At 39.8% G+C, this 61,075-nt stretch overlaps 4 protein-coding genes across 4 annotated transcripts; 2 read left to right on the top strand and 2 right to left on the bottom strand.

Moving 5' to 3' along the window:
• Nucleotides 1-10,840: 10,840 nt before the first annotated feature.
• ldlrap1a (low density lipoprotein receptor adaptor protein 1a) lies at nt 10,841-30,707 on the bottom strand. The gene is made up of 9 exons (XM_067611488.1): nt 30,499-30,707; nt 21,056-21,198; nt 20,307-20,419; nt 20,011-20,125; nt 16,541-16,613; nt 16,203-16,298; nt 14,109-14,236; nt 13,835-13,869; nt 10,841-11,845 (listed from the first exon to the last, which is right to left on the bottom strand). Exons 1-9 carry the CDS (start codon nt 30,581-30,583, stop codon nt 11,701-11,703), a joined length of 933 nt encoding a protein of 310 aa, XP_067467589.1. The 5' UTR covers nt 30,584-30,707; the 3' UTR covers nt 10,841-11,700.
• A 1,339-nt stretch (nt 30,708-32,046) lies between these two features.
• On the bottom strand, nt 32,047-41,362 carry maco1a (macoilin 1a). The gene is made up of 11 exons (XM_067611475.1): nt 41,145-41,362; nt 39,976-40,117; nt 39,355-39,481; nt 39,113-39,236; nt 38,776-38,954; nt 37,259-37,802; nt 36,980-37,138; nt 36,452-36,634; nt 36,204-36,324; nt 35,850-36,024; nt 32,047-34,327 (listed from the first exon to the last, which is right to left on the bottom strand). The coding sequence occupies exons 1-11, from the start codon at nt 41,222-41,224 to the stop codon at nt 34,125-34,127; spliced, it is 2,037 nt and encodes a 678-aa protein (XP_067467576.1). The 5' UTR covers nt 41,225-41,362; the 3' UTR covers nt 32,047-34,124.
• A 58-nt stretch (nt 41,363-41,420) lies between these two features.
• On the top strand, nt 41,421-44,367 carry srfbp1 (serum response factor binding protein 1). The gene is made up of 3 exons (XM_067611476.1): nt 41,421-41,523; nt 42,045-42,482; nt 42,630-44,367. The coding sequence occupies exons 2-3, from the start codon at nt 42,045-42,047 to the stop codon at nt 43,914-43,916; spliced, it is 1,725 nt and encodes a 574-aa protein (XP_067467577.1). The 5' UTR covers nt 41,421-41,523; the 3' UTR covers nt 43,917-44,367.
• A 219-nt stretch (nt 44,368-44,586) lies between these two features.
• Nucleotides 44,587-53,283, top strand: e2f3 (E2F transcription factor 3). The gene is made up of 8 exons (XM_067612524.1): nt 44,587-44,619; nt 44,911-45,051; nt 47,132-47,237; nt 48,036-48,276; nt 48,736-48,869; nt 49,369-49,481; nt 49,721-49,895; nt 50,092-53,283. Exons 1-8 carry the CDS (start codon nt 44,587-44,589, stop codon nt 50,370-50,372), a joined length of 1,224 nt encoding a protein of 407 aa, XP_067468625.1. The 3' UTR covers nt 50,373-53,283.
• The last annotated feature ends 7,792 nt before the right edge of the window (nt 53,284-61,075 follow it).

Below are 61,075 nucleotides of genomic sequence, written 5' to 3'. Positions count from 1 at the left end.
CAAAGCTATCCTTTAAATACAGTATCAAACTGCATCATGTCAATCAAACAGGAGTCAGGTAACACTTTCTCCTTATTCCTGAATTAAATCAAAGACCAATATCAGCCCCATATATTGGCCCACACCTACAGTCCTGTGTGAGAACGGATGTTATCTCTTTGAATATTAATGAAGGGTGTGGGTGGCCAAAGTTGGCCTCCAGCATATGGGCCATGACAAGGTTAGATTGCAATGGATGTGGCCCAGGCCTTCAAACCCAAGGCTGGTTTATGAGGCTGGATCAGCAGCCACCATGCATCAATATAACAACCCCTAACACACACACACACACACACACACACACACACACACACACACACACACACACACACTCACTCACTCACTCACTCACTACCGCCTATCCTGGGCATCCTGTGGAACCTAAAACATAAATTAGACCAGAGCTCCAGAGAGTGTACAACCGCAGGTTTTCACACACTTTGGCACGCATACACCCACGAGCTAATGGTGTTGTGTCAAATAAAATGGTGATATTTGCTTCATAATGAATGAGGTAAACAGTAGTGGCACATGATGACTCAGTAGATTGTCAAAGCCGGCTGATGGAGCCTAATGATGCAAACACTTCTTTCTGTTCTCGGTTCTAGCCTTGGATGGCAGGAAGCACTGGTGTCTGTCTAATGTGATGTCAAAAATGAAGAAAAGGACATGAACATACACACAGCACATATGGGGAAAACAATCATTAGTTTGCATCAATAGGACTTTAAAGCTGGAGTACTTCTACCTCCCCCTTCTGACAGTGAGAGTAATTACAAAAACACTGTTAACGTGCTTACATTGTAGGTTCCTTCGTAGCCTACTCCGTCACTGCTGTTGCAGCTGTAAAACGGTGGATAAATTGTTTTGAGTGATGCACAATCCCCAGATGACTCGTTACACTATCTGAATTTGAGCCATTCAGTCCGATATCATTTGGAAAGTCTAGAGGAGCCGTACAATTAAATTATTTTGTCCCCATTCAAGTTAGCAGAGGGCTAACCAGAAGTTAGCCGCACAGGTGCGCATGCTCTGCCCATAGAGCATGTGCAGTATGCATTCATCTGGCCAGCGTGGGAATGTCACAACTGACACCAGATTTTGAAACTCTGTATACTATGAAATACAGAGAGATTTATTTGGCGGTGATAGGCTTAATCAGCATTGTGTGAACTCATTTGGCAAGGGCTTGAATGTAACAGACATTCGTAAAAGTTCCGCACTGCAGGTTTAAGCTTAGCTCTGTCCCTTATCCAAGTCTTTAAAGTTCCCTTGATCTCTGCCTCTCTCTCTCTCCCTCCCCTAACTGCTGTTATCTGAAAATCCAGACGGAAGAACAATGCAAAATTAATGTCACTATTTCTCCATCCAACTGCTCCAATACATTACCAATGGCAGGTCACATTATGCATGAAATTTATTAGATATGTGAATTAAGACTGGCATCGATTGCAGAAACTGTAGATTAATCTCCCTTGAAACTAAAGCTATGGATTAGTTTGTTTAAATGTTTATTCGATGCTGAGCCAGTTTTGCTGCAGTGCTTGCCTCAGCCATACAATAACACTACGCACACACCAGTAAAGTTGTGTGTGTGTGTGACATAACCACTGTATACCCTCTTTGACCGCTGCAAAGTCTGTTTACCCATGAGATTGTGCTGTTGAGTGAAAGCCAGAATCTTCTATCCATGTCATTGTCTGCCTGTACACTATATGGTGAACAAGGTTTTCTTTATGTAGCCTACAGCATGTGTGTGTGTGTCAAGTTAACTTTTGCACCATTTGTCCAAATGTATGTTAGCCAATTGAAAAGGTCCAAGGTGAGGTGGAGAATCACTCAAAGGAATAGTTCAACATTTTGAGAAATACTCGTACTTGCTTTCTAGCCAAGAGTTACAAGATATCTCATATCTGTCTATTAAATATGCTACAGCCAGGAGGTTAGCTTAGTTTAGCATTTTAGCTATGCTAAGCTCAAGAAACAGGGAAACCGTTAGCGTGGCTCTGTCCAAAGGAATTAGTCCTGTACATAACTCCTGTAAAACCATAACTTGTTGGTTTCACACATCAGTTTTTGTACGGATTAAACAAATAGCAGTATAACATGTTAATTCATTAGCTTTAATGAGTTTAGACCATAGATTGTATGTAAAGATGGATGTAGCAAAGCGTAACATCATCCATTGGTTTGCACTGGAGCCTGTTTGAAGCCCAGAGTTACTGCTTACAGTCAGCTCCATCTTTTCCATTTGGAGCCAGGACCCTCCAAATGAGGAGTTTGGAGACATGCCCCACTAGACATCAAAAACATATTGACACCTAAAAACACATCTTTTTAACCTAGCTTTTCTATAGCTTGACTTTTGCACCATTTCTTTTGCACCATATCCCACCATCATTAAGACACTTCATTCCATTTTAAGACATTTTTATTCTTTTTCATGATTGATTAGGCCTATGTCTTTTACTTAAGAATTTTTGCTGTTTCCTTTTTAAGCTATTCTTGTCCTCTCTTTTAATGCAACTTTTTTCCTTTTTTCTTGTTTGCCTCCTTTTTTTTTACGCATGTATTCCTGTTTTATGTTCTTCATGTCTCTCTTTTGTTTTTTATCTCTTTAATGTGAAGCACTTTGAACTGCATTTTGTATGAAAGGTGCTATACAAATAAAGTTATTATTATTATCATTATTATAAGCTACTATTTGCCTTCAAATCTTCATTTCCAAAATGCCCACCAACACACTCATCAGAGGGCCCAAATTTAGCGATTGATACCATAATGACTATTTTCATGAGAGAAGTTGAATGGGAGTGGTATTGCACTTTCAGGGACTTCTGCATTGACTTCAACTTCAAGCCATGGTTGCTGCCGCTTGTTTTAGAGAACAGAACTAAAAACTGTTTAACCAAAAAATTTAAGCTTATCCTGGGACTTTATGAATTATTTTTTAATTATTTTTTGTACACATGCCTCCAGCCATTATGTTAAGCTAAGCTAATCACCTGGCTTTAGCTTCTTATTTAACAGACCAATATGAAAGTGATATCAATCTTCTCATCTAACTCATGGCAGGAAAGCAAATAAGCATTATTCCCAGTGTTGAATTATTCTTTCAATCATACACATTCACATTATGTGTTTCTTTCTCTCTGCCTTACACTCTGCAGATGAGGAGGAATACTGCTGGAATTTTCTTTTGGAGGTTATTTGTTCTCTGTATATTGAATAGGAAATGCAGGTTTAAAGTGAAGAAGTGAAGTTTTTCCTCACAAGTTAAACAGGCCAGATGAAAAAACATGCAGAAAGTGCCTGAATTTTAGTTCACTTTACTGACTCAATACAAGTATTCCAACACAAAATGTAAAACCAGAAGGTTTGAAATGGGACTGTCAAACAGTTTGCTGTAAATATATCTGACATTTCTCTGATTTTATCCATTCTCAACTACTTGACCTTGCCAAAACTCACTTTGAGACTTTAGCCCTCTTTGCCATTTAAGTGTCTATGTGCCTACAGTATCTGTCCCTTTTCTGACAGAGAGGAGACTTTTGCTGGGCTGTATCTCAGCGTGCATGCTTTCATCAAACTTATAGAGAGTGAGACAGAGAGTTGGAGCTCCCTTTGAGGAAAGACTGTTAAATAATGCAGGTGGTTAAGTAAGCTTGTCAGGACGAATTGTAAAAAAGCCCCTGCTTCACTGAGCCAGAGCCTGTTAGAGAGAGAAAGGGGGGAGACCGCGTGACTTTCAGCCCTCCAGAGTCCTGTTCACACACACGAGTCGAATACAGAACGTGGCAAGGAACGTGTGTGTGAGTGTGTTTGGCAGCTGTGATGAGGAAGCCAGACACGCTAAACCCAAGTGCCTATGTCTTCCTCTCCTGCCATCATGTCCTCTCACTAGTGGTTTATAGACCAGTCTGAAACAAAGCATCCTTTGGTTTTTCCTCCTTATGACAACCTCTCAGAGCTAATAAAGTTGCATCTGTTGACCTACACTGTCATTTTGAATTTAGGACAACAGAGCATTCTTTCTTAATAGAAAGAATTAGACATGTTGTAACATCATTGTCTGGCGATGGAGAGTACGAATGACTACCTTAGTCCAGAGAATATGTGACAACACTGTCAGAGACTCAGGATAGTAGTCATCTTAATGGTATTGTGTGGTCTTCACTTCATTGGAAAATACAGGGCTGCCCTCTGCTGCTGGTAAAACAAACTGCACTTTCTTCTCTCCACTACTGGGCATTAACTGATCAGGGTGTCCCATAAGTGAGCACAAAATACGGAAAACACCTCAAACACTTGTCAGAAGTTGACTTAAGCCCATTTTGATAACAGAAACATTGGAGCAAATTGTACATGGAAAACAGAGGAAACTGTGATTATACACAATAACCTTTTAACCATGACGACAAGATAGAGACCATAGAGACCCCTACTTGTGAAATTGATGCAGGAATCCAAACACTCGCACCAAACAGCAGGTGGTCTGGGGCTTCATAAGACATTTTGGATGATCCTTGCATATGACAGAGTCCTACTCCATTTCACTTTGATTCCAAATAACTTGAATTCCATTCCAACAATAGTTGAAAATAGTTGAATAGTTGAAAATAATCTCACTACAAGATCCTTTTTTTTCTTTTCTCTTTCCCCCATGCCATCATGGAATTTTCTTTATCTTTTTCATTATTCTTTACCAAAGGTGGATAACAGAAGTATTTTCAAGACAAAAGCACCAGTCATGATGGGCAGTGTTGAGCAAGCATATTGTGGGTTATTTTGAGTTGTCATATTGGGGTTGGGAAGATCAGAGTGAGTGAGGCAGTGTAGAGAGGAATGGGATATGGAATGGGATCGACTGCATTTATGTGGTGCTTTTCTAGTCTACTGACCACACAAAGTGCTCTACAACACATGCCAACGTTCACCCATTCACACACAAACTCATATACCGGGAGCAATTAGGGGTTCAGCATCTTTCCCAAGAACATTTCCACATGTAGACTGGAGGAGCCAGGGCCCATACCAGACCTTGCGATTAGTGGACCACCTGTTCTATGTCCTGAGCCACAGCCACCCCAGGTCATGCCCCAGGATCAGACTGTCCTTTAGGGTTGATGTGAGCTTTTACTAAGTTTGAGTGATCTGTTTACAGATTGAACCAATGGTTGATTGATGATTTTGTTCTGTCTTTCCAGTTGAGTAATATAATTTTGTTGGCAACAGTTAATGCTACCAAGATGAAAGTTTGAAGATGTTGTGGGATTGTAAGTGAGGAGAGATCACCTAACAGAGAGATGGAGGGGGAGAGCGGGACGCTGAGGTTGAAGATCTCGGACAGCTTTCCCATGACATCCAACCAAAACCATCCAACTGGTGTGCACAGCCAGAATGCATGGAAGTGGTTGTCTATTGCAGTGGGACAGTGTGTGCACATGTTGCTGTCTGTGAAGCCCATATGGTAGATTTTTTGTGAGTGGTGATGTGTAGCCTGTTTAGGACCTTGTATTGAATTAGCTGAATTTTTGAGTTGTATGACATGGAGAATGTGTTGTTGTATATGGTTTACCAATTGATGTCTGTCTGATGTATATTCAAATCTGATGTCCATTTGTCTATTGGTATTGGTATAGAGAGCTGCCACTGAATATGTAGAGATGCCAGATAGGGGTGAGAGTAGAAGGGGATGCTGTAGTTTGAGGTTAAGTGTATCATATGCTTTCCACCAGGCAGTGAGAGTGGTATTTATAGTGTTCAATTTGAAGCAGCTGTGGGTTTTGACTGATTTATCTATGAATGCAATATGCTGAATGGGGAGATCCTTACAGATGGCCAGCAGAGTTATTTGTCCAGTGTTGGATATAATGAAGCTGGTGGGAGAGGAAATAGTGGATTTGTTAGATATAACATGATGTTGTCGGCATATACACTGATTTTATGATGGTGTGAATTGGTTTTAATGCCTGAAATGCCGTCAGTATGGCTGAGTCGAGTGGTTCTTTGAAAAGTGCAAAAAGTAATGGTGATAATGGGACAATGATAATGGGAGGGCATGACATATGCTGAGGGTATGACGTATGCTGAGATGATGGTACGGTGTATACTGATGTCACTCATGTGACAATGTGCCAAAGGAAGGCAATGGAGTAGGCTAACACAGTCAAACAAATGAAAAGCAGTTAAAATCTTATGGATTTAGCTCTTACATCGCTCCCATAATAACGTTACAGGAAAAACCAAACTGGATTTGCTGGGGCAGCAAACAACTTTGGACTTGGATGACTTTTTTCTTTTGGTTCTCTTTTAAATTTTCTTATAACATCCAGAGGCAGCACCCAAGCAGCCATGAGCGATTCCCCAACAAACTCAGATCCCACCGTAACCCAATCCAGCGCTCCAAAAATGAACAAAGAGGACCCATTCCCATTTTCAAATGGCTGACCACCGGCATCAAAAAAGAAAAGGCTTTCCAGTCGGCAGATGTTATAACTCCCCATCTCACAGACACGTAACACAGCACTATCCTGCTCGTTGAGGAAAAGCTGAAGTACCTAGAGCAGCTCAGTAAGTTGGACAAGCTAGACTCTATACTTGCTGAGGTGTTGGAGCTCAAAAACTCTGCCAAAATGTACCAAGCTGAAGTAAAGGACGTAACACAGTCACTACACTATTTGCCGGCTTTGTAAAACTGTCCAAAGAATATGACACCATGAAGGAGACACTAATGGCTCTACGAATTTGTTCAATCAGAGACAATTAAATATTCCACGGAATCAAAGAGACAACGAAATCCCAGAGGACCTACTTAAGGACTTTTTCAAAACAGAACTAAACCTCCCCAATGAGGCTGCATCCAGCATGACCTTGTCCATAGTTCACCTCCTGGGCAGCAGAAAATCATATGCGGAGACACTCACCTCATCCTCCAGCGAGCCAAGAAGACCTCGACCCATTGTTGCAAAATTCAAACATTTTAAACAGCAGGAACTGGTGAGATGTCTGGCCAAGTGACACGCCCTTTGGAATAAATGAACAGTACCCTCAGGAGATAATGGACAGAAGGAAAGTGTTGTTCCTCATTTTTCACTCCAACAAGGCCAAGAACAATCAGGTGAGTCTGAACCGTGACAAACTGTTCATCAATATCAACCTATTTAGGGACCTCAGTCTCACTCCTAGATTGTATAAATAAAAGAAGATAAAAGATTGATCCTGTCAAAAACTACTGATGAAAATTCATTGTCCTATATGAACCTTTCTGAATGCCTTAATGTAAATAGTTCATAGTGTTTTGTTTGCTACCCTTTTTCTTCTGAACTAAAATGATGTCAAACACAGCTCACAGATAATAACTAATTCAAAACATAATTGTTGTTTTTATGTATATTCTGTGCAGAGGGTTATTATGTACTATTAAAATTTTTTTTCTTCTTTTCTTTGGCTTACTTTTTTTTTACATTTTTAATTAGTATTATTATTTTTGTATTATTTTTAATATTTTGAATATCTACTAAGGTGCTGATATTAACCTCTACTATAGGAATGTAACTGAAGCTGTGGTCTCACTCTCTCATGTGTGTGGACATTCATGGGCACACATACTAACATTATATATATATATATATATATATATATATATATATATATATATATATATATACACAGTACTGTGCAAAAGTTTTAGGCACCCTAGATGTTTAGATTCTTATCCATTATGCAATACCATCAGGGAGGTTTCTGATCGGTCCCAAATTTATTCATGACATGACCCCCAGCATACAGCTAGAGTCATAAAGAACTATTTTCAGCAACAAGAAGAATGATGAGTCCTGCAACAGATGGTATGGTATGGCCCCCACGGAGCCCTGATCTCAACATCATGGAGTCAATCTGGGATTACATGAAGAAACACCTGAGATGGCCTAAATAATAAATCCACAGAAGAACATTCTTTCTCCAGGATGGTTACAACAACCTACCTGCAAGTTACCATGAGAAACTGTGTTAAAGTGTACCGAGGAGAACTGCTGCTGTTTTAAATGCAAAGCTGCTCACAGCAAATATTGATTTCATTCAAGTTTCTGCTGTTTACTCAACTTTGTAAGAAGTTAATTGATAAATTAAAAAAAATTATAGCAATATTTTAAGCATTCTCACTTTGCTTTTAGTGCCTAAAACTTTTGCACAGTACTGTACATATTTGGTATTCTTTTGTACTTATTTATTTACTTATCTGTCTTTCCTATACCCCTCTCTCCCTTTACCCGTATTCAGCAAAAAATACCTACCAATCCCAATCCCCTGACTGCCTCTCTCTCTATCTCTTTTGTGTGGCTCCACCTCTTTCTCTTCATCTCTTTCACTCTAGCTAGCTCTCTCTCTCACGCAATCACTTTACATAGTCCTGATTTCCACACATTGTGTTGCACAACCTTTTTCTTCATTATCAACACCAGTAGCATCATGACATCGGCACTGAATATAACTTGGAATATAAGAGGAATCCACTCCCCTGCAAAAAGGACCAAAGTACTGAACCATCTACACAAAATCAGACATCTGTCTATTACAAGAAACCCATCTTACAGAGGCAGAGTTTTGGAAACTCAAGGCCAGATGGATTGGCCAGACCTACGACTCAATTCATGATTAGCACTTTCTGATTAGGAAAAACACACCAAATTGCCATAAATCAACTGTAACTGATCTGGAAGGACGTTTCATTATCATCACCAGCAACACTGAGAAACACAGTATAACAATAGCTAGTATCTACAGCCCCAATGCTGACACGCCCACTTTCTCTCAGTCCCTCTTTCAGAATTAGGCAACTTTCCCAATTCCCATATTATTCTAGGAGGTGATTTTAACTCTGTCTTGAACAAATGAAAGAAGAAAGTCCGCACACTGTAGCTCCCTTTTCCCTTAGATGGAGTTTAGTGGGACATCCACAAGTGACGTTTCAAGCTACATGCTCTTCCTTTCTTTTGCACATTGTTTCTTTGGTCCAGCACCTGTTTAAACTCTTTTTTGGATGTGCGTGTCTACCACACTTTTTGAATTCTGTATTGAACCCAGATCTTGATCGTTCCTGTATTTCAACCTCCCATAAGCCCTTCCACTACTCATCAACAATGAAACAATATATGTCAGAATGTGGACTGATGGATATCTGAAGACTACACAACCCAGACAATAGAGAATATTCCTACTATTCCTCATACCACAAAATACACTCTCGCATTGACTATTTTCTGATCAACAACTCACTCATGCATAGAGCAAAAGAATCCAACATCCACATTATCATTATTTCAGACCATGCTCCTATCACCCTCAAATTACTAAGAGGAATTCACCCATATTCCCCACATAGATAATGCTTCAATACCTCACTCCTGAAAGACCTAGATTTTATTAAATACTTTCAACCAGAATGGGCATCCTTTCTAGAAACCAACAGTACCCCTGATATATCGCAAGCACTCTGGGAAACAGCAAAAGCAGTTCTAAGAGGTAGAATAACAACATATTCTATGAACAATTTGGTGATAAAACTGGCAAACTATTGGCTAACCAACTGAAACAACAAACTGAAAAATCTAACATCACATCAATAGAAGATATCTCCGGAAGCACTACACACCCGCATCAGACTGGTTTCATCAAAGGAGGACATTCCTCAGAAAACATGAAGATCATTCAACATAAATCATCTATATAAAACCAAAACTGATACAGAGATTAAACATCCTGCTATTACTCTAGATGCTAAAAAGGTTTTTGACAGGGGAGGCTGACCTTTTTTCTTCAATCCCTTCAAGCATTTTTGGCTTTGGCTCCTACTTCATCAATTGGATTAAGAGTCAATATAACACACCTTCAGCATTTGTAATCTCTAATGGACAAATATCTTGATAGTCAACCTACACAGAGGTACCAGACAAGGATGCCAATTATCAAAAGATGTGTCCTGCAGCTTTCCATCATATAATTTTCAGCAGCAGATGAAGTTTGCCCAGTTTTTTAAGACTTTCCATCCATGTTGGCTTTAAGGAATAGTTTGACATTTTGGGAAATGCGTTAATTTGCTTTCTTGCCCAGAGTTAATTGAGAAGATTGACACATGTAAGGCTACATCCGGCAGCTTGTTAGCTTAGCTTAGCATAAAGACTGCAAACAGGGGCAAACAGCTGGCCTGACTCTGTCCATATGTAACAAAATCAGCCTACCAGCTACCTACTTACTCAACCTCACCAATTAGCATGTTATATCTCATTTGATTAATCTCTACAAAAAAACAAGCTGTTAAAACAACAAGTTTTAGTTTAATGTTAGGTAACATGTGGTACTATTTCTTGGCTGGGAGCAGTGACTTTCTGGAGTATCCACTGGTCACATTTGAGGAAGTTAGTGCTCTCAGCCAAGAAATAATCCAGCATACTACCCCCCACACATAAAACCACAATGTGTTGTTTTTACAGTATGTTTTTGTACTGCTTACCTTATTTTTGGACAGAGCCAGGCTAGCTGTTTCCAGGTTTCTTTGCTAAACTAAACTAATCTAAGCTGAGCAAAGCAGCTTTTTCAAAATGTCAAACTATTTCTTACAATCTACATTTGAAAATCCACTCTTAACCTTTGAAATGACAGAAAGTTCCACAACAGCTACTAAATGGACCTTGTGGTGAAACTGTCAAGAATGAACTTCAACAGTACAGTCCTTCTTCATATTCGACATACTGCTGGTATGTGACTCCAGGCATTGTAATCTTAATAAATTACATGAATATAACAAAGATTCATTTTTTTATTCATGAATATATTTTAATTCTGTATAATGCTGGTAGATTATAGTGTACATTGAAATGGTCACAATGGTATGTGAACATATCTGGGCTTCATTCAAGAGAGCACTGTTACACTGCAGTGAAGAAGTAACGCCTGTAACATGTCTTGAATAAGCTGGGGTAAAGATTTCATATAAATACAATTAGATTGTTTTATGTCTAAAATCTGATAATCAATCTTCAGTTTACATCCAAGGCGGTGCTAGTGCCAAATCCTCACTATTTGAGCAATCACTCTTTTTTTTTTTTTTTTTAACTTAAAGATATAGTGTAGCTGATTGTCCTGCTGTTGTTAAAGGCCTGTTGATACAGTCTGTACATCAGTTTGTATTAAATCCTACTCTTGTCTTCATCCATAAAAAAAATAATTATAAAACTATAAATTATAACTAGACAGATATACAAAACACTGATTATGATACCAAAACTACTGAAACAGAAATTAAAGTAAACAAAAGGACAACAAATGCTGACATAAGTTGACTGAGTGAACATATGTTTGTAGGGATGTTTGCAGTGTAATAACAGGAGAGATGTAGTAACCTTAAGGAATGCTATTATTGCTTTGGTGTGCAGGGCCAGCAGCCCGTGCTAGTTCCACAAAGAGGGAAGCATTGTCCATGTGAAGAGTGCAACAACAAGGTGAAGAGGCCAAACTTGATCTCACAGTTCTACACTGATTCCCTTATGGACTTATTGTAGCCTCATCTAAACACACAGTGATGCCTTGTTAATTCATAGGAAGATGTAAAGACACCCCTCCTCCCCTTAATTGTTGTCTCTCTCTGATATGTGGTGGTGGTCAGAAGCTGAAGATATCATCTCCAAACGGGCTGAGGCTGTTGGGAGTGTTTCCATTGGTGCTGTCCCAGTCGGGTTCAGTGAGCCAGTCTTGGGGCGTCACCCCAATGTCCAGGACCTGGGGGTTAGTACGCGACACTGCCAGTCTGAGGAGACAAATAAATAATTCTAAACTTTAAAAGAATAAGGCTGATTTTATTCCATTTTTTGCTGTCAAATAATCCCACAAAAAACATATTTTGTGACCCAGCATTAGTTCCTACTTAAAATCTATAAAAATAGCTCATAAATATGATGTTTTTTTTTTTTAACAAATTCAGTGCACTAGTTACTATCTGCACTCAAAATAAACTACAGTGCCCATGTTCACCGAGGCAATCAATTCATTGTTGATATTGGTCTAGTCATGTGAATTTTTTGCAAAAAGATAAAGAACATCACCTGCTCTATCCTTAACAGAACAGAAGAATAATGTTATAATGACTATAGGACTGAGAGGACGCCTAAATAATGAACATGTTTTACTCTGCACAATATCAAAAACCTTTCTAGGGAAGGTGTTATTAAAATGTTTTACAAAAAGGAACCAAGGATTTATTATGACCAATTCAGCTTTTTGGCTACATGAGAATTCATAATGCACATGTCTGGGAGTCTAATCATGATGTTTATTATACAGATACTACAGATCAATATCTGTTCCAATTCTCAAAACTGGCATATTTGTCCAATTGACTGTACTTGTTTGGTTTGAGGAGAAAAATAAAGCTCTGCTACATTTTTAACAATACATCTTACAAAGGAAGAATGAAATAAAATAAAAACCTGGGATGAGAAAAAGTTTTAAGTCCTACCCTGCTCTCCCAAAAAAGACAAACTACCTGGGGGTCATATGAATAAATGAGTAAATTAAAAAAAAAAAAAATGGAACAAGAAATTCATTTTCTTAGAAGTCCAGCAAGCTGATTAACTAGTTTATCTAGATAATAGCATACAGGCCTGATTAACTACATTTTTTAGATAGTAACAGGAAAGCTTGATGTCTTTCTGTACCTACAGTACTTCCCCAACCTCTACTTCTTTCCTGGACATCAGGTTTATCTGTTGCTCCTTAGCTCCTCCCATTGATGTTTAGGTCAGCTACTGATTGTAATATTGCCTCTACAGCAGCTCAGCCTCCCAGACATGTTTATATAACCAAAACCTTGATTTGTTCCCATTTATGTCCCTTGCTTTGGCTTCAAACAGGCTTTCTCTTGGGGATAATAATGTATACAAATCTGGGTGAAGGTCATCAGGATTACTTCAGCTTACTCGAGTCGCATGGGATAAATGGTGTGATCTGTGACCCACTGCTCCACAAACACAAAAATTGCACAACAAAGCCCTCTCTGTGAAGTGGAGTCACGTTATTCCCACTGCTTCAGACCATTCAGACAAACACAGACTACTGTATATCTCACAGAAATGGTTATCAGAAAAAAAGAAATTTATGGTGAGGATGAGATGGGTAGAGATGACGACATTTTTCACTTTAACTGAAATTCAATACTTCTTTTCTGAACCCAGTCAACAATTATTCCATCTGGGAGGGAATAAAAGACACAGGAAGCTATTTCACACTATTGATGCCAGCCAAGACTTACATGACTGAACTGTGAAACTGTTGTTGGGTTGATTATATGATGGTATGGATTAAGGTTAGGTTAGTAATTATGACTACTACACTAAGTAAGGCTTGGAACAGTTGATAGTAGCACTCAACTTTACCTGGAAATGAACCATAGCTATCCAGAGCACAGCTGGAGACACAAACAAATAAATTGAGGACAGTTTAAAGCTCTGCTGTCAAACCAAATGATTTCTCATTGATCATACTGACAATCTTCCCCCCCCAAATATTTCCTCATTTTCTATATAATCAGAAACTGGAGGATTTGCAGTGTGCAGTACACACAAATCATCAGTGAGTGGCACTGTAGAGCTAAGCAGCATAAGAATAAACTACCATACACTGTAGAATTTCAAAAGGCAGATTTTGGTGATGAGGGATTTTATGTCAAACAAGCAGCAAGGAGAATCAATGAGGATTAATTTCACATAATAGCAGAAATATTTGTAAAAAAATATCTCACTTGGAGAAGGCTTCATCCAAACCATCTTCTATTTCCTGCAAGGAAAAAAAAAAGAATCTTGGCTTAATACACCCTCGGGAAATAGAGAATGTTGTAACAATGTCAAGTCGTTCTTATATACAGTATAAGACTCATTGTGGTTGCCTGTAAGCAGAAGCTGGCTAATCACTGAAAACAGTGCTTTAAGAAACAACCAACATTTTTTAAGACCTCTAAAACTGACTGAATTCCAATTTTATATTTAGCAACATAGAGCAAGAGGTGAAGATCTTACCCAGGCAGGGTTGTTGTTGGTCTCAGAAGGCCTGTGGTTGTCCAGCTGATCCTCCTCTACATTCCCGTTGGTCTCCACTACCACGTTCACACTGTCCTCAAAGTCCAGCAGGTTGTCTGTGGCAACATCTTGTGAGGAAGAGGGACAATCCATTAGTGTTTTAGTTTACACAGATGATCTCTGTATACTAAAAGTAAAAGAAGCTGTGTGCGAGATTAAAAGTCTGTAGCTATGCTAGAGGCTGTAATGCTCATCACATGCAAGAAAACATACTTCTTTTTTTTTTTTTTTTTTACCACTACTGGTGTAAAAATGTTAAGGGGACATATTGTAGGAAGGGAGATTTCCATTTCTTTTTGATTATAAAGCAGGTCTAGGTGCTCTATAAATACTGTTAAAGTATCAAAATGCTCAGTCCACGGAGAAGTGCACAGTCAATATTCAGAAACTGTGCCTTTAAACCAGCCGTTTGGACTTCTGTAAGGTTGTGATGTCACAACTATACGCTCAGCGTTTCTCCTACTGGGACCCCCTGCCCCTCCTGAAAAAAACAAAAATGTTTATTTATGTTATTTGTCTAATTTATGTGCACTTGTTTAATCTCAGCATGAGAGTTTCCGCTACTTTTTGCTGTAATTTATGGTCATGCTAGTTTCTCTCCTCCCCTCTGCTCTCTGTGTGCTACCATGCATTACCTGAGGTTGGCCTGTGTGTGTGTGACTCAGAAAAAAGTCAGCAAATCAGAAGAGAGGGGCACTGAGCAGACACAAAACAGCCTGTTTCAGGCAGATTGAGAGAGAGGGATTGCATCTATGGCTTGTACAGCTGTAACTAGGTGCTTTTGTTGCCCTGGCACCCAGACTTTGGAACAATCTCCCCACTTCCATCAGATCAGCTGAATCTGTTGACTGTTTCAAAAAAACAACTAAAAACCTACTTTTTTAGAATGGCTTTCTCATAACATTTCATAAATTCAAGTGTGTGCTCTGGGTGATGACTGCTATGCTTGCTGTGTTCGTATGTGTGAGATGTCTGCATGTGTTCTTGAATGTGTCTTTCATGGTTTTTGTGTCCTATTTTCTTTGTGTCCCAATGTCACTGTAAAGCACTTTGTAACCTGTGTTACAAAGGTGTTATATAAATAAAGTTTTACTTACCTACTTACTTACTTTTTGACCACAAAAGCAAGCAAATGTTTATGAATAGACCATGAAAATGAAAATATTAAACTGGGAAAGGGGCATAATATGACCTCTGTAAATTTGGCCACAGGGCTCTTCCAGAAGAAAGGTGCTAAATCAAAAAGGTTTCATCCCAACCCTTAAATTTTTTTTCATGCATGTATGAAATACTAGAGAAATATATTCACAACTGCATTGTTTATTTTTATTGATCTATTTAATTATTCTTGGTTTCTTTTCTGCAGCCATGGTGTTAGAGGTATGAGGGTAGGTGGGTACTGGCACTGAGTCTGTGTTTGTGTTGATAATTTGCTGCACTTAAAGGTTTTTGATGTCCATAATGTAAACGTCTAAGACAAGAAATGTTAGCAGATTTTGTCTCCATATTTGTAAGGATTGTGTGTAAGTGTTCAATTATGGATTGTACATTGTCTGTATGAGTGCTTTTAAATCTTTTTAACGTTTGGTCCCTGTGTCCCACCCCATAGATGGGCATTAAATTAAGGAAGGTCACAGAACAAAAAACACCCACTTTGTCAGGTTTAAATTGTAAGAGTTAACTCAGCTTTCCTGGCTAAGCTGTACTTAGATTCAGCTTTACTTTGAACTGAATGCTAACATTAACATGGTAATGTAGCAAGTTAACACAGCTGTCATAATACAAAACATGTCCTTATAAGAGAAGTTATAACTGTTAACAAATACTGTACATGAACAAACACTTAAAAATGTCCTTACATCTGCTTACAACTATATTATAGTTGGTAATGAACCTTTATTAAATGTTTATATATGGCTTATAAATGCAAAATTCGGGGACTTAAAGTACAATGTTACCAAATAATTCAATGACAAAGGAAAAGAAAAAAAAGTCAATGTGGCTCAAACTTTTTTTGTTTGTCTGGGTTCTTACCTGTCCCTTTCAGGCTCCCCAAGCTGTTGGATCTCTCTGAATGGGAACTACTGCTGGCCTCTCCAGCTGAACCTGACTTGACTCTCTTCCCTTTCTCTAGAATAGAGAAGAGATGTACAAAGACATAACACAAGCAGGTCAAGACCCGTTCACAGCCGATATCTATGTCCTTGATACATCAAGGCTGATTCAGTACAAACAGCAGTGTCAGACACCGATAAAAACAACTCCTCCATAGATTGTACTTGTGTGTGTGTGTGTGTTTGGGTGGGTGGGGGTGTTAGAGATAGTGTGTGTGTCATTTCCAGGACTAGAAGAGTGAAGAGTGTGATTCCTACCTTCTTTGGCCACTTGCCAGAGTTCAAAAGCTACTGTGAAGGCCTGGGCCACTGTCAAAGCTACAGCCTGAGCCTGGAGAGCAGGAGAAAAATACACTTTGTAACAGATCACAGCAGACAGGAATTTCATTACATCACCTGCTTACAGTTTTTCTCCAATAATTTCAACCACTTCTGTCATATGTGTGCAAAGTCTACAAATGAAGTGATCACATCTTCAAATCCATTCACTAACTCTTAGTGCTTTCTGGTGCTTTTCACATAATGAAAACATGGTTTGCAAAAACACAAGCAGACATTGAGTGCACTTGTTGTGCTGACGGTATTGCCAGTTTTTGGTTTATTTACTGTGTGAAAGTATGCAAAAGTCCAAAACATTTGGCTCTACAATAAATCTTACATATAAAAAGGACACAACAGGATGTTTGCTAAAAAGAATGGATGAAAAGAGAGTAGGAAAAGCATGTATTTCAAAACAAAAAAAAGAAGTGTTTTTGGTTGCTTTTGTTGGGGGTTTTTTGCGTTGGAAAATGTACATTTTACAAGTGTATAAATGTATGTATTTTCAGCAGTAAATGTACTGCCTGAAATTTTTTGTTTATTTTATTTTCAGTCTTGTATCCCCACTGAATGACTGCATGTGTGAACTTATGATTTGATGGATGGTAGTAAAAATGATGATAAACGATAGTGAGGAGTATTTTTTTTTAATCACCATATTGCAATTTTGATGATTATATGAAGAGTTTCGAGAACACAATCATCTTTTGGAGCACACATTTGCTCTTTTGCAAATGGAAACACAATTTTGGTGTTTGTTTCAAATATTCTCAAAGCTGCACTTTTGTTTCTTTTTTACGATCAGCAATTTGTTAGTTAGTTGAGCACTGACAGGGTATACAAAATATTGATCTTCCATTTTATATACACAATTTTAGCATATATGAGTGCCCATACTGTAATAATGGCAGACCAGTTGATGGAATGTTATCAATCAAAAGCAAATATAAACCATCAAAGAATCAAAGACAAATTAAAAAAAACCAAAAAAAAAAACCCAACAGCAACCACAGCAACAACAGAAAAAAAAAGTTGAGCAGTTGTATAAACTATAAATAATAATTGCAGGTAAAAATAATGAATACAAGCACAAAATTATGTTTGCCAGCGGAAATCAACGCCCGGACTTTAAGAACCATTTATATGATCAAGGAACTTTTGCCATGTCTTTACATACGTGTTTACTTAATGTGCCTGTAGGAGAGTCTCTCATAAGAGACATTTTCTCCAAATGTATGCAATAGAAAAAAAAGAATTTGAATGTATCTTCAGAGTTTTATTATTATATAAATCTATAAATCACCCACCGTTGTAATACCACAATATAACCAAAGCCTCCATATAAAATGAGGAATTACTAATACAGAGTTTATGGATTTGACCACAAACTTGGTGAGGTATTAAATATGGACTGAAGTTATAATCTGCCTTGATACTCTGTCCCACACCCACTTCAGACATGTGATAATTGGATGTAATTTATATTCACTGGGTCAGGCAGTTGAGAGGTAGCTGACTAGAGGAAGAGGATTACATGTATGGCTCTCTATGTTATACCATGGTGGCCCTCATTCAAGGGGAAGCGTCCACTGGGCCAGATGTCTCAGGCAAAAAGCATAACAATACAGTAAAAGATTTGGTAGTCCAAGCCCTCCTTGGTCAATAGGCTTTTGTAATTTACTCATACTAAGATGAGGTCGTTTGCCAGTGCACAGGAAGTTTCTCAAATTTTCGAAAATAGTGTAATGGGACTGAGATCGGGAGATCTTGAAGAATATAACTGAACTTTGGAAGGGTATTCATTTTAATGACATTAGCTTTCCCCATAATGATAAAGTGGTGACCACCTTTCAATATCTGTGCTAAAACTCTAGATGAGGTTCTGTATTAACTTTAATCAAATCTGATAATTTAGGTGGAAACAAGACTCCCTTCTGTGATTCCCTTCTGTGGCCACTGAAAGCCTACAAGAAAAAGTCTTTGGACAGTATGATATCAAAGGTAGGGCTTCACTCTTGGACCAATTTACCTTGTACCCTGATAATTTATAGAAAGAATCAATAGTTTCTAGGAGAGATTTTATTGACACTTGAAGGTCCAATATAAAGACCAGTACGTCATCGGCATATAGCATTCATTTATAAATAGTTGAGCCAATAGTAATTTCTGACATGTTTGAATTCTGACTAATAGCAATTGCTAAAGGTTCCAATGCCACGGCAAAAAGAAGTGGGGGGAGAGGGCACCCCTGTCATGTTCTGCATACCAGGTTGAAGTATGATTAAATGTCACCATTTGTAAAAACAGTTGCTTTGGGAAGATAGTAAAAAGGTATTGCCAAATCCAAAAGGCTTTTAAAGTCAAGAACAGGTACTGCCACTCCACTCTGTTAAATGCCTTTTCAGCATCTAGAGAGAGGGCAGCCATAGGATTCTGTTTCTCTCACACATGTCACATAATATTAATAAATCTTCTAATATTGTCAGCCTAATTATGCATACGAATAAACCCAACCTGGTCTGGCTGAACCAAGGATGCAACAACCTGTTCCAACCTTTTAGCCAAAATTTTGGCCAATATATTTGCATCACAATTTATCAGGGATATTATTCTATAACTCTGACAGACTGTTGGATCCTTATTTTTTTTAAGTGTCAAAGTTATGAGTGCCTGATTCATTGTAGGTAGCAGAGTCCCTCCGAAACATGTCAACATAGACATCAGCTAGACATGGCATTAACTGTGCCGTAATTGAATGTATAAAGCCATTACACTAGGTAATCTAAACATTTCAGTACACGCTGTGCCGAGTAACGGTGATGTACCATTTATCAGTTTCATGGAGATTGATAGTAAAGGGCCAATTAGAGAAGTAGACAATGCAAGTTATTTTCAACATACATATCAAAGTTGCCAGTGCTGGGACTGGAGGGCTGCTATAGTAGAGGACAGCAAGAGGTCATCAGCATGATCTCAGGAGCCAGGATGAGAGAGAAGCAAGTATTAAGGAAGGAGGGGTGTTATCATGTTATCCTGGGAGAAAAAGGGATAAGCATGGAAGCAGGTAAGATGAGAGGAAAAGTGCCCTTCTGTTTTTCAACACACAGGAAGACACAGGAAGATGACAGATGGCTTGAGGAGCTTGGCTTCTAGGGTTTCCTCTTCAGGATGGGGGGTGAGGTGCAGGGAAAGCTATGGTGTCAGAAATGCACTAAGAGGAGCACAGTTACAGGATAAATGATGACATGCTTACATCCCCTCAAATGACAGAGAAAAGGGCTGTAAATTCAGCAAGTTAGAAATGCATAGAGAGCTAATCATGACTGAATTAAAATCACTTCACTGTATCCCTATTAATCTTCATCTTTAATATAACATAAAAACACTGATCCTGTAGTCACACTACTTACCACTTTCCTCTTGGAGCAGAGGTAGGCGTGGCACTCCAGGGTCCCATTGAGGGTGTTTTGAGCGATATAAGCAAACACTTTATCATGCAGTTTGTCCACTGTGCAGTAGGATATTCTGCAGGCCAGAGGTGACAGGTTAGACACATAACATACAAAGGTGTCAAGCACAGTGTTCACAAGGTAAGTGGGTCACGTGCCACGCCAACTACACTGAAATGCACACATTGACTTGCAGGTAGCAGCTTCATGAGTGCAACACCACAGGAAAATGGTATTATGTGCCGCTTTGCACACACCTGTATATGGAGACATTTTCCAGGAGTTTATTGGTCAAGCTGTCGTACAGGACTATTCCCTGAGGAGAAACCTTGAGAGCAACCTTCTGAGGCTTCTTCCCACCGGCTTTAGCCTGTTACACGGAAACAAATGTAAAGAGAAGAAAATGGGTGAATAGCATGTTAGTATGTTGAACTAAGGGAAACTGGTACAATTCATAGAGTAAGTAATAAAAGTAATAAAAGTAAAATTTAAGATATTTATCATATTGACATTATGAAATCCACAGGGGGGACAAATATACCTTATTCATTAATAACTTGGGCTTAACTGTCATAATGGCTAAAACAGCAAAACAGTAAAACAACAGCAGAAACATTTGTAAAACATTTTTGCTGTTGCAACAGAGTTCAAGGAAAGCTATTACTTTTAACTAAAAGATGATATGGCTCTATATGAGTTAGGATATTCTGCAAGCATGATGCTTATTAAACATATGTAAAACCATCAAATGAGTTTCCAGATGTGATTTTCAGGATAAATACAAGCTGTCCTGAAAAAGTATTGATTTTCCAAGAGGTGAGTTGATGCAACAATGGCAACAAGTTTTGTGCAAAAAAAAAAAAAAAAAAATCAAAGCAGATATAGTGCTTTTTAGGACAACTGTATAAAATTGTATGTAAAAAGTAATTAAAGCAGCAGTAACAAATGAATATTATGGTGTTGACTGAAAGACATTGACATCCTGAGGGACACTGTCAGCACTCACTGTGGCGACAATTCTCTTTACTGCTGCTGCTGATAGCTCCTCTCCCTTGGGCTGGTCCACGAGGGTCATGCCGAGGTGACGAAGGTTAAAAGTCATGCCCTCTAAGATGGTCTCTCTTGTGTCGGTCCAGTTTTCTGGAAGCTCTGCAGACAAAAAAACAGCAACATTTCTTTCATAGGTCTTTTTATCAGGGATGGGCATGAGTACCAAGTACTCAATGTGGACGTCAGTGTTTGTTCAATGTATAGAGTAATTTTTTGCTTTGTTTAAATAAATAAAAAAATAAAAAAATACACATACATACACACACACACACACACACACACTAAAAGGAAAAATATAGTAATAGTAACAGAAAAAATAGGTCCAGAAATAACAAAAAAGAAAAGAAAGAAAGAAACAAAAAAAGGGTAGCTACTCAGAGATTACTGTAGTGGGTTTCTCAAAATATGTCATCAAGAAGGGGCGCCACACTTTGTAAAATGTACTCTCTGTTCCCTGGGTAGTATAACAGATTTTCTCTAGATACATGCAGGACATAATGTCTCTAATCCAGTGTGAGTGGGAAGGAGGGGCAGAATCCTTCCACTTAAGTAAGATAGCTCATTGTGCCAGTAAATAAGTAAAAGCCAACATGTTCAGTTTTACTTTAGTCAAATCCAAGTCTGGAGCAATGCCAAAAATAGCACTCAGAGAATTTGGCTCAATTTGGTGGCGACGGCTTTCTGAGACAGAATGAAAGTCTGTTGTTAAAAATTTACCTAAAAAGGGACATGTCCAGTACATGTGAAGGAGTGAGGCAGGTGCACTTTTACACGAATCACATGTAGGGTCAACATCAGGGTACATTCGAGCTAATTTGCTTTTAGATATGTGGATGCGATGGACTACTTTAAAGTGCAAAACTGCATGTTGTGCGCACATGGAAGAGGAGTTTATCTGATTAGGGGTTGAGTCCCATGTGTCTTCTGTAAAATGTAGAATCTATGCCCTGTTCCCAAGCAGTTCTTATAGCCACCATTGAGGGGCAGTATAGTTTTGAAATAAGGTTGTAAAGGTTAAACATAAACATAATACCTTTTTAATGTGGGATTGACAGAGAGAAATAAGTCACCTGGACTGACTGGGGCTTTACGAGGAAACTGGGATATTAAACACATTATGTAATGCCTAACTTGTAAAAAGCTAAAAAAGTGTGTGTTGGTGATACCAAAGTTTTCTGTCAATTGAGAAAAACAAGCAAAGTGATTATAAATAAATAGAACACCAAAGTATTTCAAGCCTTTTTTGTGCAAAATCTGAAATGCGCCATCAGCCTTTAAGGGAGCAAATAGATGATTTTCCATGACATTTAAGTCTACTGTACAATCTGAAGTATATAAATTTGAGTAAAAGGCTCTAAACTTCCCAGTGCTGACTTTGTGATCCGATGTTATATACTCATTATCTGTCCGTGCTCCAGAAATAAGTTGCTCTCAACACATGCAGTTGATTAGCCAGGAGTTTGCCTGCCTTTTCATTCTTCATGTTCATAAAAATTACTTCTGCTCTGAATTAATTGACTTTCAACTTGGTGAGAGGAAAGAAGGTTTAAATTCTGTCTGGAGTTTCAAACGTTCCTTGTAAAGTTCAGAGGAGGGGGAATTTGCATATTGTTCATCAATGTTTAAAATCTGACAATTTCAGTTTGTTTCTGCTTTGAACAGTTCTTTTTATATGCTGCGGATGATATATTTTCACTTATTAAATGTGCTTTCATGGCCTCGCAAACTGATTTATTGGACACATCCAGTGTTTTATTGATGCTTAAAAAGGTTTTAGAGATGTGTGTAAGAAAACTCAGCTGTGAACAGCAATAGACTAGTCTCCAATGCTTTCTTGCATACTTAGCATCTGGAGAGGCCAGTAGAAGAACAATGGGTGAGCAATCTGAAACAATAACACTTCTGTAACTGCATCATTTAAGGTTCGAAGTTAATGAATTATCTACAAGAAAATAATCTATTCAAGTACAGGTGTGGTGGACGTGGGACAAGAAAGAGTATTCTCTTCCTGTAGGGTATAAAAACCGCCATGGATCAGAAAGGCTAAAATCATCAAGAAATGATTTGCTGGAGGAGTGGTCTAACACTGCATCCAAGTAACAACTGAAATCCCCTCTCTATTGTTAAGTTTGTCTGAAACAATAATAAAACGTCCATTTTTATCTGATATAATGTTAGAGGGCTCAAAAGGAATGTTTGTTTGTTTGTTGTTTTTTTTAAATCTCTGCATATCTGATACAAACAACAATTTGTCAGCTGTCCCCCAATTAATCCAAAACCCCAATGGCACATATTGCTCTAAACAGCAAATTCAGAAAGACCCCTCTGGTCTTCTAACAAACATTCCAAGAATTTACTTCCTATCTGTAAGATTTCCCACAGTTCACCCTATAAAAACAGGATGACATAAGCTGAACAACTAAATACACCCAATGACCAATAACACTGAATTGCAGGTTAACTTGAATTCTCCCTAAAAACATTGCACCTTTAACTTCAATGATTTCTCCAAGTTAGGAGGCTCACCAAAAAACAAACAAACAAAAAAAAAAACAACATTAATTTTTGCTTTAACTTGAAATAATCAAAATAAGACATGGAGAGAAAAACACGACAGCAAGCCCAGCAGGCCAATTTGAGATAATCAGGACATTTGTTCACAGTTATTTACTCACAGATATCAGATTGTCCATCTTGGCAAGGCTAGAATGTCACTAATCGTGTGCCATTGCTTAGTATTTATGATGGAATGGACGGGCTCTCCCCTGAGTTCTGGATGAAGTTGGTACTTTAGAAACAGATAGTAACCACCTCTTCCTACCACTCTGGAGAGTGACGTGCAGCTTGGCCCGGAAACGGAGAGAAGGTCAGAGTCCTCTTTCATAGATTTCAGCCATGACATTCCTGTATTCATCCTGCTTCTTCAAAACATCTGCACTGTAGTCCTCATGAAATTGGAGCTTGTGGCCACAGTACAAGTTCTTTTATCTGATATCGATGGAAGCAGATGATAACGGGACACGGCCTGTCCTGAGGGCCAGGTTTGGGTGCAAGACTGGGGTGGGCTCTGTCCAGCTCCATTGGGGGGGGGGAGTACTTGACTGCCGAAGACATCGACAGGAAGCTGAGAGAAGAAGGCAGTGGGCGTGCACCCTCAACTAACTCTGGTAAGCCCATAATACGAATGTTCTTTCTCCTACTTCGCCCCTCCAAATCGGAGAGTTTATCGCAGCAGGTAGCCTCAAGTTAGAGTCGAGATCAGTTATACGCTGTCCATGGTCTGAGACTACAGCTTGGATCTTGTCCAGCTTGGTGTCCAGATTTGCAAACAACGTCTTAAAGTCAGTGGCTGGCGCTGCTCTGTGCTGTTCAAGCAGATCTCATGCCTTTTCTGAGCTAGACAACTATATGCCTACTCCATTCTCTGCAACCCGGAGGTTCCCAAAAAACATTTCTGAGAAAAGTGGGTCAATTAATTGATCAACAGGAAACGTTCTCGTTGTACCCATTCCTCTAGTTGAAAACAGCAAATATTTGAGATGAGATGCGAAGATTTGCCTGCATTTCCCGCCTATTTTATGTTCCAAAATAAATAACATTAGTCGTGAGAACATTTAAAGAGCTTGAGAAAAACACAAATCAGAGGAAATGTAAACAGCCTACGTTGTACTTAAATATGAGCCATTTCATCTGCTCCCTGAAGTGGAGAGGGAAAACAGGGTATCTAGGTCAGAGGTACTGTCGATGTAAAGTAAATATTTCAACTCCAAAAACAACTTATAGGGCTCAACAATAAACTTAGGAGCAAGTATACATGGACTCTGACATACTGTGATAAGAGGAAAAGTGGTTTTCCTTTTTAGAAAGCAACACAACAGATCTCTCCAAAATAAGGCCGCAGATGTTTCTCCAAAAGTGCATTCCTGTCTCAACTTTTGTGTTCACTTTCACAGAAATAAAACAATAGCACACTGAAAAAGAATGAGGAGTATAAAAACTGTAACTGCTGAAGGAACAGCTGCTACCTCCATGTGGTTTCTTATCAGTTTTGTCTGGTGCCGGCTGGCCCTGACCCTCTAACTGTGTTTACAGAGATTTCCTCAGAGAATGAAAAGGAGGGGAGAGGGGTTAGGAAAGGCAAGAGCAGAAAAACATCACCATTACCTAGAAATTCATCCTCCTAGCATTCGCCTCCGCTGGGATGCAGTGCATACCACATACTCATGCAGACACATGTTCACAGACACACACGTGCAGACACACTGCAAATGAAGGAGGTTTTTAAAAGGCTGATGGGGGATTGGAGCTGCTGAAATGAAAACATTATTTTGAGGGCCATAATCAATTATATTAAAGTATTGACATTTTTATGCCAAAACATTTTCAACAAAATGAAACAGCCTTTACACATCTGAATGAAAACCCCCCCGTTGCAGAAATGGAACTAAATTTAAAACCTGCGTTATAATTTTAGGATGCCACATGCTTAACAAATTCCAGCTTAACACATACAAGATGTCCTTCTGCACTTTTCTGTGAAAGCCCTGAGGGACAGCTACATCACAACAAGACTTAAAAAGTCTACAGCCACACTAACAACTCTGTGAGGCTTTACTTAGGAACAGCAGTGCTTTTAGCTAAATGTCAGCATGCAAATATGCTGACGTTTAGCAGGTATACGCATCATTGTGTTCACCACCATAGTTTAGTGTGTTACCATGCCAAAACTTGGTAATAAGCACAAAACACAAAATGGAAATGCTGTTAGTTTCATGGGTATTTGGTCACAAAAAAGTATCAGACAAATGTGAATTTTGACCTGATGTAGGAACTAGATGAAAAGGTAGGGGATCATCAAAATTGTTACAATTCATCCTGAGGGGGACATGAATATCTGTACCAAGTTTTGTGACAATCCATCTAACAGTTGTCGAGACATTTGGCTCAAAGCCATAAATGTCAACCTCATAGAGGCACTGCAGAAAAAGTGAGGTGGTGACCAAAGAGAAAGGGATACATCCTCTGGGAACCATGAATGTCTGTACAAGATTTTGTGCCCACACATCTGGTAGATGTTAAGATATTTCATTGGATATATGAAAACTTTGACCTGTTGGTGGCACTTGAGAAATCGTCAGGGGTTCACCAAAGTCATGAGGATTCAACCTCTAGAGACCATGAATATCAGTAAAAAGGTTCATGGCAATCCATCCAATAGTTGTTGAGATATTTCAGTCGGGACCGAAGGGGTGAACTTTGAAAGATGCAAAGTTCCAAGTATATAGGATGAGGAGGGTGAAACCTGGAATTGTTTAAATATATGACATTGTTGTTAGCATTGATATGAATGTTTGTCTACTAGACTTAATTGTTACTTTAAGTGATGTAACACTTGTTACAGTTAAACAGAATCACTGAACCACATCACTGAGTTAGGCACTGCCAGCAAACACATAACACCAGCACACACTGATGCAACTGAAATCAATTTCATTAGTAAAATTCTAAAAATTTCCAATATTCTATGTTGTTGCCTCTTCACTGACATTGCACTTAACAACATGTGGATCAATAAAACGTTCTGCTTGAACCCAAAAGAGTCTCATTCTTTTAACAGCTCTTTAAGACTAACTGAAGCAGGTTTCATGGCAACTTTTACAGACTGTTCAGTAAAATCCATCCACACTGCACTAAATAGTCAGAAGGAAACCTTCATTGAAGCCAATATCTTATTTTTGGATCAGTTTTGATGAAGACTGTTTTGAAAAAACATCAACAGGCAGTCACCACGTACCAGGCACCACTCAACCACAGAATGCAGAGGGCTTTAGGATCAAAGGTCAACAGCAACACGCGAAAGGAAACAGCTGTGTGCATGTGTGACAACTCAGACCAACTAAAACTAGGCGTACCTACTGTAAATACAAGTCATCCTCACCATCAGTGAGCAGCAAGAGAAAAATAATTACTGGGTGTGAAAAAAAATAGATTTTTCTGATGGCAGTGTCTTACAGAAGAGAGAGAGAGACACGGAGAGAAGTAACAAAAGAGAATAACCTAGCCCTCGGCTTCTTAGTCATCCATCAAATACAACAGTGAAGTGTAAGTGTCCATTTCATGCATCAAAGTGTAAAAAAAAAGCTTTTGGTTGGACACTGTGACAAGAAACGTGCTGATCCAAAAGGGCCCAACTGACAGGCAATTCACATCCAGGCTGATTTGTGTGTCTACACCAAACACTGAATCACTGTGGAAACCGCCAACTGTGGCCCTACAACTCAGGATCACTCTACAACTGGGTGCCAAATAACCTTTTTTTTTAAAACCCAATTTTTGCCACCATTTAACTTTTCTTTCAGCTCCACTGAATTACATCCACACAGCTCCAAAACCAGGTTTCAAGGAATCCAAATTCTTTTGAGTGTGGATGTCGGGCTTTCTAGCGATGCAGAAAAATATAAACAAATAAGTGATAACGTGTGTTAGTGCGGAAGTCCCTCCAGACGTAAAGTTAAACAAACATTTCAGAGGCATTTAGCCCCGAGTTCACCCATCAGCCTGTAGCGTGAGGCACATAAACAGAACAAAATTCAACTTCCATAACTGTTGCAATACAAATCAGACACATCTGACTAAGTCACTTGACACAGGAGTGACTGGACCACAATCTCTAAGTTTCCCTTCATAATAATGCAGATACATCCTACAAAGACCTGTGCTTTCACTGTACACAGCCAAACACAACAACCAGTGGTTACGTATTATTATTATTATTATATAAACCCAGCTCTACAATCAGTGTGTGCCTCTATTTCCTCTCATTGATGTTCCTGAGAGAACATGTTTTTTTCTTCCTTTTGATATGGTTAATAAGAAATTTGGAAACCTTTGCTTTTGGACTGAGTGGGTGATAGAGGAATGTCTGACTACAACTAACTGGGAGTTACATGCACACAGTTGGTTCTCTTCTCCGATGTCATCACAAGGCGGAGAGGAGGAAAGGAAGACATAACCAGAGCCGAAGCTCAACCAGAGTGCCATATTTTGGTGAAATAACTGCTTCATCATGGGGTAGAAATACCTCCATCCTGGCAGTGATTTGCCTAACTGTGCACAGTGCATGCGCCTTCATTTGAGGAGGTCCCTGGAAAAAGTCTCTTTGCTGCAGACAAGCACCCTCTGGCTGGTCCTTGACACTGGCAGTGTGCCGGTGTGGGTCGTCTAGGGCGACCAACACATGGCAGGAAGAGCAGAGAAGCGGGTAAGGAGCTGAGAGGCCCTTGCCATTTCAAATGGGGCAGTGCCCATAGGGTTGAATAGCTTTGTTGTTAAGGTGAACATTAAATGCAAATTCACAGTGTGCAGATATGCAAAGAGGAGTGGTTAAGCCTATTGAGCTCTATTAAAAGGCAATATCAACGTAAAATAGTGCAAGGCTCTCCTGGTCAAGGTTTGCTGCGTTCACCTGACGTCCTTGGTCTAAAATCAGTCCCCGAATAGATGGAAATGTAGGCTGATCTCGACTCGGTCCCGTAGGCCAGAGTCAGACCTGGAAGTCTGGCATGGGCGATATGGGTCAGTGCTGGTGAGGAATGTGTGCCCTGCAGCCCAGAGGAGACCCTGTAATCTATACTACAATACACTACTTTTATAACAAGTGGGTCAGTAACTGCATTTACCAAGAGCTTTTAATTCCTCTAACTATCAGAGTAAGAGCCCAATTCAAGTCAAAATGCCTCACTCAAACATCTCAGTCACAACAAACAAGCTGATTCTAAAAGGAGGTTTCATTACATTGGCAACAGGGCTGGTTTATGACTTTTACAAGACATAAAATTGGTGATAATCTCTCTAAAAATCAGCAAGTAATATGATACAAGTGTTGCTTCAATATAAAAGCAATGGTGCAGCATGCTCTACGCAGGTATTGTGTATGTCACTCACAACTATACTTTGATTATTTACTGTTGAGCATTTAAATAGGACACCAAATCAAATTTTATCCATCTTATTAAGAGATCACTTATAGGAATTGTCAGTTGGATTAATTACATTTAGATAGAAAATAGTCGGCCCATGTAACCGCAGCCACTGATGGCTGTGCAGAAGTATCAACATCAACATCTGCCCCTTATTCACTGACACAGAAATGTCCTGGAAGGAAACGTGTGTGCGTGTAAAAGCGTATCTCAAATTCCTAATGCATTGCTATTTTTCCAGGTAAGCTACTAAGGTTACACGCAGTAATAGGGGATGTTTACGTAATCCACTCGGTTTTATCTAATGACCCTATGTTTTATAATGGCTTTTCTGGTGGAATTGAAAATAGAGCAGCTTGAACTCGAGCCCACGGGGGCCATGCACCGACTGACCTGCAGCATTCCTGCCTTGCCCTCTTGGTTACGAGCAGGGAGCTTTCAGGCTCTCTAAGCTCGCCGGTCATTCCGCCAGAACTTTACAGCCAAGATCAAGTGAGATTTAGCTTACAAAGTGGCCCTTGAGTCCCACAATGGGCACCAGAGTGGCCTTAAAAGAGTTTCATGTTAATGTTGCTGTGTGGGCAAGCTTCTGCACTGGTGAAGGGCCCTTGAGCAAGGCACTAAAAATCACTGTAAATTCTAGTCCTGACCCTGACCTCTGCTTTCCTTTACAGAGAGAGTGGATGGGATGAAGAGGCATTGTGGAGAACTGGGATTATCTACAAAAATAACAAAAATGACAAAGTAAATTATTGCACTGGCCACATCAGGAAAACCGTGCATTAACCTATTTAGGGGTCAATGCAGTAAAAAAAAAAGTTTTTCTTAAAAACACATGAAACAAATATTCCACTGAGGGTGAGTGGAAAAAACCCATGTCGACTGTTTTCTTGTTTCTTTTTGTCGGTGCTGTGGTTTACGTTAGTCTGCCTAGCTCCAAAATAACATTTATTTCCGGGAAATTCCTGAAATAGGATAAACCTCATGACAAACAGTTATCCTATCTTCACAGGAAAAACATTAACATATTTACCGCAAAACAGTGTCAGTTAAGAAGACAAAATGGATTGTTAAGGTAGCATTTTATGTGCATTGTCCCTTTGTCAAACTAACTGTGACGTACCTACGCAAGTTACAGTAAAAAAGATGTCAAACTTCATCTTTGTAACTTTGTTGCGACAGTCGGCAACATTTGTCAACATTTCGATATGTTTGGTTTTTGAGACAAAACTCTAAACTTAGGTAAAGTTAGCAAACAGATATAATATTTACCGACCGTTGGTAATTTTCCTAATTAAGGTAAAATTGGCACAGCGGCAAAAAGTCAACTTCGGCACGATGAAAGTGGGAAATGTAGCAACCAGTTTTAAAACACTCTTCTTCCTACATTTTCCTCGCAAGCTAACACAATTTTCCTTACTTCTGTGTCTGCCGGCAGTCCAGGACTGTTTCGCCATACTTGGGCTCCGGATAATAGCTCTCCCAGCCGACTTAAGGGCATCCATGTCGGTGTTTAAAAGTGCAGAGAGTCGGTGAAGTTTGCTGGTGAGTCTTCCAGGGAAAATGTTGTTGACCAGACTGCTGATGGGGAGGATGGACTTGTGGTGCCTTCCAGTGCTGTCAGAAATCCCGCTATTTAAGAGGTCAGCTCACGTGAATGAGCCCAACAGACAAATAATGCTGCATTCGGGTCACATGGGACATGTGATTTCCTTAGCTTTCAGGTGGTTGTAATAAAAAAATACCGTTCACACAAGTCACTAAGTTATTCAGTTACGTTCTATTATTGTGGATGTTTTTAAGCAAATGTCATCACAGTTTGTGGTCATATCAGAGCTGGATTTTTTTTTCTTGTGTCAAACATTTTGTATCAATGAGTCAAAGTGACCCTTTGTTATTAAAAAAACTCACACTGCTTTGGAAGGATTCAATTAGTCTATAAACTTTAGTTATACTGGCTTTGCAGCTTCATATTAGAACACATTCAAGTTTTTTCAACCCAAATTGTTGACAGTTGTTTTAGAATGACATTGTTTCCGTACACTTGAATGCAGCATGTGGCAACCCGAATGTTGAGATTAACATTTAGGTATCTACTGTATGACATCAACTAGCCACAAATTAAAACACAAAAAAGCAGTTTCTAATCTTAATTTGTAATAATGTATGTTTATCTTTTCTTTCTTTAACTTTCAGATGTGACTGACGTGACTTTTGTGAATAATGACAACTTATGACTCGTCTTCCCAAAACTCAAAAACAAACAAGTGGAAATAGTCACCTTTAGTTCACATCAATCTATTGTGATAGACTAAAAGCTTGTGTGGCAGCTCTGTGGCTTGAGGATTTCTAAAAATGGCTTACTTTTTTCATTTTGTCTTCTAAACAGCAACCGAATGCAACCTGTCACTGTATTTTTAACTAAGAAATATGTATTCACGAGGAGCACTTGAATGCAGCATCAGGCCAGACTTGAACTACATTCTGCTTCTGATTTCTATGAAGGTTTTAAATAGAGGATGTCAACAAAATGCATGTAGCTGGCTTGCAGGTCTGGGAGGTGCCAACTAGATAAACTAATGGCTTAAAATTTGTGTGAATTGTTAGCTTAACTGTAAAATATGCAAATTCTGATTTGAGAATATCTAGCAATTAAAAGGGAAAGGTTTGTTTGCACATATGTGGCCTACATACTATACTGTCTGAATTGTTGATTTATCAGTTTGGAACAAATCACAGTATGACCACCTGCACTTATTTTAGTAAAATAAAACATGTCAGTAACAACGCTCATAAGGTTCTTCTACTTTATCCACTGGCATGTATTTCTTTTTTTTTTTTTTAAATATTCTAAATGCTATGGACCACACCATCATCACAGCGTGGTTGATTCAGGGTAAAATCTTGGCCTCTTACTAGTGCCAGAAACAGGAGAACCAGACACACAGATCATGACACGAACACAGACTGAACAGCTTGCATTGCCACCAGCAAGACTTTCTTTAATAGTGATGGTCAAAGTGAAAAGTGTGACACAGCCACCATCACTTTGAGTAAAGAAATTAAACATGGTGGAACAATGAAAAGATAAAACAAAGCACTTTTTTTTTTTAAACCTTCTCTTCCTTCTACACAAACTTGTAAAAGCAACTTGAGAACTGAATTCACAACGCCAGAGCGATCCACAAAAATACTTTTCCAGGTAGGCAACATGACATCACAACATGGTCAAATGGTTCAGGGGTAACCGTTTCCAACACAACACATTCACAGAATCCTTCCTGGTAGAAAATATAGGAAATCAACTGAATATGATGGGAAATATCAAGGAGGCGCCACTCAATCAAAGTCTGTAACAAATAAATAAATGTGTGAATAACACAATCAGTCCAACTGACCACCTGCTGCTTCACCATGATCAGCCCAGAACCTTGTAAACACAACACCATCCAAATATGTTCTAATGACAAAAAAAGAACAGCACTCTTCTGCAAACATTATGCTAGCTACATCGATCAAAGTATGGATGGAAACCAAACATCAACACTTGGCACTTAAGAACTGAAATGAAATAAACAAAGAAAACATTCCTCAGCAAGTTAATGTACATTGTTGTAAACAACTAAATGCCAACTCTAGGGCATGATAATAGACAATCAGTTTGGTTAATGTTTGGCATACCAAGACTGTGTCACTATGAAATGACATGTACCATGTCCAGTGTTATGTTTTCCCTTTGAGACAAACCTAAAGCTGTAATATTGTGATTGTTAGTAACATGTCTGATATACAAGGTGACACTTAATTGTTTTAGCCTTCAAATACTGAATTGAAATGAATGTGAGCAATCGTTAGCTGGTACACAAATGAAACCCTGGTGAATCAGAGCTAGAGAGAGAGAGAGAGAGACAGACAGAGAGAGAAAGAGAGAGAGAGAGAAGACTGCTTTGAAGTTTGATGCTTTTAGATCCCAGGATTGCAAAATATGTGGTTTCTGCATCTTAAAAAGAGAAATTGCAAGGCACTGTAAAATCTGCAAATAATGGTAACGACCAGTTACCTAGACATCATTAAATCCAGTGAACAATATGGCCTAACGGGTTCTAATTTGGTCCAGAGGGAGAGGAAAAGGTGTCTGCAGCAAACAGGTGAACATTAATAGAAGGTTTTGGCAGTGCCAGGTCGAATCTAGCTGTAACATTTTTTTTTTTTTTTTTTTAAAAAGGACAAAACTACATCTGCTTCATCCACTTACTGATAATCCTGGAGAATCCACAATTCCAGCATTTAGAGAATAAACTGTGTTGGAATATCTGAGGAAAACAGCAAACATTTATCTGTTCAATATCACTATTTTTTTTTTTTTTTTAGAAGAAAATGTACATTGTCATAACTGAACTAAAACATTACAAACAATCACTGTTTTAAGTTAAAGGTGATATCAAAACATGAATAGTTTTACATTCATGTATCTCTCAAAGGGCTTTACTTTACAGGTGAGCTTCAAATTCAAATCTGAACTGAAAACATGTCTTCTGCCTTAATGTTAAACACCATGAAAAGCCGATTCTTGTCATAAATTGGGTGTCAATTCACTAGAGAAGAAAATATGGCTGTGGGGGGGGGCTCGTATACTGTACATCAAAAGAAGACTGACATGAAGCGATGCATGATGGCTCTTTAGTAGACAGTTGGCCAACACATGGTGTGTTCCTTTCTCCCCCTTCAATCAGATCACGCTGTCTAATGGCTAAATCCCAAAATTCAACAACAACAACAACAACAAAAAAAAATCCTATTGTGTACACACCCCTCAAAATAATAGTTCTCATAATAGAACCAAAAAAAGGACCCAAATACACATATGTATGGAGGGGTTGTGTGCACGGTGTGTGTCTGTGTTTATGTTTTTGTGTCTGTATGTGTTTCATTAAGAGTGCAAAAACTGTCAGGGGCTGGTAAACTCAAAATAACCCAAACCGGAACCGAGAGCTTCACCGAAACAACGAAAAAAAGTTCTGTCTGACGAAAGTGTGGATGTCAGAGTCACTTTTTGAGGGGCTGGTAGACTGAGGCGTTGGGGTCCAGGGAGGAGGGACTATTGTCCATGAACTTGGAGGAGTAATGTGGGGTGACGGGGCTGAGGTTGCTGCCGTCTGACGAGTAGGACAGACTGGGCATCACTGCCATCACCTCTGCTATCTTCTGCTTCAGCTCTGCGATCTCCTGCTCCCTCTGGTGGATCTGGCCTGGAGGAGACGGAGGAAACAAAGATGTTAGTATCACAGCGTAAGAGCAGAGTGGGAGGGCATGTGTTCTGTAGTGGCCCCTGCATGCTGAATCTCTGACAGCTCAGCTCTAAGGGTGCTGTTCTGTAGTTGACCCTGACTTTTTTGTGGAGGGGGCTAGAGAATAAAGACTTTTCTGGATGGCATGAGAACCCACAGGTTGTCATGACAATATGGGTAAAATCCTCTATCCCTGTATATGTAATTTGATATCACAATATATCCATATAATACATTTTCTGGAACATTTTCTGGAAAGTGTTAACAGATGAAATAACCAGACCGGAATGTGTAATGCAAAAATCCAAAATCCAAACACTGTACAGCAAGTCACTCTTTAACATGCTAATTCTGCTAGTATAGTGTAGTATTAGTTGACTGTTATACTGTCATCACATTCTAGACCTTTCTCACCCTCCTAGCAGGAAAAGCACAGGTGTAATTAATAACATCAATAATGACCGCGTTCCATCTGTGCATGCTAGAATGACTCACCGGGACTCTTAATGGAGCTGAGCTATCGTTCAACAAAACTGGTGCTTTTCATGACAAGTTACAATGTCTGCTAGGAAAAAAAAAGGTCCTCTTCTACTTTTCAGCAGCATGATATACAGCTAATAGACCTTTTTTTCACTGAAGACATTTGGACGTGTCACAGCAGGAAAGGCGCAGGTGTAAAATGATCAAATTAACGGTGGCTGAATTCCATTTAGCTGCATCAGTTTCAGGGTTCTGGTATTGTGGCTGCTGGCTCACTTTTATTAATATGGCTAAAAATAATTCCAGATTTCACTGTTGTGATTTCTTGCAGTGTATCTTCTGAATATGTGAAGAGGGCTGAGGGAGATGTGTGAAACTGTATGTCTAAGATGGAATGATTCATAGTCAATATTAAAAAAAAAAAAAAAGAAGCATATTTATATTCAGCGTTTGTTAGCAGTGAAGTGTTCACCCTGTGGAATTATCACATGAATTTACCTCTCGCGTGGCTGGAGACTCTTAATTTAATATAATAATTTCATTTTTCTCACAGCTTTTGTGTGAACAAAGCAGACAAAACAAGCAGCCGTCATCCATATTTAAATCATTTTGAATGTGGTGGGACAAAAGGTAGTGAATAGTAATCATGATCCCATGGGGATGTGGCATGGAAAACAGCCTGAAAGGTACATGGCTGCCAAGAATAGATAAGAAACCAATTCTCAACAACCCTCTCGCCATTTTTGTGTAACCAAAACATTTGCACACTAAGGGCATTTCCAGACAGACATTAGGTTTGTATTTAAATGAATAATTTCTTCTGTTGTGCACAAGTAAATTTGCTTCACGTGCTTCATTGAAGAGCTTTGGACTATAAACTAGGGATGGGCATTTTAAGTCATTTCAATATTCAAGTACTTGCATTAAAGTGCAATAAAGGATGTTTTAAGAGTGAGACATTGTGACATCAGTGAATCACTGCATCCCTACAGTCAGCATGTACCTTGTGCTATCTCCAGCTGTCTCTTGGCGTCCCCCAGTGCAGAGAAGAGGTCCAGTTTGATCCTGGTCTCGGCACTCAGGCTGTTCTCCAGGTGCTGTGTCTTCTCCTGCATGGCTGACAGCGCAGACATCAACACCTCTGTGTCCTTCTCGTTCTCTTTATATTTCCGCAGCTCCTACGTGTGACAGCATAGGAAAAAAGAAGATGAATGAGACATGAGATACGCCCCCCCGCCCCCCCAGCTTCCTGTGTATATTTTATACTAACCAAAAGTTATTATAAGCGTGAGAGCTTAAAATCACAAACCCAAAGCTTTATCTCATTAAAAAAATGAGTTGTGCTATTTGGTCTTACCTGACACTTGCCCTCTAGATCCCTAATCTGTTCCTCCTTAAGTTTCATGTCCATGCTGAGCTTCTTGCACTCTGTCTCCAGCTCTCTGATACGACCACGCAGGGAATCAGTGGACTCCACTCTGTTAGAGAGAAGAGATCAACTTTTAAAATTGAAAAAGAAAAAATGTCCACCACCCCTGAAATACATTAATTCACTCAAACTGTATTTATTTAGGAGAGGTAAACTGATAACCGTCTAATAAATACCTTGTGGCGGCAGCTAAAGCTACGGCTCTGGCAGCAGTGGCCTCCTCCATCTTCTTCCTCTTCCTCTCCTCAGCCAGCTGTTTCTCAGCCAAGGCCCGAGCCTCCTGCTCAGCCTTTAGCCTCTTCTCCAGCTGGGAGATGGTCTGCTTATCCTTCTGCTTGGCCTGGACGGCACTGTGGAGCCTAAAACATATTTGTAATCGACAAGGCTGGATCATGAGATGAACACATTTTGCACTGAATATGGGACAGAACATTGAGCTGTTGGATTGTTTCCTTAAATGAGATTGAGTCCTGCTTTTATATTTCCAGTTAAATGCAATTTACACATCCACAGCTTGAGGTTTTTTTTTTTGCCAGACAGGAAGGGTTTTGGGATGCACGGGGAGCATTTACGCCTCTCACAGACCTACAAAGCATCACATGGTCCCTGAATAACAAGCTATCTACCTCAACATACTTTATGATAACACGTTTGTCAGTGTCACTGTGTGATGTCCAATCTTTTCACTGTTCACATGTACTCACTTGTTCTGTAGCAGCTCGTTGTCCTGGCGGAGCTGGCCCAGTTCAGAGCGAAGGCTACGGTCCTGGCTGCTCAGAGAAGAAAGCTGACTCCGCAACTCTGACTCCAACTGTCTGTTAGCCTGAAGATCTGCCTTCAGACGCTTCACATCCTGCTCCAGCCTTTGACGAAAGAAGAAGAAGAAAGGGCCATGATAACAGTTATTCCATTACACTATGGAAGGGGATGAGCGCAAGAGTTAGAGAGGTGTTTGACACACTATGACAATGCGTGTCTCTTACCGTACTAAAGCGTCCGGCTTGCCCAGCTGGTTGTTGGGGATGCAGTTCTCCACTGGGTCCTTCTGACCCTTCCCTGCCCCCTTCTGCTTTTTCTCATTCTTACTGCTTGAGGAACCTGGCGGGACGCTCCCGTTTGTGGAACTGTGATTGCGTGGAGATGAGTTGGAAATGTTGCCGCCACCTCCGCTGGCATTTTTGTAGTTCTTTCCCGTTCCCCCCATTTCCTCTTTAGAAGCAGAGTGTGTGTTGGTATCGGCGTGTGTGTTTTCTCCTGCCAGGTCGTTATTCAGTCTCTTTGTCCCGACGTAGTTCTCAATATACTCTGTCTCCTGTAGTTTGGAGTCCAGTGCGTGTATAATACTGTTGTTATTGATTCCGATTGTGTTTTGTTTTTTGCCCTCGCGCTCTTTCGCGGTACTGTCCTTCCCTTTTTCCCGGTACTCCAGTTCTGGTAACGGGACTGAAGTGCTTTTCTTGCCAGGAGGCGCTCCGTTTTGGGATATTACTGAGGGTTCGACCTCTGAGATCCCTTTAGCTAAAGCAGCTGGAAGAAAACAAACAAAGGCAGCATTAGAGGATATACAGAAATATACAAGACAGAATTAACCAAATTCCAAAACAAACTGAAAACATATTTGAGCATAAACAAAGATTGAATGATGGCCACTGATACAAAACAGAGAATAACCCTGACAGGGTACATAAACAACCTTGTGCCAGCAGGCTGTTAAATAAATAATTCCCTGTTTTCTATTAACGACATAAAAAACAAAATCTTTAGACCTAACCCCCCAAAAATCTTACAATTCAAGACACTTCACTGTTTACCTTTATTTATGAGATTCCAGTCAGTTTATACTATTAATGCTCATAATCAATTGTGTCTTTGTGACACCAGAGAAGATAAATAAACACATAAGGTGCATTAAAATCCTGCATGTCTTGCTGTCAGTTACCAGAATTTGATTTCCCAGCATGCATCCATGTAGAGCAGGACAACTATTCATTTACTGGACAGTCACTAATATTGTCCAATAAATATGTCCTACCTGTCAAGCTGACTTAATGTTTACAACTCTTGGTTCATTTGTAATAAATCAGTGTAAACACAAACCTGACCAGAACTAAAACGCAATAATGTAGCTTTTTTTTTTCACCGTGGTCTATGCCAAATGAACCCAACTACAAAAAAATTATAAATCATTTTGCAAACCTTCATTATAATATACTCAAAAAGGAAAAATATAAGTTACACAAACACATCTTTACCTATTGTATCACATGTCAGACAGGAGAAGGTTGAGAACACAGATTGTATGTTGCAGTAGAAATGTGTCCACTGAATTGATTAAATTAAATCAATAAATGCAAATTCCAGCACATGTTACTTCATCTGTTAATATTTACATCCCATCATACAGACAGTAACATCGTTGTCATCCTTACTTTCAAAAATGTACTTACTTTTCAAAAAGTATTGAAATAAGTGTTGTATTTTATGTGTGTGTGAGTCTCACCCTCCTCTGCCTCCCTCTCCTGTCTCTGCAGCATCTGTTGCTCTGGTGGTAGAGCCTGTTGTAGAAGCTGCATGTAGAATTCATTCTCCTTTTGCACTTCTTTCTGTTTCCTCAGTCGCATCTTGTAGCTGACGTAGCTCTTAAAGCCGAAGCCCAGAGTCACCACTGGATAGCCGATACTGAGAGGTGAAGAGAAGCAATGAGAGTAATAGAAATAGTAATAGTAAAATAGTAAATAGTAAATAGTAAATAGTAAATAGTAAAAATAGAAGTATATCAGAATAAAGGGGCTTACAATGATAGTAAAAGACTATATATGACAACAAATGACTTTTACCAGTGAGCGGCAAAAGGTCGGCACAGGTCTACATGAAAGTTCTTCAGATCTTTGAAGCGGATGGCAGCTTCGATGTACACAAACAGGATCCACAGCGATACAGTAGGAAGACAGACTCCTCTCTCTGTGTGAAAGACACACACAAAAAAAATTAAAAAATCAAAAAATCAGCAGTTTTTGGAGGTGAAAGGGGCCATTTGGCTGGCAGACATAAAATGAATCCACTCAAAGCTTGGACTAACCTGTGTGCCAGACATACTGGACCCATACGTAGGTGCTGGCAGCGAAAAACAGCCATTGGACGGGGATGAAGAGGAGGCAGATGATGTCTGATGTAAACGCCACACATACGAAGAAGACTGAGAATGCCTGAGTGTTGGAGAGAGAAAAGAGGAAATATGTTGCAACAAATGTGCAGAAATTAAGTGTCTTTGGTCTGGAAAACGTGCACACACACACACACATATGGCCGTATCACACTTACACACTAACATGCATACACACTCACTCAAAAACTTGTCTGTCTGTTCCTCATCCACCATTACCATGACTATCCATGTTTGACAAGTATGAAACTACCTTAGCTACTTGTGTACTATTTGATTTTGAGTGTTTCTTTGTAGCAGCCATAGGCTACAGTACATAGGCTACTGAATATTTGTCATGTGGATTAGAGATGCACTGTATTTAATATCCAAATGTGCTCTTGACTACCTCCAGCTTAAGGTGTAACATCCCAGTTTTGTAGATTTCAAGTGTTCCCTTCTATCAGAAAACTCCCAGCCATCCAGGCCAGAGTGCAACTTAATGTCAGGCAGAAAGCAGCATCAAAGTCATGTATACATGTACACACAGGATCTTACCAGTCCTTGATATCTGAAGGAGTCGTAGACACTTCGAATGAAAAGCCAGAAGGGCCACAGGTACTCAAACCTGAACTCCAACACAAAGTCAGCCAAGAGAACCAACACCCACACTACCAGGAACTTCAGGTACAGGAACGTACTGCAGGAGAGGACAAGACGGAGAAGAAAATATGGAGAGAAATGTTAAAAACACAGAGACACCAGAAGGAGACAAAAAGGCTACTAGTAGACAGGGATTATCATGGATTTAGGATGGTATCATGGCAGGAATTTGGACAAAAGGTTTATAAAACAGTCTGGTGTTTATAAGAATCATATCTCCAGTGTGACATACAGAAAGTGTCACCTCAAGTTCCTACAAGGACTAAGGCAGATGAACATAGCAGTGAGCATGAATTTCAGTCTAGGTATTCCTAACAAGTCTTACACTATGTTGCTACTTTTAAAGAAACTGAATATATAGAATGGTTTCATCTTGAACATCTAAAGGAGAAAGACAGAAAAATGTACAGTGTCATGTCTGGACATGTTACTTTGTGCACAGCTGGTTTCCTTTTTCTGACTTGCCATCAATCAGCCTGTAGAAACAGGTGTGCTATTTTAATATTTAATCTCCACAAATATATGAGCGCTTTACATGTTCCAATTAGACCCGACCACTTAGGTGATAATTATTTTTCTCTGGCGTGTTCATATTCAGACTTCTGCCAGACAAAGCACAGGTGAGAGCCCCGCCGTCGGCGTCACCCCGGACTTCAAAACGAGCGCCTCTAACGTTGCTGTTGTCATTTCAAGCTTGAACAATATTATTCTCACAAGTTAATATCGTCTCTTTTATCTGCAGGCATATCCACTCCACCGAAATGTGTTCAATGTGTGTACAATTCATACTGGACGCTCACAGAATCTCACTGAGACCTTTCATTTGAATTTAGCCAGAATTTGAATTGAACTAGCTAGCAAGGAACAAATCATGTATGAGATGCCACATAAGTAACGTTAGGCCTGTAATTTTAACAATATGCGGGCATGTTCATTTAGCTGATTATGTAGCTCAAAAGCAAAACGTGCATAAATATGAATGTTTCAAAGGCTAGCAGCCCTGTCTTGACATATGCAGAGAGGCGCCATTGTTACACAACACCGTCCCTCCAGCCCGTCTGTACCTGCTATATATACCCTCGGTGATTCGGTTCCGTTTTAACGGCCGTCGGAGTTTGCTGCAGTCCGCATTGCGCCGCTTCATCCTCCCCCTGTTGATTCACTTGTAATATCGGTCTGGTAGTTGTGTCGGGAAATGTCATTCGCTCATCCTAATATTCACACTTCTTCAATTATCCACCATTGTTGTTGTTTTATGCACATGAAACAAAGAAATAAATAAAAACAGTCCGCGGAAGGCCCTCCCCTTTCTCACGACACGCTGCGTCCCCTTGCCAACGTCTGACGTCATGACGCCGTCGTCGGAGGCGTACGAAACATGGCTGCTCACTGCGAGTGGAGTCGTTTATTTCTTTCTTTCTGTTTAATACCGACTCAATAACGGTAAGTGCGAATATAACGTGATATAAAGCTCTTATTTTACTTAATGGTCTGGAATTTGTTACTTTACCGTTGCTGGAGCGTAAAATAAACCTATTTAGACATAACTTTACATGGTCAGAGTTGTCCATGCTTACTCAACCACGTTTGTTTTTGCAGTTTCGAACAGGTATTTACAGTTTTTCTCCCTCGGCAGACATGTATTTCGTCTCAAGTGTATTCATCTGCGACATCACTTTACAGAATGTCATAACATTTCGAAAAAGTAGTCCGTCGGGTGACAGAGATGTATATTGAGGTTTTGAATGGGAAAAGTGCAGACAGAGCAGTGTGGATGTTTCCCTAGCAGTAATAAGAGGGTTGATTTTAGAAGAAGGATAATACGGATTGATATACGATAAAAGCCACCAAGCTATATTGTTTTAATATCTTAATTAATGTTGTGGTTTCCAGCATCCTTGATCAAACTGAGTTATAGTTAGTTGTACCATGTTTGCTGATCTACAAGGGGTTTGTTTTAACAGATGATATATACCATGGACAAGGTAGAGAAAATGCTGTCGTTAGCTGAGGAAGAAGAGGTGGAAGAAGTGGAGGAAGAGGAAGAAGAAGCAGAAGAAGAGGAAGATGGAAGTGACAAAGAAGCAGAAAGCGGGGATAATGAGGAAAAAGAAGAAGAAGAAGCAATGCCACAGGCCGCAGATAAAACTGAGAAAAAGACTCCGTTGCCTGTTCAACCTAAAGACAAAAAGCAGACCGGGGTCCTGAACCTCAACAATGAGGTGGTGAAGATGAGAAAAGAAGTGAAGAGGCTGAGGGCTCTGACCAGCAGGAAGCTGACACGTCAGATTGCTGCCCTGAAGAAGAAGAAGGGGAAAGAGACGGATATTGAGAGGAACCAGAGGAGAGCTGCCAGACTGCTGGAGGAGATCCATGCGATGAAGACTCTCTCACCAGACCTGGTACTTGATAAGTTCTGTTTTCTTCTCTGCAAATATCAATACATATTCAAATGACTGAAAAAGTTTTTCCAGATTTCGAAAATAGGGAAACACACGAAATGTCTAATTGGATAAAAATGATTCAGATTTTTTTTCCCCCATTTGCAGGTGACCAAGACCGCCTTACAGAAGAATCTCAACTTTGAACAGGTGTGTAAAAACCCCAAGTCAACTATCTCTGACCGGGCTGTAGCACGTATCGCCACCCACCCTCAGTTCAGCAAGAAGATTGAGGACATCAAGGCTGCTGTGAACGCCTTCAAAGAGGAGAGAATGAAGGAACTAAATCAGGGAGATATAAAGAGGGTGCAAAATCAAGATGGAAAAATGACTTTGCAGTCACCAGTCAGGGGAGGAAGAAAGAGAGAGGAGGAGGAGGAGGAGGAGGAGGAGGACAGCGCAGTGGAGCAGAAGGAAATGGCAGACAGTGAGGAAGGAGATAGCCCTCTCAAAAACTCAAAAGATATAACTATTGCTAAACCTGAAAAAGACATGGGGAAAAAAACTCCTTTAGCTGATGCTGGTGATGATCAAAAGAAAAAAATGCTAGAGACTAAGAGTGAGAGACCAGCATCAGCAAAAAATAGTCAAGTAAAGGATGTTGAGAAAAATAAACCACAAAGTCAAACCATGGGAAAGAAACCCAATCTGAGGCCTGAGGTGCTTCAGACAAAGAAAGATGAGGAAGAGAGTGATTTAGAGGAGTCAGACGATGAAGAGAAAGAGTACTTTGATGACAGCACAGAGGAACGTTTCCACAAGCAGTCGTCCCAGTCAGAGGAGAGCGACGGCGATGATGACTTCTTTTTGGGAAAAGTCAGCAAATTCAAGAAAAAGAAGAAAAGTGTAGAAGGGGAGGAGAAGAAGCATGAAGTGAAAGAGCTTTCAACAGAAAAACTGAAAGCTTCAGACCAGGTCCAGAGCGAACTCGATGAGCTCGAGGCCAGGCTGAAGTCTAAAGCGACCAAGCTTCAGTCTGTTTTCTGTTCTTCCTTGTCTAAATCTAAGTCCAGTAGGGGTGGAGGTGCAGGCAGAGGTGGGGATAAATTTAGGGGCCAAGGGAAACAGAAGCCTGGCAGTGGTCTAAATAGAGATTTTAGCAAACAATCCAAGTTCCAAAAGCAGGATGACGGTGCAGCAGGAGATTCAGGGGGACGTCATGAGTCGCAGGAGAGGGGCTTCGCCTCGGCCGGCAGAGGGAGGGGGCGAGGTAGGGGGCGAGGGCGAGGTGATGGTACAAGACAAAACGATCGTAGGGGTGGAGGTGTCTTTTCCCAACAAGCACCACAACAGGCACTGCATCCATCCTGGGAGGCCAGTAAGAAAAGAAAGGAGCAGCAAGGACAAATTCTGGCCTTCCAAGGGAAGAAGATCAAGTTTGACGATGATGACTGAACCTACTTTTTTGTTTGCTTATTAATGTCATGTACATACATGTGGTTGAGTGACTTAAAGCTTGTGCCAGTGTTTTGTAGGGAGTAAACAGCTGAGATTTTTATATGAAACGTCAATAGAAAAATGTCAAACAATTAAATTCTAAACTGTGAAATGCATCATCAAGTCATATAAACTTTTTACTATATAGGTTTATGAGTTAACAACAGTTTAAGAAACAAGTAATGTGGATGTGCTATAGTGATATTGAAATTTTGTAAGTGTGGATTTGGGAAGTAATACTGTTTGATTTATTTAATGTTTTAACCTGTTCACAGTTGTGCTACTTGTCATAATCCATGTATTCTTCTAATGCTTATAATGTTAACTAGGGCCGAGTTACTGTATACATTCTATGTAATTCATGTACAGTGATACAGATGACTATCCTTAAAAACCAGATGACTTTTCATTGTTTTTTGATTTCATCATTTCATTATTAGTTATTTAAATTCTATAAAATGTATATTATAGTAATGGCTTATATTGCTCTTTCCTGCCTTTTTATTCTCAGAAAAAAAGTTTATCCATAATTGCACAATACATGTTTTTATTTCAGTCAGGTAAAACAGAAATGCAGCACATAGTTGAAAAGAAACAAATACTGCTCATGACTTTGTTGCAGAGCTCTATGGCCATTGGTCGGCTACAGCTACGTCAACACGTACACACTGTTGCGTACATAAGCACTGGCGAATAGTGGTTTACATGCAAATCAGGTTTAAAATGATCCCGCGACATCCGAGTTTCGCGCGTAGAATATCCTCTGTACCAGCTGTGGCTACCTGTCACGTGAAATGATCATGTTCATCATCTGCGCTATTGATGGACATAATATGAATAAAACAGAGATGGAAACGGCCCTGAACATATTCCACAAGCTGTAAATGATAAACTGGCAGAATAACAGCAGTCGAGCCTGCGGGACAAGGTGAGAAGAAGGTTTTCTTTGTAGAGCTCTGTCGATAATACCGCAGCTTGTTCCGAGAACAGCTCGACCGTCCGGACCCTCAGCTCCTCGGCCTACCTGAACAAGACCGTCCGGTTCTCCGAGCCGACCGGGACCGGCCAGAGATCTAACCGCGAACGAGCTCAGGTAAACTAAATTAACCCGATGCTAAATATTTACTTAATAATTAAAAATGTAGAAATGTCAGGTGGTCGTTGAAGCCCCTTACCACACAACTGTCAATGACAAATTGTTAACGTACACATAACGACACCTATTTAACCTGGATTCTTACAGTTAATGCGACTGTAAACAACGTTTTCTGACAACACCTCTTTATAATTGACATTACAGAGCAAGTCCGATAGGTTCATTATTCAGATTGTGTTGGATGCTTGATAGCAGATATCAACGTGTGGGGTTGATTAAATTATCCACCCGGTCACATACATGAGGACATTGTATTCCCTCAGAGACATTTAGCACCAGTGGTATGGAGAAACTTCAGTCATGTGGCCGGAGGTTACCGAGGATATAACGGAAGCGCCCGATTTGTTTTCAGAATAAAAGCATGTCAATCAAAGTAGACAGAGGGAACAAATATGATTTTGATTTAGTTTAAACGAATGGAAAGTTGGTAATACTACACATATTTTGTATTAGTGGGCTTGGAACATAGAAAAACGACTTCTTTTAGGCCTCACATATATCTTAATGTAACAATAAGGTGGTTTGTATGATAATTGTATGACAGAAACTCTGCAGAGTGAAAAACAACACCGTGCTTATTTAAATAATACAAAAAATTGAACCATGGCAAAATGTGTCATTTTGCTGTTACCTAGAATTAGATCAGAAAAAGGTATGTCTTATTGTTAATTGATACAGTGTTACAATAATTCACTGTTTTCTGTTATTTATAAGTTTTATTCTACAGGTATAATGATGTCCTCATGGGGGTTGTATTCAGTGGTGGAAAGTAACTAAGTACATTTAGTCAAGTATTGTACTTAAGTACAATTTTGATGTACTTGTACTTTACTTGAGTATTTTCATTTGATGCTGTTTTATACTTCCACTCCACTACATTTCAGAAGGAAATATTGTAATTATCATTTCATTAATGTTCAAATGATCCAATATTTCACCAAAAATCAAAGATTAGAGAAAAAGTCCAAAAACTGAAAACAGTTTTGTGTATCAGAACTTTGTTTTTTCTTCTCTCCTCTCCCATTAATCATCTCACAAGCCTTCAGATTTATCTGGTGACCCTTTGGAAGGGCCTGACCCCTAGGTTGGGGACCACTGGACTAAACTAGCTAACTGTATATAAAGTAGTTGAAACTAGCTCCACCTCCAGCAGCTACAACAGTAACATGCTGCTTTAACACTGATGCTTCAGTATTAATAATCTAAAATATAACAACATACCAAACCACTAGTTTTACTGCAATACTTTAACTACATCAAGCTGATAATACTTATGTACTTTTACTTAAGTAGGATTTTTCATGCAGGACTTTAACTTGTAATGGAATATGTTCACACTGCTGTATTGGTACTTTTACTGTAGTAAATACTTGTTATTGTGTTATTATACTTGTTTGGAAATAAGACAAGTAAACGCTAATTACATGCTTTTATTTTGAAGGTGAATTACATCTGTGTATTTCCGGTGACTTTCCTCGTGTTTTACCTTGAGCTGAGGCATCATCACGCCGCGCCTTGTCGGGACCTACTTTTGCACACTTTGATATTGGAGCGGCACACACGTTGACAGCGCTCTTTAACAGCGGAGTTTCTGTGAAAACACGTTGGTAAGCAGTTGACTGCAAGCTGTGATGTGTTCATTCTCGTCAGAAGCAAACTGCTGTGTAGGCCTTGGGTGTGCAGGGGAGGGGGATGGGGAGATGTTGCTCCAACTAGCTAAACACAGGGGGGAGGGAAGCTAGCTTCTTTTCCAGTCCTCAATAACTATGAATAACGAGCTCCAGATGACAAGATAAACGTAGTATATCATGTAGATACATATTCACTGCTGCTAATTACAAGTCACAAGTTAATACAATGAAAACATGACAACTTTAGTGCCCAAAATGGCTGCCCACTGAGCCACAGAATTAAGTGAGATAATTCCCAACTAAAAGTCTTGAGTTGCATGATGTTGACATGTGAAGTGTTTTACATGCTGCTATCTAACAAGTTGTGCAAAATTCTTTTCTCTCAGGCAAAGAGAAGGCTGGAGCCGGAAGCCGGTGACCCCCAGGAACTTCAGGATGGTGGCAAGACCGCCAAAGCCAAGAAGCCCTCTCTGTCCCACACAGGAGGAAAGAGTAAGACTTTGTACTGTAATGACTTGGAATACGATCTTTCAATAGTCAAACGTGCCAGTGAGAATGGTCGATTTTGCCACGAACCAGTCTGCGCCTCCACAGTTTTTAGTATCAAACTGTTGGACCATGATGTAAACAAATGTTGAGAGTTCACAAGCAGCAAACACACTGCATTGCAGTAGTGACAGTTGTCGTATTTGCGACAACAGTGTGTAAGCATTGGTGAGAAGTTGTGATAGCGAGTGGTGGTTGGTGGCGCCTCACACATATCCTCAAAATATGGTGGCTGAACTGAACGGCCTGGTTAGCTGAATTGTTTTCCAGGGCTGAATCCAGTATATTGAAATTCACTATATATGCACCATTTCTCAGTGTTGTTCTTGAAATACTTCACATTCCTTCCAAGAGTTCTTCTATTTATGTTTTCTTTTTCATTTGAGAGCCATATTTCCAGTTAAACATTAGCCTCTTTGATGGACAGCTGGAGTATGGTTCCTATTTAGTTTCCTAACTTTTACTAAAGTCTTTCCTTCAAAATCTTTGCTGCTACATGACACTTTCACCTAAATAGAAACTCCAAACTACACCATGTTCTCCATGAAAAATACGTTTAAAATCAATTTAGGGAGTTTATGGTGAAGAGATGGTGGCAACCAAAGAATGGCAAATGGTAGAAGAGATATAATCAAAATATACACACTACAGCATGGCATATTAGAATAGATACAGGAATAATTAAAGAATCTTGATAGAAACAATCACAAATGAAACATTTTCAATCCCCGCCTGTTTCTACAGCTTCCGCCCCCAATTCCATAGCGCGTAAGTCCCTGTTCGAGAGGTCGCGCTATGACACCTCGCTCGGGTTCTTGACGCAGAGGTTTGCGGAACTGCTTAGCCGATCTGCTAACGGGGTGTTGGACCTAAACGTAGCGGCCCAGGAGCTCAATGCTCCCAAGAGACGCGTCTACGATGTCACTAATGTCCTGGAGGGGATCCAGCTCATCAAAAAGAAGTCTAAAAACTACATTGAGTGGTTGTAAGTATAAGTTGGCGTTGTCAGTAGTGTTTACATTTCAGAAAGGAGCTCACATTGTGACTGTTTTATCTTACTTACTATGTTTAGGTTATAATTCAATAGCAGTTTATACTACGTTTGAAATATTTTTGATGATGCGGAATGATATTTGCACACTTGGATGCATCTTTTTATTTGTTAGCCATAATGGTAAGAGCTTCTGATGGGTACTTGGTATTCTCCCTCATCCGCTGGCTCTCAGACTTAATTTTAATTGTATCATTTTATGTGCAGTTAGCATTATTGTTCTCTTTAGTTCTTCCATTTGTCTTATTCTTCAGATTAAGGCATCATCAAATGTCTAAATGGTAATCTGTAAAGTTTGATCTCCTCTAGTCCACTCCTAATTTGTGCATGTCTTGAGCAATGTTTGCTATTGTTTTGATCCTGTTTTGGCTGTTTGGATGTGTGTGTGCACAGGGGTGGTCAAATTAATGTACCCGGAGATCAAGAGCTAACAGCTCTCATAGAAGAGGAGAGGAAGCTGGATGAGTTGATCCAAAGTTGTAAGTGGCAGGTTCACCAGATGTGTGAAGACCGCCACAGTCGCAGATATCCTTTTTTTGGAATTTCATCTTTATTTTCTTATTTTTTTCCTTTTCTAACTCATGATTTCATTTTGCTGGGTTAGCTGGATTATGTGAGAACTCAGTGTATTTCCCAAATGATCACTTTTCAAGCATTTTTGATATGAGCTTTTCAGTTTGGGCATATAAAGCTTTGGTTTGTGGTGAATCAATAAAAATGCACCCATTCTCTTATTGTATTCCAGTAGTTTTGCTGGTATTGGTAAGACAAACTGGCAGGCCAGTGTCCTTTGACCAGCTCAAGCACTAAGTTGTAAAAGAATGTCTGGTTCTCAGGACAGTAGTGTCAACCATCACAGAGGCTGGAGTCGATGTGAAGTGGACAGATTAATGCCTCCTGTGGCAGTCAGGTGCTGATGTGTAGCTTTTGGTGTTACTGTTGTGATAAGTCATTGAGTTAATCCCCAGTTGAACACAAACACTCTAGATCAAGGTTGATTATCTTCCTTGACCTTGTGGATCACATTTGCCTATTTGACCTACGAGGATGTTCAAACAATTCCCAGCTTGAAAGAACAGACTGTGATTGTGATCAAAGCCCCAGCAGAGACGAAACTGGAGGTGCCACACCCAGGAGAGGTATGTTTTAACATACTATTAATTGACATCTTTTTTTTGGTAATGAAACTCAATATTATATCTTGAAATCTCGGTCAAACTTCAGAGAGGTTAATTGCTTTGGACGCACTGGTCCAACATTGGCTGAAATGAAAGCCTGTTGTTGCTTCCTTCTATCAAGAAACAGTTTTCTGTAAATGTCTGCTGTTAGCTCATGCTCAGAGATCATTGAATAAAAACACTACCTGCCCTATGTTCAGAGCCTCCAGGTCCACCTCAGCAGCACTCAGGGGCCAATTGAGGTGTTCCTCTGCTCTGATGACCCCATCCCTATGGAGGCCACAGATGGCTCTGTGGCCAATGACAGCCAGTCTAATTCGTCCACCAATGGGAACAACTCTGTATCCCCCTCATTTGTCCAGGTGTCTTCCAAAGGTGAGCCTTGTTATTAAGGATCCATTGAAGACAAGTCATGCATGAAAAGGGATGTTTTGCTGCCACAGAATAGGACTCCTATAATGACAGTTCTCTAACCTTACTATTAGATTGTTGGCACAGTGTTGTTTAGTGTTTTAAGGCCTACATTCACTCATCTTTCCACTTTACCAATGGTCTCCCGTTATCTTTCCAGACTATGCTAACCATACTTCGGATGTAAATAGTATCTCCAGTCCGCTTTCCCAGCTGACACAACACTCATCACCGGTTACTGTCACCCCTGTGTCTCCCCTGCCCACCTCCCTCCAATCCCCCTCTGAAGACCAGCAGAGCTTTGTGACCCTCACTCCACCTCTGGCCTTTTCTCTTGATGGGGAAGAGTACGTCCTGAGCTTGGCTGAGGATGAGGGCATCACTGACCTCTTCTCCTCTGTTGACCTTGGCCATTTGCCCATGGACATGCCCCTTCTCTGAAAAGGTTTCGGAAATTCAGCCATTTTGGAGGCAATGACCATCGTGACTCAAATGGATACATTGGATATTTTATAATACAGACATTTTTTTATATTTGCATTTGCCTATCCTGGAAGATGTGACTGGGATTTACTGACGCTCAGGTATGTGGAGGACGTTGTTACCTAGAAGCATCACTTAGTAGGGTTATTGGAATTGCTATTTTGAAAGAGATCTTGTCAGAGCTTTAAGGTGTTACATGTCTGGAAGTCCTTGTGAGATTAAGTGTCCTTCTCCAAAGTCCGTGTCTCAACACAGGACTTATTCTTGACCCAACAGTGTTGTGTCAGTAATGTCACAACATCCTCTGGTAATGGTCTGGAAAGATGAAATGGATTATTTTTTTATTGTAATCATAAAGGAACCATCACGACAGAGCCTGAAGATTTATGCTCATTTAGCATTTAGATGTATTCGATGTTCCCTGCATTAAAAGCTGGTTCAAAGTCGTCCTTGACACTGTTCTGCTTGTGTTGTGCTTACGGGAACTGGTACAACTGCGGATGATGTAATGCTGTGTCTTAGTTTCCTTGTGTCATTGAAGATATGAACATTGGATAAAGTTTATACCTCGTTACAGAGGGTGAGTTATCACCTTGCAAAGATATGCAAAAACCGAAATGTCTTGTTGCTGCTGCTACTTACAGCTCATAAATCAGTCTGTCAGAATCCAGGCTTTGCGCCACATATAGTTTTCTCAAGGCTCTAGAGACATTTACTAGAAGTTTAGTTTTATATATTATATGAAGTGTTGACTCTATGGTGGCCCTTAGGACAAAACCCATAAAAAAGCAAAAGGAGATGCACTCAGAATCCATTAATGCTATGACATGTAAAATGCATACAAAATTGAAAACACAAACATTAAAAGAAAAGCAACAAATACCAAAACATACATAAAATAAATCACAAACATTCGGGGAAATGCACCCACAACAAGACACAGCTGCAAGTAACAAACTGCATACAAAAGGAAAAACACTACAAAAAAAACTTAATGTGTTTTCACTTTTGTATGTGTTTTAGTATTTGTAGCTTTTTTTATTTGGAGGGCATTTTTTTTAATGTTTGTGCTTTTGCTTTTGTGTGTGTTTTGTCCTTAAGGGCCACCATATGATTCATGAATGTCCCCATAGTTCTACATTTTACCATTCAAATCTCTAAATTGATAGCAGTGCTTTATCTAAAATATTGTGGCAATACTCCATTATATAATTAGAAAAAAAAGAAGAGATGCCAAACATCTGAGAAAGTAATCTGCTCAGGTACGAACACGCTGTCTTCTGACTCTTTAATGCTGCTCGGAAGCAGCACAAAAATGTCAAGTGACGATACACTGAACTTCTGAAAATGTTGACTTGCCTTTTCTCTGCAGTACTGCTAAACTGTTACAAATATAAAAACATCATTCTCAGAGAACTGTTAAAGTATGGCAGTCTTTGTGAGGTGAGCACAGCTGTGACGGTGTCAAATTAGTTAGGTGTAATATTGAGGACATGTGTTGTGAACATGTACTTTGTCATCAGAATTGGAGGATGTAATGGCTCATGTTTGTAAATTGACCAACATGATTTTATATATGTTAACTTCCATGTTCAGCTAAGCAGTTGAAATGAGTACAGAAGATTGAGTGACAGTCAGTGTTTAGGAAACTACTGTAAAGCTGAGGGGGGAAAAAAAGCTCTTATCTTTGAATTAATACCAGTCACAACTCTCTGTCACTCATTCCTCCTCAAAACCAAATGAAGACAGCACCAGGTCTAAAATGCTAGCCTTACACATGAGTATTTCTGCCATGTTTGCCCTCCTCAGTAATTATTATTGACCATGGCCATGAACAGCTAACAGCTGTTGAAACCATTGCTTCATCTACCCCAGTATGGTATTAGGCCACAAATAACTGAACAGGTTGAGAGAAAAGGTCCATAATGTCTTGAAGAGATAGGTAAGTTATGAATATGCATAACTCTGAAGTACTGGGGTAACATTATTTTCAAAACTAATGCATAAAAACTGTGAGCATTCTTAAAAATGTGAAACCAATTAGGTACCAGATTCATACTTACTTGACTTCCTCTTGGTCTAAGTATTGTAGTTCTGTGTATCTAAATGGATGTGGCTTTGCTCCAAATTTGTGCCTTATGCACCTTTTCCACTTAGAAGATCCTGAGGGCTAAATGGCTTCTGTGTAACTTATCTCCTTGGTTCTGCTGAAAGTAAGTACTGAGTATCAAACTGCAATACCAGGAGGCTTGCCATGGTCTCGTGAACTCAGACATATTCACTCACTGTTACTCATTTTGTCCTTTGGTCTGTCACTGGTACTTTGAAATTCCCATAAAGCTAGGATTTTCACTACTCTCGTATTGCAGTATTAATGCAGTATTTGATCATACTGCATTGATCTGTAAGGCTGCAATACTCTACGTCTTAGACCAGTCACCACTCGGTCCCTGTTTATCTTTCTGAGATATGGACATCCTTGTTCATTAAGCTAGTTGTGTTCTTCAGTCTACTCTAAAGGCCTTACAGCTCTGTGTGATGAGATCTTTGAACAATACTGTAAGTGGAAAACATCTAGGAAGATACGCGTGTGGTAAAGTTTATCCAGCATTGTTTTCATCAGATGTGATTAACTGACGTACAGTACCAGTCAAAAGTCCGGACACACTCTCTCATTCAAGGGAACAGGAAGTTGTGTCCAAACTTTTGACTACTACTGCAATACAAGGGTGTGGGGTTACTTTGCTTTGTTTTGTTTTTTTTAATAGTTTACTTGCAAAAATGTTCAATGTTGTGACAAATGTCCATCAAAACTTCAGAAATGTCTTACTTAATATGGTAAGAAAAAAATAAATCCACCAAACAAGAATGTGTTGCTTTCACTTGCAAATGTTCATTTTACTTTGTAAATAGGCAAACTTATAATGGGTTGATCTAACATTATTGTCATTACACAGTAGCTGTAGATCATTACAATGAGTTGTTGACAAATGGGTGATTATTTGGAACACTCAAATAAGGCAAATTGAAGTTTGGTAGTTAATATCGGTGACAGTTCAACATACAAAACATATTTCATGGTCTCATACTTGGCTTGTTGTAAATGATAATGACTTATAGATGTTGGTTTATGTTCAGATAGTAATCTCAAAGCTAATTGACATATTCCGTACCATTATCAGTTGGACCACTTTTGTTTCAAGAAGTCAGAAGCAAGTAACAGATTTACAGTATAACCTTCCAAATTACATTTGCAGAATTGAGATTGGAGACATTGCAGAATAAGACTATATGAATGTGTCGAATCATATGACATGACTAGATTACAGCTGGGAGAGATCCGTTGCCTTGCTTTGTTACAGCACCAATCTGTGTTGTCTATTTGTGTTCCAAATTGCATGCCAAGATGTAGCAGCTTGACAGCTCCATGCTCCCTGGCTTGCTACATGCTCTGTGCTTCACTTTGGTGCTCACCAAAATAGTGTGTTTGCTATGCAGCACTAATTCAGTAAAATTCACATTTAAAAAAAAAAATAAAAAAAAATAGCATCTTAAAGTGTTCTACAACTTTCATTCCTATCTTGCATGCAGTGATATCCTGCTGACCTTAGTGCAATATATGTAGAGACACTAGGAGGCAGTGTGATCCCACAGCATCCCTGATAAACTGTATCATCACATGGTTGTGATGTTTTGAAACAAGGTGTCACCGGTCTCTTTCTGGGAATTGACTTTTATGAATTTAACATCAATCATGTAAGTAACAGTAAAGATACGTTCATTCAGTCATGTCAAAGTTGTCAAAAGGCTTTTTGTGCTCATTTTTCTTGGAACTTCCCTAAAATTGAACGCCCACATGCAGGGTGGTGTTTCAGTTATAAGACTTCACCTTATGAGCTTCAGTGTATTCATCATCATCATCATCACTTCAGCAGGGCACACGCTAGCTCACATGGTGGTGTGACGGTTAGTCCGCTCATTAAAATGAAGTCGCAGAAGACATAAAATGTGACTGACATTACGGCTGACGAGGGAACCTTTCAAATTATAAGACCAGCTCAGTTTACTGAATGAAAACGTATTTTAGAAAAGAGAACAAGTCACATAAAAACTGATGCAAATAAAAGGTATCAACCTTTTATTTGCATCATCACCTATTTAGAACAGTGAAGAAGTTAAAAACACAAGTTTTATTAACATCATTGGATCTGCTGACCTGTTTACCTTCAGGTCATCTGCATACAGTCGATGTTAAACAAGAGACTAGTTGGGTGAAAAGCTTGGTTGTTGCCTGGACAGCATCCTTGTTTTGACAAATAATGTGAAAAATACTTGATTGGTTACTATAATTTGACTATCCATTTTACTAACATTCAAATTTATGAACATTCAGCACACAGACATAGAAGACTCCCAGATGACACACTAGTAAAGAGAAGATCAGTGTGTGTTTAACATTTTCAGCAAGGGTGTAAGGAAAGTAGTCCTCTACTCTTACACATTTCTGATGCAGTTGATGATTGATCCATTGGTATTTTGAGAGGTCATAGATGGGAAATGTACTTAAAATGTATAAGAAAAAAGCTTTATGTGAACTTTCAGCTGTCTTTTTGCTCTAAGTGTATTCATATGTTAATTTAAAACTTTCTCTTACATCCACCCAGAAGAGAAATCCAACCATCTCCGTCCCTGCTTCTCTTTGTCTGAGCCACAGCATCTTATAAAAACACATCAGCGCTCTCAACATGATGATGTAATCCATTGGGGGGGTGGTGGAAAGCCTGCAGCATCCAGACCTGTCCATAGATGGCAGTGTTGTACCTCAAACTCTCATTTAGACCCTATCAACCCAGTTCCCCACAAACACTGGCACACACACTTTGAGTTCATGGAGTCACTGGATCACTGATATTATTGATTCATGTGCGTTTCTGTTGTTTTTTTTGTCCTCTCTGTGCCACAAAGATTTGCAAATGGAAAAAAAAACAACAACAACAAAGTGAATATTGAATTGGGTCATATTGAATTAGGCCTGACGTCAACTCCCTCTTGTCTCAAGAGGGCTCAGTTAAAGATCAGTCAATATAGCTGTCAATCAGCCGATCAATCGGTCAATGAAGTTTCATTTTTAGAGTGCTTTTCCTTGTCACCTCCAATCAAATGACGTACAGTAGGCAGTTTTAAACCGCTGAACAAAATACACAGATGGCTGGTTTTAAAGGGCGACATAGGACTAAGTCACCACTTAAGACCCAGTCTCTCAGGGGGGGTTTCGGAGTGACTAGAAACAAGTGCAATCCACTCTGAAAGTGTAGGCTGATAGGCTTGTCCAGCTGTCCGCTCTCCCCCAAAACATAGCACTTGTTTCTACGCTGTGCTCTCCTCAGCCAGCCTGTTGTTTTGACTGCTGTAATGCACTGAGGCAGGGAGTGAGACAGAGAGCAAAAAATGAGAGAGGGTTAAAGAGGGAGCATGAAAGCAAGAGAGAGAGAGAGAGAGAGGGAAGAGAGCGTACTACTCGCCTCTCATTGGCTGCCGAGAGCACGCCGTCTTTTTGCGTACCGCGCTACCGGCCAATCGGTTGCCTCTGCAATATTTTGGGTTTATGAATGAAATGAATAGTGAGAGAGTAGGACAGGAGTAGTTTGATTCATCACCCGTAGCTCATGGTGTGTAGAGTATATCAAAAAGAGATAGGTGCACTTGTTTGCTGTGCAGTCTCACTAAGATGGCCTCTGGGTATATATGTACAGAACATGCAAAAAAGCACTTGCAGGCACGCCTCTACATTTGTTTAGTATCTTATAAGTAACTGCAGTCTAAACGGTAGATATTTCAGTGGAAGCCTGATCAGTACTGATGGACTGGGATGTAGGAGAGATGTTTCTTTAGTCTTGGTCTCAAGTTGCAAGTAATTAGGGAGACTTTTTTGAGTTGGTAAACTACGTACAGTCATATCAATTGATTCTTTTTTTAGTTTGGATTTATGATGTTAATTGCAATGCTAGACTTAACTTTTTTTCCCCCAGAAAAAAGCGTGTTGATGTTCTTTAGACAAAAAAAAAAAAAAAATTCTGTGGCATTGCCTTGTACTCCACACCCAAAATGTACAAGGCAATGTGAAGTTCTCTCCCCGATCTGGGCAACAGTCCTCTATCAAGACAACTAACACTTATCTACTCTGCGGTGTGGAGAGTTTTTAGTTGTAACTGGCAGAGATCAAGAGTGTGTGGCGTAAATTAGCATACAGTAGAGTGGTGAGTTAGTACTTTACAGTGTTGAACTAAGGGGGTCAGTGTGCCTCAATCCAAGTACTTTTTGGGTCGTTGAACAGCTTTTGAACCACACACACACACACACACCTTTCCCAATGTCATTACTGGTGGTTGCTGCATCTGGTAGTTTTTATAACTTCCTGAAACAGACAATCCTACAAGCACACTCATTTCATGCAACGACTGGCCAATTGTGCAAATTTGAGAAAGCAACACTGCAGCTCTGAAGAGCTGCGCGGGATTGTTAGTCATCCTCGCATATCTGTGGAGGCGGAAGGTTTTTTTTTATTAGCATTTTTTAAATATGTAAATGCCAGATGTTGATACTTAAACGGGTTGTTTAGTTGCTCTTTAGGTGAGGCGTTCCTGTGGTCTGGCGGTCAAGGGCACATGCCATGTGGTTGTGGCATGCCTGGTTCTTCCTCCATTTTGGACACTGTCGAGGCAGTTTGCTGTCGACCAACGGCGCAAATTTGCATGATCAAGTTCAGTAAAGTTGACAAGAAAAAAATTGCACAGATGTAAGATCTAAGAGGACGATATGCTCCAAATAAAAGTCATAGAAAACTACACAGTTCTAAAAGAAAATATTTCAGTTTTTCTTCAGTATTTTCCTCTGAAATCATATAATTTGAATGCTGTCACTGATACTCTTTTGAGGGATAATTTAGCTCACCGCAGGCCCATGTTTGTGGATTTTGCCTTTGTAGTATGAACATCAACAAAGTTTAGTATAGTACAAGTTATCTGAGGTAACATGACTCATTCTTTAGCTGTGCCACTTTTAAAAGGGTAGCCTTCAGAGAACTAAAGGCTAGGAGGCTGACACTGCTCCTCCTCCCTCAAGGAGACAGTTCACAGAGGATTCACTGTCATGTCACTTAAAGCTCCCCTGACATCACAGAAAAAGTTGACCAATGCGCTGTGGACTTTGGAATGCTGAACACTGCAGATGAATATGGAGGACACAGTGCTTGTGTCCTTCAAATTCAGGCAATCGAGGGCTGCAGCATTTGCACGTGATGTCGGATAAGGGTGAGCTTGTTGACATGTTGTTGGATATTTACTGTTAAGATGTAGAGTTTGAAGGAAGGGAACGGCAATTAAATAAAATGTTAGTAAAATTAAGTAAGTAAAACTTTGAGAAGGTGCTCAAAGTTCAAGTAAAATAAAGTATTTTAGTGTAGACAGCAAAGGAGAAAAACAGTAGTTGCTCTGAAAATGTACAAAGCAGAAGCTGCCACTCGTTACTTTCCACCTCTGGATGGTGAGGGATCAATGAACTGCTCCTGCCTGCAGGAATCCATAATGTAGGTCAGCGTATGGACTGAGCATTAAAGAAAATGATTCTCCCGTGTCACATGGTCTTTAGGGGCTTGTCTGTACAAAGGTTTGACCTCTTCACAGGAGGCTTTGGCTTTAGATTCACCCTCTGTCAAGTGCTAATGCGACTCTGGTCAGATTGCCATATTTATATGTGGGCTTTACAGGGCTCGATCTTAGAAGTGAATATATGAGGCCTCGCTCCAGATGATGTAGGAGTTGGCTGGATCACACACAGCTGGGTCCTGGCTTTGGTAAATGTGGAGCGGTTGGAATGTAATTTCTACTTCCCTCTTGTTCTCTGGTTTGAGGTTTGTATTTTTCCTCTCTTGAACCAGGCTGCATGGTGTGGGTGTATAATGCTTCAGCTGTTGTGATGACAGCCTCATGACCTGTTGTGAACCTTTCCCTGCCACTCCACCCCTCTCCAGTGGGTATTTACCTTCTTTAGTTCCACTTGGATACATCAAATATTTGCATAGACAAAACCAGACGTGAACCCGAACCCATAGGCTCCTACCCTTTAGCCAATAGAGACAAAGACCGTCAGTTGTCATTTGCATGTAATTTGCATTAGATCCCCCCATGACTGTTTGCAATGTCAGGAGGCCAAATTAACCAGTGTTCCGTTTTAGCCAGATTTGCATCTCATTTGCATTAGAGTTGCTTAACGAGGGTTACTTAGCCGACTGACCCTTGTGGAAACTCCTTACCTCGCGCGCAGAGGAGGCAGATAGTGAGAACGGCTAATTTCATTAAGGGAAACAGCCGTTTGACTGAGAGAGTGCCTTTGGATGTAATCATTAAAAGGGACTAGGGCTTGCAAGCTGTTTGTAATCAGGCTGTTTTCGTGTGCATATGGACATTGTGTCATATTTACTGTAAGGATGAAAGATTATGCATGGAGGGGATAGCGGGCAGCATCAATCTCACTCAGCATCTTAGAGCAGGGACATTAATCATCCCATCTACGGAAAATCATCCTCATCAGATTCGGGGCCACAGTGTGCACACGTGGTGATGATCACTGGATGCAGGAATGGACAGAAGGAGAGTTAGTGGCTGACTGAGCAGAAGCACCACAGCCAATACTTCTTCATTGATCCTAGGGACTTGGACTGGATGTTAGACGGTGTTTTGTCCTGCTAATGTGTTCATATGGTGGCGCCTGGCTGAGAATAGTCCCAGCACACCAAGTAGCTTCACACGTGGGCCAAATCGTGCCTTCTTTTCCAGAGAGGCTCCTGTTTTTCTTCTTCCTTTCTCCCAATGTCCACTTCCATCCCGATTTTTGTTCCTTTTTATTTATGCAGGGTAAGAAAGCTTTACGGGCAGATGGATTCCCTCAGATATTATGTGCTGGATTTCAATAAGGAGAATCAATTCTAGCTTTGTTTGCAGGATCAACCCACACTACACACTAATACACAGACATCAACCGGGGCAATATATCATCCACAGAAATTTCATCATGTTGTTTGTTTGCTCTTTAAAAGAAAAGGCAAGGAATGGAAGTCAGAAATCAGGCCCATATTCCATGAGGAATTGTTCCACCGTTGCTCAGAGGTATTTTTCTATAAGCATTGCCTCCAGTTCCACCTCCTTTTTTTTCATGAAAAGAATGTTACATCCAGAAAAAATGTGATTAAATCTTTTGTTCCTCTTTTGCTCAAGGATTTATCAAATGCTTTCATACATATTGTATACACTCTTTGGGCATGGCTCCAACAGCATTTTCTCTCCTGTTGAGTGGTTTTATTAGGAAAATGTGACTCCTACTTCTGTATATGCACTAATCCCATCTATACAGGGGAATGAAAATGCCCTTGTTGGCTAAATCTGCAATTATTCCTCCTGTAAGCGGACTAGCTAGCACTCACACTCTCATTACCAGTGTTTAAGTGTTTAGTGTTGTGTGAGGTGCTTATCCGTGAACACGTACTCGCACGTGCGTGCATACGTACGCACACACGCTGCGAGGCTGGTGGTAGGTCTAATGAGGGAGAAGGCCTTGAATGGTTCCTATGCTGTGATGCATTAAAGCTTAATAACCTGCCCTTTCAGCTCGCTCTTAAGAACATGCTCCAGAGCTGATAATTGGAAAGATATTTGCCTCTTTCACTTGCTCTCTCTTGTCTCTTTTGTCTAATGGCTGCTTTCAGTTCAGTTGGGTCTATTATTTGCCCTTGAAAGATTATTTCTCTTCTTTTTCCCAATCATCATATTTTGGCTCTTTACCCACAGCTTAGTTTATGGATGAGGTGAAAGTGAAATGTTTAGTTCTCTTGTAGTTGCCTCTCAAACATCTGTCACATTTAGCCTGACAGTGAAGGTAAGTGACTGGGAGTCTTTCAGGAGTAGTCAAAGAGGCATTTGTGCCATTACAATTTGGTTTAATCACATGAAGAAAACACTACTTGAGAAAGCTTGAATGGGAAAAAAAAATATATCACCTGTATTAGCCTGTATCACCACAGAAAAGAAAACCTTGACTGCAGGTACTATAGATGTAACTTAAGTCCCTTTCACACATGCATTATATCCCTGAAATGTTCAGGAACATTTCCTGCGTGGGGTCATGTGTGAATTGGAACAGGGATCGATATTCAGGGAAATCCGTCCCGCCAGTTTCCCACCTCAAGACCTGAGTAACATTTCAGGGAAAATGCCGGTACAGCTGTGTTGTGAATGAAAGCAGTAACATTGCAGGGCACGTAAAGGGTTACGTCCGTCTGACGAAAGATGCTTTCACATTGAGCGTGCGAACCGATCACAAGACTCCGCTGATGACATATTTGAATCCAGGACTTGTTTACGGTTGTTTTGCCAATGCTTTCGCGGATGATTGCAAACAAGCTCTTTTTTTTTTTTCAAGAATAGCTTTATAGCTCTAGCTGTTGGTTTCATCTGTTATGATGACATGTTACTCGCTGAAGTAATTGCTAAGATCTTGGAAACAAACAACATAGTTACAAATAGTATCAAAAGGGAAAGAAATGCAAAGGGTCAGAAGAGCAAACACGTTTGAAACAAACCCCCCTGATTGGCCAAATGCATTTGGAA

This window comes from Thunnus thynnus, chromosome 15 (genome assembly GCF_963924715.1).
Source record: "Thunnus thynnus chromosome 15, fThuThy2.1, whole genome shotgun sequence".
Taxonomy (NCBI): domain Eukaryota; kingdom Metazoa; phylum Chordata; class Actinopteri; order Scombriformes; family Scombridae; genus Thunnus; species Thunnus thynnus.
Note: the sequence above shows the minus strand (reverse complement) of the source record. Positions and strands in the feature narration are given on the sequence as shown.

Excerpts from the sequence above, each read along its gene's own strand:
- maco1a (XM_067611475.1), bottom strand. The coding sequence starts at position 41,224 with ATGAAGCGGCGCAATGCGGACTGCAGCAAACTCCGACGGCCGTTAAAA. Across the intron at positions 40,118-41,144 it reads ACCGAGGGTATATATAGCAG|TACGTTCCTGTACCTGAAGT; the intron begins GTACAGACGGGC and ends CCTCTCCTGCAG. Across the intron at positions 37,803-38,775 it reads GGAGAGGGAGGCAGAGGAGG|CTGCTTTAGCTAAAGGGATC; the intron begins GTGAGACTCACA and ends GTTTTCTTCCAG.
- ldlrap1a (XM_067611488.1), bottom strand. The coding sequence starts at position 30,583 with ATGGATGCCCTTAAGTCGGCTGGGAGAGCTATTATCCGGAGCCCAAGT. Across the intron at positions 16,614-20,010 it reads TCTGCTCCAAGAGGAAAGTG|GCTCAGGCTGTAGCTTTGAC; the intron begins GTAAGTAGTGTG and ends CCTGCTCTCCAG. Across the intron at positions 13,870-14,108 it reads CCAACAACAACCCTGCCTGG|GAAATAGAAGATGGTTTGGA; the intron begins GTAAGATCTTCA and ends TTTTCCTTGCAG.
- srfbp1 (XM_067611476.1), top strand. The coding sequence starts at position 42,045 with ATGATATATACCATGGACAAGGTAGAGAAAATGCTGTCGTTAGCTGAG. Across the intron at positions 42,483-42,629 it reads AGACTCTCTCACCAGACCTG|GTGACCAAGACCGCCTTACA; the intron begins GTACTTGATAAG and ends CCCCATTTGCAG.
- e2f3 (XM_067612524.1), top strand. The coding sequence starts at position 44,587 with ATGGCCATTGGTCGGCTACAGCTACGTCAACAC. Across the intron at positions 45,052-47,131 it reads CTAACCGCGAACGAGCTCAG|GCAAAGAGAAGGCTGGAGCC; the intron begins GTAAACTAAATT and ends CTTTTCTCTCAG. Across the intron at positions 48,277-48,735 it reads AAAAACTACATTGAGTGGTT|GGGTGGTCAAATTAATGTAC; the intron begins GTAAGTATAAGT and ends GTGTGTGCACAG.